The sequence below is a fragment of the Lissotriton helveticus genome, chromosome 2_1, assembly GCF_964261635.1.
Source record: "Lissotriton helveticus chromosome 2_1, aLisHel1.1, whole genome shotgun sequence".
In the NCBI taxonomy this organism is placed as follows: domain Eukaryota; kingdom Metazoa; phylum Chordata; class Amphibia; order Caudata; family Salamandridae; genus Lissotriton; species Lissotriton helveticus.
In genome coordinates, this window is record NC_136059.1 from 1,302,143,986 (window position 1) to 1,302,216,074 (window position 72,089).

A 72,089-nucleotide genomic window follows, 5' to 3' on the forward strand; every position below is an offset into this window, starting at 1 on the left:
GCTGTAACAAAATCCTGCAGATAATAATCAACATACTTTGAGGTATTTTCAAAACAACTGTTTATAGCTGAGATGATGGGTCTACCTTGCAGTGGGTTCAGTCCTTTATGTATTTTGGGGATAAGATAAAACAAGGGTAAAACTGGGTATTCTTTGTACAAAAACTTGTATTCTTCCTTGGTAATTAAACCTTCCCTCAACTATTTAGATAAATCATTCTTGTAGTCATTATTGATTTTGCGTACTGAAATTCCATCACTGCGTTCATAACACTCTGCGTCTTCTAGTTGTCTGAAAGCTTCTGCCCTGTAAAGATCTTTATCCCACAGGACAATATTACCCCCCTTATCTGCATTGTTGATAACAACCTTGTTATTTTCTTTCTATTGTTTCATGAGTTGAAAATATTCTTTGGTCTGGCCAGTGTTTTCTGATCTAGATCTGCAAACATTTCTATATAGAGTTTTAAGTTCATCAGTAATCCTTTCATAAAAAATGTCTAGAGCATCTCTCGGCATGATGGGCACAAAAGTGGATGGTGGTTTAAATGGACTGTTCCCTGGTAGGGAAAAATGTATCCCCTCATTATGTGCAACCTGTTGTGATCCCAGAGTTTCAGTGCCATCATCCATCAACGTATGCAGTGTTACTAACGTGGGAATCATGCCTGCTGACAAGCCTGTCGGTACTCTAGATGTCAGGGTATTGTCTTTACTTGTGTTGCAACCCTGATTTTTTATCATAAAGAACTTACGCAGTTTCAGTTTACGTATAAATTTGTAAACATCCACCCGTGTACGTGATCCAGCGCTACTACCAAAATTTTGCATAAATGACTCTACCTACTACCATCAAATTTACCATACAATACTAGGCCCATATCAACAACAGAGCGACTGAATCATGAGGCGAATAGATCTATATATGTTGTTTTAAACTATCCACAATAAACAAGACCAGCTTGTCATTTAGAAAGTTTATTTAAACATAATCAGAAAAATTTAGGTTTTGGAATTTTATTAAACAAGCATTAGAAAATGTCATAAAGAGAGGTTTATTCAGCATTAATAAAGAGAGCTTAATTCAAGAAATATTATTCATTAGCAAAAACAACTAAAATAAGCATTTCCAAACCCTAACTATCTCCCTGTCTCTACCCTCATTGCCTGGAAATAAAGTCTTTAATAAAGCTACTTTCCTTATGTGCGTTGTCCATCAGCATAACACGTCCCTCTGGAATCAAAAGCGCAAGCCAAATGTCTGTTCTTTGAGCCCATTCTTATACCCTAAAAATAAAGCTAATCTAACTATTTTCACATTCCAACAGTTGAATTCTAGCTCTCCATTGGCTGAGCCACCTCATACCACAGTAAATTGTGACATCTTCTACTTCATGTCCGGGCTTATTCACTAGCTCATTATTCATACACAGAGTCTTGGCATCACTTCCTTAGGCTGCTACATTTTGTAGCAAAGATGTTCAAGCAATACAAAATTTGTCACGTCTCTTCCTTTCAACCTTGAGCTTGTCGTTCTGAGCTTCCCGTGGCACATTTAGCAAACCTCTCCACAGAGTCACTTTTGGCAGTTCTTTTCAAAACCTTTCAAAATAAAAGTTCATAGGCCTCTCCTCATTTTCAGAATAAATTTTCTCTTGTGGCATTTTCATCCATGGACCTCTTTTCAGAAAGCGTCAATTTTCTGCGCCACCTTTTTCTTGCGTCACTTTTTAAAGTGTGCTATTTTTCCGCAGCCATCTCTAAGCTTCATTTGAAAACTATTATATAAACAAACATAAAACATAAATTAATTAAGGAATTAACATTTGTTCTGTTACCCACCCACCTTTGCTAATTAATTAACCCATTAGTCTATATTACCTGGCAGAAGCAAACAAATAAAGCAGCATTTGTATCTACCATTCTTCATTTAGTCCAGCAGGATTCTCCACATACCTGTATAAAATAAAAAGATACCACATAGACAAAAGCATATAAAAAAAAGGCACATGCAATTAATTGAACAGCTGCAATTAATATTGACAAGACAATAGACAAACAAAACAAGGTTAGTTAATTATTTTTAAAACGTACTTGCTGCAACATAGAGCACATAATGTTAAACCCACATGTTTGTGAATGCAATTTTATTCTAGGTTGGTTTAATAACATGCAGCAAACATATTAGTTTTATTAAACATTATGGAAGTCGGACTTCACAAGGCTGAACAAAATATTGTTCATTAACCTGCTCCATCATACGCACAAAACCAAAATTGCTTTCTGGGCAGAAACTAAGGCCTAAAGTTAACAATTGTTGCTCAGCCGAGTTAAGATCAATGTTAGTGAGATTCAAAATAGTTTTGTTGGCATTACCTGTATTCACCTCCGCCAATTCTTTTTCTGGCGTCCTCTGCCGTTGTATTTTGAGCATTTGCGCCTTTGTTTCCGCCGTCTGTTCCTGGCTTGCCTGGTTGAGGTTGCGTGCCTCTCGACCGAAGGGACTGCAGTTTATGTTCCCTTATAAAATCCAATTCATCCGCATATGTCATAGGCCCCAGTGATGTTAGAGAAGAACTAGACATCCAAGAAGCACTTCCCGTATCTGAATCCTGGCCACTCGCTGTTAGACTAGTATTAGAACTTAATTCCTGCCTGCTTGTAGTTAAGGATTGATCCGCCTCATTTGTGCGTGAAGCCAGTGGATTAGGTCGCATGAGAGCTCTATGTGTTTTATTACAGAGTCATACTTGCGTGCAAATGTAAACACTTGCCCTCTCTCATAATCGTTCTTATCACGGGCAAACTTACAGATTTTCCTGGTTTTGACGGTGTCTTCTAATTTATTTTTTCTATCCATGATATCTTTCAACAGTTTCTCCACTATGCTCTTGTTTTCCGGGGTAGTTAGTGATTCAAGTCCTTCTGTTAACTTGGCGATTTCTTTTAAGTCATCTTCACGATCCACTTTGGCATGTCTGATTAATAGGCAGGCAAGACGCATAGAACCGTCCAGATTATTTTCCGCCCATTCTTTCAAAAGCTGTGGTTTGGGATTGTCGAAACTGGGCGCAAGCATTATGCGCAGTCCTCTCGGTACCCGACCAGCTTCGTGATATTTTTCCAAAGATTTGATTTTCCACCACTTAATCATCTCGCTTCTGTGATGTTTTTCCAGAATTTTCGCCAAACTTTTAACATCCCCTTGTATAGGTCTTGTTGTTTCCGTTCGTATAGAAGGATTAGTGACTGCCGGTAAATTTGAAAACATGTCTTCTGCTGTTTTCTCCCGTAAAGCAAACGCTTCTTCCTTTTCGCGGCACCCTTGACCTGACTTTTTCTTGTGAATTCGTAAAACACGCTAATCTGTAGCGGTTTATTAATTGATACTGCTGCCGATTACCACCTTTTCACCTGCTCTCAATACCGAAGTTTCCCGAGTCCCGACTGTGTGCAGGCGTTTCACGCCGACCGGCGCGACTCAGCCGACTCACCGGTTCGTTCTGCGCCTGCTACTGCGAGCTCCTCCTTCGTTGGTGTAGCAGGGGGCTGATTCGAAATGACTCTCCTTGAGCCTGCCTCCTGTCGACTTGTTGGAACAATCAGCCATAATTCGAAAAGGGGTCCGTTGTGAGAGAAGCCAAGTCCTGCTCCTCTGGAATATACGCTGACGCTCCCACAGCGCACCGCACAAGCCAGTGCTCCCCAGGAGAAGAACAGACACAAATCCGGTAATCTGTGCAGCAGAGTTCTTTTTATTTATTTCATTTTCAGTGTGCCAAGGGTGCCGCGATCCGACGCGTTTCGGCGATCCTGTCGCCTTGCTCACCAGATACAAGCATTTGTAAGTGCATAGAATTTAAATTGTAAACTACCAATCAAAGCACTTTTCATCGTGTGTCACATGATCGTACCTCATTGCCATTAGTATAGACAACAGACTTACTCATAGTCAACTTTGCTATGGTAATTTAAACGAAGTAAATAGTAATGTATATATATGTATATATGTGTATATATATATATATATATATTCACTGAAAAAACCATAGGTTTTACACACGTTATAGTTAGGAATTAGCATTTAAAAAACCTAGCAAATTCATTGAAAAAACCATAGGTTTTATACCAGTTATAGTTAGCTGGACAATTTACTCATACAAAACCATTGAAATTCCCACGTTATAGTTACTTGTACTCACTATAACTGGCGCGTCCGCAAAGCACTGCTAATGACGTCACATATTAAAGCACTCATGACATAGTCAGTGACATCACTCATGACATCACTGATGACATCATCCAGTGAATGGGTATCTTTCTGATAAAAAAAATATATTTTATATATGTGTACCTAAACATTGATGGAAGAACAAACGATTAAATTATAGTTTAAATGGATGGGGTTTTTTAATTGATTGTAAAACGAACCTATTATGTGTATGTTACTAAATATATGTACTACCAATTATTGTTTAAAGTTGTAAATATCTGTATCACTGTCTCCCTTTATCTATAGACGGATGCTTAGGTTGGTGAGTAGCTACATGATTGTCTATATGGGTTAATATTTAGTTTTTTTGAGTATTAGTATGAGTGTCTGTTAAGTTTGGTGGGAGGTATTACTTTGTGCATATATGAATGAATGAGTGCCTTACTGTTTGCATATGTTTTGAAGACAGCATGTGTGCACGACTGTATGGATGGATGAGTGTGTGTATGGGTGTGTTAGTGAGTGAATGACTGTCAGAATCATTTCTTAGTAGTGTGGCTACTTAGTAGTGTAGTAGTGTGGCTCACTGGTGTGTAGTAGTGTGGCTCACTGGTTAGAGGCAGCAGACCCGAGAGCAGAAGTCGGCCCGGGACCAGGGTTCGATTCCCGACGCGGCAGGGTCGTGGACCTTGGTCAGCGGACTCGACAATTCTCGCTTCGGTGCTTACTCTAATCAGGGATCACACTCGGCAACTCTGGGCATTAGCTTGCCTAATCTCCACAACGGCCCCACCAATTCCGGGGATGCCTGGCTCCACCTTGGGGACTCCCAGCAGGGACCATACCACAGGGAAAGCCAGGACGGGTTCCCCAGAGTTATACAGCGCCGGGACGCCCCGTTGCTGGGGCAGCTGTGCGCTTTACAAGTATACTACATTTACATTTACATTTCTTTATGAGTAACTACATATGTTTTAAATTACTATAAGTAAGAATTGATGCATATAGGTAAGTGTGTGTGAGAGTGAGAAATTGTAAGAGTTTCTGTATAAATACTTTTTTGTTCCTATAAGAGATGTGTACGTTTCTGTAGAAGTAAGAGTAGTGGTGTATGTATAGCTGTATAAGCAAGTGTATGGTTGTTTTATAAGTTATTTGCTTGTGGGAGTATGTGTGTGAGTAACTCTAAGGATGAGTGTCGTTGTGTAACAAAATGTATAGATGAATGAGTATTTATGATGATTGAGTATGTGTATGAGTAACTATATAGATATGTTGGTGAATGAGCGAATGTGCATGTAGATTTTGCAATTTCTGAATAGATTGTTGTAAGTGGAATTAGTTTCTCCATTGTTTTGTAATTATTTGATTCTATGTTTCAATGTGTGTTTCAAAGCTTATATTACACTGAGAGAGAGTCTGCCATTTTTTCACAAGGATGATGTCATCAGTGATGTCATTTGAGATGTCATCAGTGATGTCATGAGTGATGTCACTGACTATGTCATGAGTGATGTAATATGTGACGTCATTAGCAGTGCTTTGCGGGCGCGCCAGTTATAGTGAGTACAAGTAACTATAACATGGGAATTTCAATGGTTTTGTATGAGTAAATTGTCCAGCTAACTATAACTGGTATAAAACCTATGGTTTTTTCAATGAATTTGCTAGGTTTTTTAAATGCTAATTCCTAACTATAACGTGTGTAAAACCTATGGTTTTTTCAGTGAATTTGCAAGGTTTTTTAAATGCTAATTCCTAACTATAACGTGTGTAAAACCTATGGTTTTTTCTGTGAATTTGCAAGGTTTTTTAAATGCTAATTCCTAACTATAACGTGTGTAAAACCTATGTTTTTTTAGTGAATTTGCAAGGTTTTTTAAATGCTAACCCCTAAATAAAATATGTGTAAAATTCTTTGTTTTTTATTATGAATTTAAATACATCAAAACACTGAAAGTAGTTTTTTCTCCTTTCTTTATTGCCCTTCCCTTAGTTTTTCAGTTCCTTTAACTCACTCCTCTACCCTTAGTCCCCTTCTTTCAGTTACTCTTCAACTCCTCTTTTGTCACTCACCATACTCCATTGTTCTCACTCTTTCACTCAGTCCCTTCCTTTCCTCAGTCATTTCAATCACTCATTTATGCACTACACTTTCATTAAAAAAAATGAACGACACAGTGTTTAAGAATATAACTCTTTTTAGAAAATTGAACGAGTTCTGAAAAGAACTGTTTTTTTTCTTTTGTTGTTTTATATATATATTTTTTTTAATTTTGAGATTTTATTTTTTTGAAGAAAATTCAGGAACTGCAACAAGGAAACTGTTCAACTGGAACAAAATAAATGAAAAATAGAAAAAAAAAGATCTCCTTTCAGAGCATTTATGACTTTGAATCATGCGTTCAATTATATTCAAGCTCTGTTCTCCATGAACAATAATATCAAAACATTTGACGCACCGCATTTGCACATGTCCCAAATATGGCCTAACGTCCATTTCTGCTGTTGCTGGCGATGGAGGTGGAGCTGTAGATGTGGTGGAATCTGCTGGGCCACAGCTCTTGTGGCTGCTTGGGCATATTGCACAGGGTGCACATTTTTCACATGTCTTAACATCGTATGTATAGAAAAAGAGCATTTTTTAAGAGGGTTTCCCCTTGAAAGAACAGTACCACAAAGGGTACACGTTACTTTAGGAGCATTTACCTTTTTTTGATGCTCAGGAAAAGTAAAAAACTTCCAAATAAAAGAAGATTTCCCTTTCTTACCTGGCTGACGATATTCCATGTGGGAGTCAGAAGAAGAAGATGATGTTTCTTGTCTTTCTGCCATCCTGTTCTTTTTTCTGTCTCCAGCTCCAAAAAGGGTCCTTCTTTCAGGAAAATAAAGCAAATAGTGAGGGAAATGGGTGGGGTTTTGAAGATTCTAGATCTTTAACTAATATTAACCAATGAAAAATGTTGTTTTTGAGTCACATTACTTGACTTTTTTTTTTTATTTCAATTGTGAGGTGCGCGACCGGGTGCGCGCACCCCGCAAATTTAAAAAAAATATAAATTTTTTTTTTTGTCCGTCGGAGTTGTTTAGGGACTCCCTGAGAAACTCTAGGGGGTCAGGGACTGTCTATGTTTCCTCCTTTTCACGTTTTGAAACTTTTATGTAAATCGGGTAAAACGCCATTTTAACCCGACGTGCGCGACCAGGTGCGCGCACCTCGCAACTTTTTAGAAAAAAATAAAGGATTTTTTGGGCCTTGGGGATCCTTAATGGACCCCCTGAGAATACCTAGAGAGTCAGGGAGTGTTTTCCAAGCCTCCTTCTCACATTTTGAAACTTTTCTGTAAATCGAGTTGAACGCCATTTTGAGACTGGGTGCGCGACCGGGTGCGCGCACCCCGCTGTTTTTCAACAAAAAAAACGTTTTTTTGACCCGTCGTGATTCTTCTGGGACCCCTTGAAAAGGTTTAGGAGGCCAGGATGTCTCTACCTTGCCTCCTTTTTACGTTTTGAAACTTTTATGAAAATCGGGCAAAACGCCATTTTAAAGCGACGTGCGCGACCGGGTGCGAGCACCATGTGCGCGCACCGGGTCGCGCACGTCGAGTCATGTGACTCAAAAACAACACTTTTCATTTGTTCATAGTAGTTTCAGTTCTAGAATCTAGAAAAACCCCACCCATTTCCCTCTTTATCTGTTTCATTCTCGTGGAAGAAGGACCCTCTCCAGCTTCTCTGAGAAATGATTGAAATGGCAGCCAGACAGGAATCATCGTCATCTGATTCTGATGGACAGTATCAACCTCCTCAACGGCGAGTGAAATAATCTTTTATTTGGCAATGTTTTAAATATCCTGAAGGACTGAAGAAGGTGAATGCACCTAAAGTCACGTGCACCATTTGCGACACTGTCCTTTCTAGGGGAAACCCTTCAAATAATATTCATTTTCAATTCACACAATGAATGTGAGGCAAGTGCACCCTGCGCAGTTTGCGAAGGCATCCACTAGAGCCCTGGCCACACAAATGCCACCAGCTGTGACCAGCACTTCATCGGCAACACCTCCATCTCCTTCAACTGCCGAACTGGACCTGAGGCCATATTCAAAAAAGGTGCACATGAGGTGCAACAAGTGCAACGAAATTCTTGTATACTCTGAACAAAGCCTTGTGCTTGTTGAAAAGCGCATCACGGTGCATGTGTGCACAAGAAGGCGATCATTTTTTTAAATTTCAGTTTTTTGTTGTTCCTGTTGAACACTTTTGAAGTTCAGGATTTCAGTTTGCGTTTCAAAAAACTCAAAAAAAGTATAAAACTTTGTTAAAAAAAAATACAAAATAACAAAACCAAAAAAAAAAAGTTCTTTTCAAAACTAACTCATTTTTCAAAAAAGAGCTCTATTTCTTATGCACTGTGTCATCTTTCTTTTGAATGAATGTGTAGTGTATAAATGGCTAGCTGAAATGAATGACAAAAATGGAGTAAGGGACTGAGCAAATGAGTGAGGTAAAGGAAGTATAGTGACTGAAGAAAGTGAAGTAAAAGAGTGACTGAAACAATGAGGCAGATGTACGTTACATGGTGCATCTCTGCAAATCAGCAGCGATGCGCCAAGTAACCTATGACAAGCAAAACCACCCAAGCGCCACCACTGATGTTCCATATTTATAATGTGGCACACCATGGGACAAAAACGGCACAGATGCGTGACGCATCTGTACCGTAAAGATGTTGCATTGCTAAAGTTGCGTCGCATGCGCGATGCAGCTCCAGCAATGCTCCTGGGGGGCCCATTCAACTAATGCTGCGTCAAGCCTTAAGCCTGCTTCAATCAGACGCAGGGTTTTGAAATAGCATTGGCCTGAAAGTGATTGATTGAAATCTTGTAGATTTCACCTAGCCACTTTTAGCAGGCGTACCTGCGCAGGAACACCCCCCCCCCCTGCACCATAGCGCCTCCTTAAGGCACAGGGCTTTACAACGTGATGCATCTCCCAGATGCGTCACGTTGTAAATAACATGCACCATGGTGCATCTTTTGCACCGCTGCTGTGTCACAAAAGTGACGGAACAGCGGCGCAAAAGATGTGTAAAGGGCTTGTAAATGTGCCCCAAGATGTTTAAAGGTAGGTTAGTGAGTTAAAGGAAATTAAAAATTATGGGAAGAACAGTATGGAAAAGAAAATAAAGGTGCAGGACTCACAGAAGGGAAGTGAGGATGACTATATGGACAGACAGTAAGGGACAAAGAGAGATACATAGAGTAGGGTTAGGGGAGTGAAGGTAAAGGAAATGGAAAGATGATGAAGGAAGGGGATTTGAGGATGATAAAAGGGAGGTAAGTTAAAGTGAGAATTGGTAAATTAGTGATTAAAAAATTGAATAAGAGAATGAAGGGACTTAGGAAAGCATGGAAAGGGAATGGAACAGAGGGACAGATTTATGTTACCCAATACATCTCTGCAAAATAATAAAGATGCTCCAGGAAAGATGCGATACACAAATTAATCATTGCACCACTCATGATGTACATCACATCTAGGGCTGACAGTTTGCACAGTATTGAAATTCTGTTGCATGCAGGACGCAACTCCAGTACTTTTCCAACTTCCTCTATCTGTAACGTGCTATGTCAACCTTTGCACCTGCTTCAACAGATGCAATGTTTTGACACATTAGTGTTGGTGAAGTGACTCAGTGAAATCTTATAGATTTTACTGAATCACTTTTCAAAGGAGTTCTTGTGACTGAACGCCTACCCCTGCGTGGATATGCCCACATGAAACCTGAGACTGGTTTCATGTGGTGCAGGGTTTTACAACGTAATGCATCTCTCTGCACTATGGCACTTCTTTTGCACTGCCACTGCGTAAGAAAACTTATGCACAGGCGGTATAAAAGAGGCGCAATGGTTTTTTTAAATTTGCCCCTGAGGAATTAAATGAGTGAAAGAGTGTGAGGGAGAGTAATGGAAAGAGAGAGGAAAAGAAAAAAGGGGTGAGATACAGACAGGAAGATAAGTTAGACTGAGTTACACACAATAAAAGAAGGAGAAAAAAATATTCAAAATATGAGTGAGAGAGTCAATGAAAAGGAGGTAGCACAAGGGAATGAGAAAAATAAATTAGGGAGCAAGATTGACAGATGAAGTGAGGAAAAGAAAAAGAGGGGTACTGAAGAAATTGGAGAAGAAGAAAAGGAATGGGAGTGATGTACAGAGAAGAGAACATGTAGTGGGATTAGATGAGTGAGATTCAGTAAAGGGCAGTGATAGTGAGGGAAGGGATATAAGAGTGAGGGGAAAAGAGTAATGGAAAATAAAGCAAGACAAACGTAGTGATAGTAGAAGATAGGAAAGACAAGTAAAGGACAGAGAGAGAAAAAGGTAGTTAGACAAGGTGAGTGAGGCTCAAAAAACAGTATTAATAATGAAAGAAAGACTGTAAAGAAGAAAGAAGGGAAATAATGGGAATAAGTAAAGGAAACTAAAGGAAAGTAAAAACAGTTAAGTAAGGTGAATAAGAGATAGATTTAACAAGGACCAAGACACAAAGAGAAGTAAGAGATTGATTAAAAAGTATTTCTGTTTTTCATACTTACCTTAGAAATAGTAACAAACAAATAGTACATTTCTTTTAAAAAGATACCATCTATGGTAGAAAAGAAAAACATTAGTTATAATATACATTTCATAAAAGAAAAAAAAGTAGGACTGCAGGAAACAGAAAGTAAAACAAAGGAAGACAAAGGGAGACAGAGAAAGGTACAGAATGTGTAGTGTATAAATCAATGACTAAGATGACTGAGTGAAAGAGAGGAAGGGACTGAGGGAATGACTGTGGAAAGGAAAGTATGGTGAGGGAGGAAAGGAGAGTGTGATGAAAAAATGGAAGATGAGAGAAACAATGTGTAAAACAAAAGGACTAAGGGTAGAGGAATGAGTTAAGAAGAGTATTAAGGCACTAAGAGAAATAGAGTTAAGAAGAGTGAGTGAGAGAAGGTGAATGGGGTAGAGACAGGGAAGGAGTGTAAGGGATGGATAAACGGAAATAGAGTAGGCTAAGGGAACTGAAGTATGGATTGAAGTATGGAGAATGAGGAGAAGTGAAGGAAGCAGAGTAAGGGAACAGGGGTGAGGTTGGGTAATAGAAGAGAATTGAGATTGAGGAAACAGGGGTGATAGAGGGTGGATAAAGGCGAGTGAGCATGAGACAAGGGGAGTGAGAAAGGAAAGAGACAGAGGGAGTGAATGAAACAGTGACAGAAGGGGACTCAGCGAAGGAGCAAACAAAGGTAAATGACGAAATATAGATGAGTTAAAGGGAGTGACCGTGAGAGAAGGGGACTGACAAAGTGAGGAGATGAAGAAAGTTAGGGTAACAGAGAGGGAGTGAGGGAAGTATAGGGAGAAACAGAAATAAAAAAACTAATGAAAAAGTATTTTTTATTAATCGTACTTACCTTATAAATGTAATATCTGTGGAAGAGAATAAACAAAACAGTTATAATAAATATATGTGAATACAAAATACAAAATAACTTGTACAATATGTTATATGATTTATTTTTGCTGTTCTCAGAATATATTGATTTTCACTATAAACAGTGAGCTCAATACTACTCATCATATAACAGCGCGGAAAAAAACCCACAATCAAAATGATTGTGTTTAAAAAACCCAGACAACATTTGATTACATAATGTAAATATGAGAAAAAAACCTGTCTTAAATGTTTTTCTCTAAATCGCAATTTCTTGTGTAAGTTTGCTACATCTTCAACAATCACAAACTAATAAAATAATATGACTTATTTTTAAATACCTCTCAATAAACTTCAGTATAAGCATGTTTTACCAACATTTATCTGAAGTAGTCATTTTGTTCTCAGATACTATTCCTCACGGCCAAATGGTATGAGTAAAGTCCTTATTTTGCAAATTACTTAATTGTACTCTTAACCATTCTTTTCCCGACCTTTTGAATAAAACGTTCCAACGTGTTCTGTTCCATTGGCATTACTTAAACCTGTACATGATACTCTCACTATGCCAAATATAAGTTTCAGTTTTTAAATTCCATCACCTTCACTCGCATGATATTTCTGACCAACAGTGTATCTTTTCTTAACAGTAGTAATCTTCCTATGCCAAGTAATTTTACTGAAATTTGGGTTGCAAAAACACCAGATAAGAATTTGGTAAGTCAAAAGGCAAACGTTTTTTAAAAGTCAATTGACTATCATTACAGTGAGTCCAGCCTGTTGGAGATTTCAAATAAGCTGTGTAATGTCCTGATGTTGTTGAAGGACCATCATGGAAGATAATTGCTACAGTTACAAAAGTTCTTCCAGAAATTGATAGTTGAGAAGCCACAACATTTTTAATTGAAGTTGTCAATTTTGTTCCATCAGGTCTGCACCGTTGGAACATTAAAATTACATACTGTCCATATCTTCTGATAAATAATGTTGATAACATTTCTGAGTTACATTGAGAACAGGCCATGTTTTGATGCGCATCTCTAACTAGATTATTGAAAGACACTGCTTTACAGTCTGGTAATGTTAAATATATAAATCTTTCAGTGTGTATATCAGTAAAGCTTGAAAGTGAACAATTGTCGCAGTTATGTTGCCATTTATAAAAAAAGGCTAAAAAGACTATCAATATCTACACCTTCATCTTGTAAAACTGTAAGCATATACATAATAAATTCTTGACAATCTTGCTGAATATTCTGAGAAAATTGATTTAGTCCAGTACATATGTCTAAAACATTTCGAAGTTCAGAAACATTTCCTATTTGACTATTATCACTGTTACATTTCTGAAACACAGAATTTAGTGAACAACAAAATGTTTGGTCCCGATTTTCAACAATCTGTTGCTGTACACTTTTAAGAACAAAAACAACATTAACCACTACATTTGCATACCAGTTGACACCAGAACTGTTTTCAAATTTAAATCCAACAATCTCTTCAGTACTAACTTTTTGCTTTTTGCTACCAATCACAGGTTCATTTATTTTTTTTCGTGTTTCAACTACTTCAGTAGATTTTTCCTCATATCTCCTTTTTCAACCTATCACACACTTTTCAATTAAAGGATATTGAGGTAAACTAGGAGCATATTCTCTTCTTAACCTGTCATACGCTTTCACACAATTTAGATCTGCACTAATCTTTGTCTCATCAAAATCAATCAGATACAATCCAGATAAAGTTCTAACACGAGATAAAGCAACATAGGCCATACCCTCTTTGAACACAGTACTTCCAATATTTATCAAAGCACTATCTACACTTAAACCTTGAGATTTATGAATAGTCACCGCATATGCCAAACAAACAGGAAACTGTTTTCGTCGGACATATAAATCTTTTACAAGCAAAAATCGATTTGAACAACGACTGACTTGTTGTACCTCTTCAACTCCATCAAATTTGATTTTTAAAAATTCAATCTCATCTCTATTTGGGTGATTCACAAAACCAACAACATTACCCATTGCTCCATTCACCAAACCTCTTTCCAAATGTAAATTTCTTCGTAAAATAATACGACATTTTAAACATACATACAGATTCTTTTCTAAACCAGCAGTTTTAGATATTGATTTCTCTAAAGAATCCAATTTTACCTTCAACCTTTCTGACAAAATAATAGTACTTCCTTCATGCTGTATTCTATCTTTAGCTTCCAGTTTCTTAATTTCTTCATTTTCTAACTTCAACATTTTTTCATTGAACATAGAACATTCGTGTAGAGTTGGCATCAGTCATATAACTGATTTATCTTCTGCCTCTTTACTATATATTTTCTCTGCCACATTATTTTCATTTGGAAACAAATTGGAAAATAATCGTGTTTGTAAAGTTTCTTTGGCATGTTCACTTAGTTTTCCAATTCTTATATCTTGGAGAATATTTCCATATTTAGTATCATTTGCCTGTCGCATATTTTGAATAAGTTCAGTATATTTGAAATGCGACCATATATTAACATTTTCAATACTTCCCAGGCACTTTCTGGTGTCTTCATGTGTCACAGTTTTAAATACAGGCTGTCCTTTTACAGGAGTTAGCTGCAGTAGATCTCCAAAAACGATGACTTGTTTTCCTCCAAATAACACATCATACTCTGTTTTAAGAATCTGTTGCATTCTTAAATGCACAAAGGCAAGCATTAGATTTGATACCATGCTTACCTCATCAATAATGAGAAATTTCATTTTTTTAAGGATTCTAGAAACTTCACAACAAGCTTCTCCAGATAGCTTGTGGTATTGTCATTTATTTTCATGTTCAACTGGCAGCATCAATAAACGATGTAAAGTAATCCCTTTAATATTGTGTGCTGCCAACCCAGTTGGAGCAATAACAACACAAGAGAGTGATGAGTCCGTTCTTTGCTGTAGATATGTAGCAATTCCTTTAATTAGAAAACTTTTTCCAGTTCCAGCTTCTCCACTCACATATAGTCGGACAGGTTGAAATGACATACATGAGCATTCTTTTTTCTCATGACGAAAACCATGCTCAATCTGCTCTGTCACTTCATCATATATCTGTTTTTGCTCCAGATTAAGTTGCTTTTCTTCTAAGTTTATTACATCCTCTTGAACTTGTTCCATTGCTCTTTCCACCTAATCCATGGCAGTGGCTGCTTCATTTTGGATAATTGGTTGTCCAAGTGGATCTTGACTCAACGATGCTGAACTTTGACTATCTAGAGAACTGTCTCTAGCAATCTCTGCTTCTATTGTTGCTTCTTGCTCTATTTCGTCCTTTAACATTTGCAGATAATTACTAAAAACAGGACATTCTATACTATATTTGAGATGCGTTGAATGAATCTTCATAACTGTCAAAGTCACCAAGTAGTTGCTCTTCTTTACGCCATGGTTTAAAGAGTTGCAAAAGAGCTAAATAGTAAATTTCTCTTTTGTCAGGAGTTTCAGCACTCAGCTTTCGGTGATTAATCAGATATCCTTTTCTTTGTTTCACCAGACATCCTTCACATCCAATCACAGCATATACACCTTTATCAATATCCTCTGTAATATTCCTTTTAAAAGTGTAGTTTTGTAGTATTTCATACAGACAAATGTTTTCAAGCAGATTACTTCTATTTGGATAGTATGTATCCAACATGTTTGTCTTCAGAATGTCTGTACTGTTTGGTTCTTTCTCTGCTAAATATTCAATTTCTTGAACAGTTTTCAAAACTCGATTTCGTGATCTTGCCAGTCCTAAACTCACCCAAATGATTGTTCGAGATTTTGCGTAAAGACTTGCTGATGATAATCGATCACAACATTCATATGCTCCAATTTCTCGATGAGATAACATCTTCAAACTGTAGGTATACAATTTCTTACTTAGGCTCTTTTCATGAGAAATGTCTTCCCACATATCCTTTAGTTCCGTCTTTTCAGATTTGGTGATGTAAGACATTACATACCGAGCCACAGCAATAGAGTTGTCTGAAACATATTGAATATCCATGTTACCATTCCACATGGACAAAATGACTGGGTTATAGTCATTTATGTATTTTGACTCTTCGTTTCTTCTTAAATTGTACGTATTTTTGGGTGATTTTCTTGTAACAGTATGTCGCAAAGGCGACATAAAATTGTTCACTCTTCCTTTTGGAATTACTGCTCGTGGAAATCCAAAACGACATTTGGTATAGAATTTATCCTTTGATTTGAATTTTCGTCGACAATATTTGCCACAACGATGGCTTTGAAATCGTAACACTTTCCCTCTTAAGTCCTTATCAATCTTACTTTTGGGTACATCACATGTTGCACATTCTTCAATGAAAGACAGTACAGTGTCATCTGAGTCTTTTCCAAATTTGGGAGCATCTTTGATCCACAATAGCATATGAATATGAGGAGCACCTCTCGCTTGATACTCTTTTCTCCAAAAGAAATCCAGAACTTCGCCAAGAGGAGGATTTTTTTTATTTGTAATAAAAGACATCATAGCTTCAAATCTATGATTAAAATATCTGAAAACATTAACTGGATCCAAAGAGCACAGCTCTCCAGGTGTCTTGTACTCTATATTTATGTTGTTTCCATTTGCCTCTCGAAGAAATTCAAGTAAATCTTCCCAAGCATACTCAGCACAGCTTAGAGTTAGAAACCATGTAGGCGCTCCTAAGTTTCTTAGCATACATTTCAAATCTCCATGACGACGGTACCAATACTCATTAGTACCACGTTGACATGCCATTAGATTAATTAGGTGAGAATCCAAAACAGTGTCTTTCTGTTGGACTTTATCCATAAACTCCCTTGCTGAAACATTTTGCAGATGTACTCCACTTTTTAGTATATGGTTTACAGCATAAGAAAGTCCGGATAAGTCACTTTCAAACAGAAGATGAAACAAATATGAAATACATTGACGAAATATCGCATCTTCTGCATATAATCTTGTTGTCCGGTATTCAGATGCAGGAATTTGCATAGGTCGGTCATCGTATCGTGCACCTTGACCTGTTGGAAATAACTGAGGAAAACAACGAGCTTCCAAGCTCTCTTCCCATACACTAATGGTAGTTCCTTCTGCTTTTTTCATCTGAAATAATTCAATAGCATTCCCCATTGCTTCTTTGGAATGCAGTGGATGAACACTGTAATGTTCATAAATGTCTTCACTTCTGGACACATCTACTTTTTCAATTTGTCCAGCAGGCAAATCATTTTCCTCTTCTTCATTTATTTCTTCTTTTCCTACGTATACATTTTTATAGTATTTATTGTTTTTGACCAAATACAACCTGCCTTTTTGACTTTTCTAACATCCACTAAATCTTGCCAGATTTTCTTACTCTTTGTAGGCACACCATTAACTAGAATAACTAAAGGTTCCTCTTGAACATTTTCAACACCAATTGTCTCAATGTTTTTCTTTAAATCAAGAGGCAAATATACAACTCTTCCCTTTAATCCTCTCTGTAAATCTGAAGGAGGCAATATCCCTGTCTTAGGCTCCATGCGAACAATAGCCTGAAATGGATGCACAAACTGATTCATAATAGTTTCATAGGTATTTACATCCTTCAGTTCAGATGAAATACTCACCAACTCAAGATTATTATGTACAGCTCTAGCAGGCATTCTATTATCACTTAATTTATTATAACAATATTTACAAATACGTTGATCAGAACCCAAATCAAAACAATTTTCTACCAACAAATAGGTTGCAAAATTTTTCCACTCACTATTATTTTCCTCTTCACTTTTTAAATATAAATCAACTACCCTGGTTTGATTTATGTAATGAGTGCATCGACAACACACACAAGGAAAATTTGGCGTTTCACCTGCAATAACCTTAAATGTTGTTACTTCCTGTTCAAAATTTTCAGTATTAAAATTCCGGACATTTTCTACCACATTTCCATCTATTACTGTATCAGTTTCTGCACTGTCCTCTTCTGGACCAAAGTAACTAACCTCAATTTCTTCACATATCTTCTTTACATCTAATTCAGATCCATGCAAAAGAGCACTGTTTAAATGTTTGAGCTTAAGTGCTGGACTTTTTGCATAATACAACCTTCTCACTAATTCCCTTACTTCGGTATGATGCACTGCTAACATCCTGAAATGGTGAAAAACACTCTGGCATACTTTTTTGGAAAGACAAGCCAGAGAATGCCCTTGCAGACCTGTTTTTTCTCTTACTCTGCAAGAGTCTAATTCTTGCAACATTTTAACTTTTTGTTTAAGACTTTTCTTAGCATACTGTCGTACACTGCAAATACTACTACAATTCCAACTGTTCACAGGAGCCTTAGGACTTCTCCCTAAAACTTCATCAGCTATCATCTCTTCTGTATTTCTAGGCACAATTTTCTCTTTTTCAATAGGACAACCGTCCTTTACCTCATATACTCGACCACTGGTGTCAACTGCATGCAACAAATCATTAGTTTGAAAGTAACTCTCTTCATTAAAAAATGGTTCACAACTTGAACTATGCATCCATTTTCCAGAAAAAACATCACAGAAATTAGTCCGATTAATTACTCTTTTCCATTTACACTTAGCTTTTAAAACTTTTATTCCCTTATTCAGTGTATTTATTCTATTAATTACTTAAACAAATAACTTTTTTTTTGTCTGAAATGCGCATTCAACAACATTCTCCATATACTTTTTTTTCTTATAAAAAGCAGATTTCCTTTTAGGAATTTTTTCATTTTTTTAACAAATTCAAAACTACTCTATTATAAAACATACGTTTCCTGATTTCTGCAAACTGATTAGTACGTCTATTAATTTGTTCTCAACTGAGTTGGGAAACATTTTTCTTTTTTCTCTGATTTGTCCTTGCAGATACTGCTAAATGTTTTTCCTTTCCCACATTATCTTTTTTTTTCTACTTTGACATAATTTTTTTAGAAAATCCTTGGTTGTCTTACCAGGAGCATTCTTCTTTTTGTCCGTCTTTTGTTGATTACGTAATTCTTCTAATTGTTTTCTCTTAGAATAGTATGTTTGTTTTTGTTTTTTCCTTTTTTCATTTTTGTTCGGCATGTTGATTTTTCTTTCTGTTCTTAATTATAATCTGTTATGAATAAAGAAAAAAAATAATATAGACCTCTAGTAACATATAACATAGAAATTATAACCACTAAGTAATGTAAACACTGGTTCAGTTTATAAGTAAAAATAAGACAGAGCAACAGTCTCTGAACAAAGTAGGATATCATGTAGTGAGTGCTGTTTCTGACTTGATAGCAGAGCATTGATATGTCAAAATTATAGACGTATTTGCTGAGAATAATATTTTAGGGTTAAAAATAGTACAGTAGTTTTCAGGCGGTGTAGGGGGTCATAGTGGAATTAATGTTTGTGACCCTAATCTCTTACACACTTCATTAAAACATTTATTTTCATATTAATTAAAAACATGAATGATCAATACTACAAGAAGACTGACTCAAAAAATGTTTTATTATAAATTAAAAATGTATTCGTCAAACATTTCATAGTCCAATAAAACTTGCAACATGACATCATCTGGAATTTCATTTTGATCATAACAAAAATTTAGATTTTCCAATTCAAATGCTTCTAGCACTTCAACAAAAGAAAAGTCCAAACTCTCATCCATAAAATCTTCATTTACAGTCTAATTTTCCTCCGTAAAAATTTCATCTTTCAGTTCGTCTAATACATCAGTTGAGATTTCAAAAGTCAAAGCAACATTTTCTTGATTCTCTTCCATTGTATATTGCAATATTATGTTGCTGGTCCTGCCCAAAAAATATAAAGACTTAATTATATCTTTTTCACAAATAGATAATTAAAAACTGCCTTAACCAATTTTATAAGTACATATATTACCATACTTTTAAATACATTAACTACACAAATTAATCTGCCACCTTCCTCTTTTTTGAAAACAGACTGACACTGTGATCCTAGTCACATAACACTGGGCCAGATGTAGGAAAGGAAATACCGGTCGGTAACGGCCGATTTCAACCGTTACCGACCGGTATTTAGGATTCGGCATGTAGGGGCCAGCATTTTACAGAATCGGTAAATTTACTGATTCGGTAAATTTTCCAATTCTGTAAAATACTGAATCGATAATTTTACCGATTCGGTAATTCCACATGTAGGTGACACTCCTGAGAGTGCCACAGGCCCTTAAAAGTCGGTATTTTACCACCAAATCCTATTGGGTGGTAAAATACTGAATTCAATTGTGCATACACATCTGTGCATGCACATCTGTGCCATGTGACACACAGACATGCCCTTAGGGCATGTATGTGTGCCACATGGTACACATGCCTGTATTTGGGGTGCTAGAGGGTGTCAAAGTGACACCCCCTGCACCCTTGCAGGATTCGGTATTTACCGATTTGGTAAATACCGAATCGGTATTGCCCATTGATTCCTATGGGCTTCAAGGCCTATAGGAATCAATGGGCAATACTGATTCGGTATTTACCGAATCGGTAAATACCGAATGGTACTGATTCGGTAATTCAAATTTAAGAATTATCTGCATCTCCCACCTACCTATTTACCGATTCATAAATACCGATTCGGTAAAATTCGGTATTTATGAATCGGTAAATATGAATTACCTACATCTGGCTCACTATCCTTTGCAATTACTGCAGTCAAAGGAGGTCTTACTGTGAGTTTTGTTTAAGGGTTTTCTGCACTATAGAACTGATGAAAGACTTTATAATTTATTTCTAGGAATGAATTTTCTAAATTTAGCACAATAAAGTGGTGTTTAAACTGTATACAGACTGAAGGTGGAACTCACAGTGCAGAAATGTAAGTTCACTAAAAAGATTACTATTTGCCACAGAGACAGTTGCTTTTGCCTTTGAACAGCACACTCAGAATCTAAATTGCACAGCATGTACAAAATTTCATGCTAAACATGAGCAATCATATCATAATAGACCTCTGCAAATGCATATAAAAGGGTCTAGAGAGATGGTATAGGTACACATATAGAGAGATGGTGCTGACAAAAAAATAAAATAACGCAGGCAGACAGTAAACTGTTACAGTCAGAGAATAGATGGTACAGTGCTCTAAGTAAAAGAACAGATGCAGTAGTTACAAAAAAAAGAAGGTGTAGAGACACAGTGAGATGGTATGAGCAGAGAGATACATAGTACAGGCATAGACAGACATAGTAGATTGCAAGTAACATGCTGGTCATGTGTCTAAAATCACACAGTGAGTCAACGCAGAACAAATGGTGGAAACATTGAGAGAATTTTTTCTTATTATTTTAAACTACAAAAAATAGATCCCCTTTACAAATTAGAAACTCACCTTTAAAAATGGGGTTGAAGACGCAGAACACTCTCAATTACACCCTAGGTTCTTGGATTTGAGCAGCAAACACTAAAAAAAAAAAAAAAAAAAACCACACATTTTATCACCATGTTACACACATCTTTATTACACGGCATAGAACCTTTTTGGCAAGTAAGAGACCTAACAGACATGCTACCTAAGATTCTCTAGCAGTACATACCAGACTTTTTAGCAGAAAGCATTTTCATCTTAAACACATGCAAGCAGTATGTGTAATTTACCATCTCTGTCTCTGCAAGCAGTATGTGTGTCTCTGCTCATAAATCCTTTTTAAGTCATTTAAACAGATGAGCAGCATGTTGCATGTAATTTACCATCTCTGTCTCTGCAAGCAGTGTGTGTAATTTACCATCTCTGTCTCTGCAAGCAGTTTGTGTGTCTGCTCCTAATATTTAACCGTCTCTACTGGCCAAAAACAGGCCACCTATATTTAAGCATACATATATATACCAGACTTTTTAGCAGAAACCATTTTCTATACTAAATCGTTTTTAAGTCATCTTAAACACATAAGCACCATGTAGCATGTAATGTACTATCCCTGTCTCTGCAAGCAGTATGTGTAATTTACCATCTCTGTCTCTGGAAGCAGTATGGGTGTCTCTGCTCCTAAATCCTTTTTAAGTCATCTAAACACATAAGCAGCATGTTGCATGTAATTTACCATCTCTGTCTCTGCAAGGAGTGTGGGTAATTTACCATCTCTGTATCTGCAAGCAGTATGTGTGTCTTCTCCTTAATATTTAACCGTCTCTGCTGGCCAAAAATAGGCCACCTATATATAAGCATATATATATACCAGACTTTTTAGCAGAAAACATTTTCTATACTAAATCGTTTTTAAGTCATCTTAAACACATAAGCACCATGTTGCATGAAATTTACTATCTCTGTCTCTGCAAGCAGTATGTGTAATTTACGATCTCTGTCTCTGCAAGAAGTATGTGTGTCTCTGCTCATAAATCCTTTTTAAGTCATCTAAACACATGAGCAGCATGTTGCATGTAATTTACCATCTCTGTCTCTGCAAGCAGTGTGTGTAATTTACTATCTCTGTATCTGCAAGCAGTATGTGTGTCTGCTCCTAATATTTAACCGTCTCTACTGGCCAAAAACAGGCCACCTATATATAAGCATATATATATATACCAGACTTTTTAGCAGAAAACATTTTCTATACTAAATCGTTTTTAAGTCATCTTAAACACATAAGCACCATGTTGCATGTAATTTACTATCTCTGTCTCTGCAAGCAGTATGTGTAATTTACGATCTCTGTCTCTGCAAGCAGTATGTGTGTCTCTGCTCATAAATCCTTTTTAAGTCATCTAAACACATGAGCAGCATGTTGCATGTAATTTACCATCTCTGTCTCTGCAAGCAGTATGTGCAATTTACCATCTCTGTCTCTGCAAGCAGTATGTGTGTCTCTGCTCATAAATCCTTTTTAAGTCATCTAAACACATGAGCAGCATGTTGCATGTAATTTTCCATCTCTGTCTCTGCAAGCAGTGTGTGTAATTTACCATCTCTGTATCTGCAAGCAGTATGTGTGTCTGCTCCCAATATTTAACCATCTCTACTGGCCCAAAACAGGCCACCTATATATAAGCATATATATATATATATACCAGACTTTTTAGCAGAAAACATTTTCTATACTAAATCGTTTTTAAGTCATCTTAAATACATAAGCACCATGTTGCATGTAATTTACTATCTCTGTCTCTGCAAGCAGTATGTGTAATTTACCATCTCTGTCTCTGCAAGCAGTATGTGTGTCTCTGCTCATAAATCCTTTTTAAGTCATCTAAACACATGAGCAGCATGTTGCATGTAATTTACCATCTCTGTCTCTGCAAGCAGTGTGTGTAATTTACTATCTCTGTATCTGCAAGTAGTATGTGTGTCTGCTCCTAATATTTAACCGTCTCTACTGGCCAAAAACAGGCCCTCTATATATAAGCATATATATATATATACCAGACTTTTTAGCAGAAAACATTTTCTATACTAAATCGTTTTTAAGTCATCTTAAACACATAAGCACCATGTAGCATGTAATTTACTATCTCTGTCTCTGCAAGCAGTATGTGTAATTTACCATCTCTGTCTCTGGAAGCAGTATGGGTGTCTCTGCTCCTAAATCCTTTTTAAGTCATCTAAACACATGAGCAGCATGTTGCATGTAATTTAGCAATATCTGTCTCTGCAAGCAGTGTGTGTAATTTACCATCTCTGTCTCTGCAAGCAGTAAGCGTGTCTCTGCTCATAAATCCTTTTTAAGTCATCTAAACACATGAGCAGCATGTTGCATGTAATTTACCATCTCTGTCTCTGCAAGCAGTGTGTGTAATTTACCATCTCTGTATCTGCAAGTAGTATGTGTGTCTGCTCCTAAAATTTAACCGTCTCTACTGGCCAAAAACAGGCCCTCTATATATAAGCATATATATATATATACCAGACTTTTTAGCAGAAAACATTTTCTATACTAAATCGTTTTTAAGTCATCTTAAACACATAAGCACCATGTAGCATGTAATTTACTATCTCTGTCTCTGCAAGCAGTATGTGTAATTTACCATCTCTGTCTCTGCAAGCAGTATGGGTGTCTCTGCTCCTAAATCCTTTTTAAGTCATCTAAATACATGAGCAGCATGTTGCATGTAATTTACCATCTCAGTCTCTGCAAGCAGTGTGTGTAATTTACCATCCCTGTCTCTGCAAGCAGTATGTGTGTCTGCTCCTAATATTTAACCGTCTCTACTGGCCAAAAACAGGCCAACTATATATAAGCATATATATATATATATATATACCAGACTTTTTAGCAGAAAACATTTTCTATACTAAATCATTTTTAAATCATCTTAAACACATAAGCACCATGTTGCATGTATTTTACTATCTCTGTCTCTGCAAGTAGTATGTGTAATTTACCATCTCTGTCTCTGCAAGCAGTATGTGTGTCTCTGCCCATAAATCCTTTTTAAGTCATCTAAACACATGAGTGGCATGTTGCATGTAATTTACCATCTCTGTCTCTGCAAGCAGTGTGTGTGATTTACCATCTCTGTATCTGCAAGCAGTATGTGTAATTTACCATCTCTCTCTCTGCAAGCAGTATGTGTGTTTCTGCTCATAATATTCCACTGTCTCTACTGGCCAAAAACAGGCCACCTATATATAACAGACTTTTTACCAGAAAACACAGAGCACAACCCATTTAAATGACCACTACAAAACAAAGCAGAAACCTAACTCATTTCAAAAATTCTTTTCCAATATACACCATACAAAAACACAATATGCTTCTTAATCTTCCCCATACTGCATACAGCAGTGTATCTTCATTAAATAAATCATATTTCAGATACCACACAGGCACAGAGTAAGATGAGACACAGGCACAGAAAACCCTTTAAGCTAAAAGAGGCAAACTGTTACAAAGCACATGTGACATTATTGAAAATTATATAAATATAATTTCTGACTTTAAACAGAAACTCAGAGTAATCCTTGACCAAAATTTGAACACCACACTTTTTAGCAGAAAACATTTTCCACAGTAAACCGTTTTTGACACAGAGCACAGCTCATTTAAATTACCGCTACAGAAACAAAGCAGAAACCTAACTCATTTTGAAAATACATTTCCAATATGCACCATTCTATTTTGAAACAGCATTACAAAATAACATGACACAAAATACAAGAATAAAGAAGCACAATAAGCTTCTAATCTTAACCATAGTGCATACAGCACTCTATCTTTATTAAAATAATAATTACTCACCTTTTAAAATGCTTTGGAAGATCTAGACAGTGTCAATCACAGTCAACAGATTTTCTGCAACAGAATCTCTGAATTATGCTTCTGACACTAGAGCCTGATAATAATGGCACAGATTCTTTTTCATTTCAGACCCATATTCGTGTACAAAGCCAATAAAAATTCTTCCCACACAAATTCAAAACCAAACTGCACATTTTAATTGGTTGTACATTTGAACACTTTGAAAGTCACATAACATTCACCCATCCCCCCAGTGCCCATTCCCCTGTAACCATGGTAACTCCCTCCTAACCCAGCACACAGTGCAAAAGTTCATCATACAATGTTTCAAAATATTCCATCAAGGGTGTTTGACCTCTCACTGTACTACCTAATCATGTGCCATGTTTGTTTAAATGACTTTTTTTTATATATATATATATATATATATATATATATATATATATATATATATATATTCACTGAAAAAACCATAGGTTATAGACCATATATAGTTAGGAATTAGCATTTAGAAAACCTTATTTTACTCACACAAAACCATTGAAATTCCATATATAGTTAGTTGCACTAACTATATATCGCGCACCCGCAATCCACTGCTGATGATGTCACATATTACATCATTCATGACATGGTCAGTGACATCACTGATGACATCACTGATGACATCCCAAAAGCTTCCCGTTAGCTGACCTTGATGCCGCGAAATAGACCGCGAGCCGGTAAACGTTTCTTTACCGCAACTGCCGCGTTAGAAAACAACATCGTGACGCCTCCCGTCCGCATGACGTTTCGCGTTGTCGCGTGATACGTCATATGACGTGCTACGTTAGCGAACTGGTACGCTTACCGAGTCGCAAAGCACAGGTTTCTGGAAGCAAACCGGGAGGCCCTGCAAAGCGCGTAACGTAAACACAGCAGGTCATGTGACTTGGTAATAACACTTTTCATTGGTTCATTTCACTTTTGGTTTCCTAATGATGTAAGACTAGGTCATATAATCTAAAATGAACACTTTTCATTGGTTGAGAACTATTGTTTTTCCCAAATGATGAAAATCCCTCCTTCTTTCCTCACTCTGACTTTCATCATTGTGAGAGAAAGACCCTTTGTTACCAGTGAGCAATGGCTTCTTTAGTAGCTTCAGCTGGTGCTTCCCCACCACCTCCACCACATCCAAGGAAGAGTGGACCACCTGCTAAAGTTATAATTCAGCAAGAAGAGGAAGAAGAGGAACAGGACGACGAGCACGAAGAGAGGCACTTTTTGCCTGAGGAGCCCAGGACGTCTCACCGGAAAGAAAACTTCATTTGACAATTTTTTAAAATTCCCAAAGGTCAGAAAAAAGTAAATGCAAGATACGTAACTTGCCTTATATGTCAAGATAGACTGTCCAGAGGGACCGACAAAAAATACAGTTTCGGAAACTACACAATGCATCGCCATATGACTAGGTGGCATCCTAACAACTACAGTGCTGCACAGTTTCGTAACGACCTAGATAATCTCCCTATTATGGCCAGAAGATCTGTTGTACCGGAAGTAACGGGACCAGAGGGCAGGGAGATGGTGCCAAATATACAAACGAGATTTCGTGAAGTAAAACAAGTCTGCGTACATTGCAGTGGATTCATTTGCTACGGAGAAAGTAGCATCACTCTGATCAACAGAGCTATTGACAATCATGCTCATGTTTGTCCGAAACGCCCCAAACAATAAATTCTTCCCAGTTCGCTCCCCGGTACGCGAACCGGAAGCGAACCAAATTTTTTTTTTTTTTTAAAAAGAACAGTAAGTATAAGGGAAGGAAACAGACAGTTATGTTAAAAGAAAGACAGCTATAGGGGAGTAAACTAGAGATACTATTACCCGTAATCCACTGCTGATGATGTCACATATTACATCATTCATGACATGCTCAGTGACATCATCAGCAGAGGATTGCGGGTAACAGTATCCCTAGTTTATTCCCTATAGCTGTGTTTCTTTTAACATAACTGTCTGTTTCCTTCCCTTATACTTACTGTTCTTTTTAAAAAATTTTTTTAGATCAGTCAGAAACAGTGAAAGTAATGAAATATAAAAGACTACGTAGAATATGAGCACTGTATGCAACAACTTTGACACTTACAGAAGCCTCACCTTCTCCATGCCTCCTAAACAGTTCTACATGTACATCATAAATGCAAACAGAACAGAATTAATTATACATGTTAAATGGTTTATTTTTGCTGTTCTCAGAATGTATCAAATTTCACTAAAACAGTGACTTGAAGGTATTCATCATATAACAGCGGGGAAAAAAAAACACAATCAAAATGATTGTGTTTAAAAAACCCATACAACATAACAAATCAGAATTCAGAACTCCTTAAAGTTAACTTACTTTCCATGACGGCCAAGGATGTCCTGTGAACAGCTTACACTCTGTTGTGCTGTTATTACTTTCAACCCGCCACTTTCTGAAAGAAAACCTCCATCGTTTTCAAAAACATGTTACATACAATAAATGACTTCTCGCTCTCTACCACACGTTTCCACAAGGCCAAATCGTGTCTGAGCCATTTATAACTTTTAGAATTCTTTTAAGCCAATCCCGTCATGTTGTATTTCCGCAACTTTCACAATTAAAATGTTGAAGACCATTTTCACAATCCTGGACTAGTAATATCTTCCCCTTCTTGCTCAATCATGTTCTACATTTCCTATCACACTGATACTGCTTACTATGAAGCAGACTTACACTACCTTTATGACTAGTACAATTATTTAATTCTCTACATCACTTTTAATGACAAAGCAATGTAAAACAGTAGACAGCATTGCAGACTTACATTCCCTCTACTCCATGTTTTGATTGGCTGCTTCAATTAGCTTATAAAAAGAAACAGTTTTTCTGAACTCATTCAAAGTGCACGTATTTCTCCATGACGTCCAGTGTTATGGTAAGAAGTTATGTCTCTGTACTACACTTATCCTCAAGGCCAAATCGTGTAGGAGCCATTAGAACTTCTTGAAATTCCTCAGAGCACATCCCGAGATTCTTTCCCTAAAATTTTGGTTTTAAAAACACCAGGTAAGAGTTTTTAAGGTCATACGGCAATTTGTTTTTGAAAATTAAAACAGAATCATTGCAGAATGACCAGCGATTTCTACACTTTAAATAAGCTGTATAATGTCCTGATGTTATTGAAGGACCATCATGATATATAATTGCTACAGTTACAAAAGTCCTTCCTGATATTGACAACTGTGAAGCCACAACATTTTTAATTAAAGTTGTCAATTTTGTTCCATCAGGCCTACATCGTTGGAACATTAAAATGACATACTGGCCATATGTTCGTATAAATAATGTGGACATCATTTCAGATTTACATTGGCTACACTCCATGTTGTGATCAGCTGCTTTTACTAGCTTATTAAAAGAGACTGATTTACTGTCTGGCAAAGTTAAATATATAAATCTTTCTGAGTCTACACTAGTAGTACTTGATACCCTACAGTTCTCGCAGTCATGCTGCCATTGATAAGAAAGCCCAAACAGGTGATCTACATCTACACCTTCATCATGCAATACATCAAGCATATACATTAAAAACTCCTGACAATCTTGCTGACTATTTTGAGAGAATTGTGTTTGGCCTGAACATCTGTCTAACAGATTTCGAATTTCAGACACACTTTCTATGTTTGTTCTATCAGTGCTACATTTCTCTAACACAGAATTTAACAAACTGCAAAATCTTTGATCAGAATTGACCACAATCTCTTCTTTTACATTTTCTAGAGAAAACAAAACATTAACCACTACATTAGCATAGCAGTTGACACCAGAACTGTTCTCAAATTGAAAACCAACAACATCTTCAACAGAATCCTTTTTGTTTCTGCTTATAATTTCAGGTTCATCGACTTTTCGTCTTTTTGCTACAACCTCCCCAGTATTGGTCACATTTCTTCGTTTCCGGCCTACCACACGTTTCTCAAACAAAGGATACTGAGGCAAATGTGGCGCATACTCTCTTCTTAACCTATTGTATTCCTTAACACAATCTAGATCCGCACAAATGTTTGTGACATCACACTCAATCAAGTACAATCCCGATAAAGTTCTAACTTGTGACAATGCCACATATGCCATACCCTCCTTGAACACAGAACTGCCAATATTCACCAATGCACAGTCTACACTTAAACCTTGCGATTTATGGATTGTCACCGCATATGCCAAGCAAACAGGAAACTGCTTACGACGAACATATAAGTCTTTTACAAGCAAAAATCTAGCAGAACAACGAGCAATTAGCTGTACTTCCTCAATGCCATCAAATTTAATTTTTAGAAATTCAATTCCATCTCTATTTCTGTATTTCACAAAATCAACAACATTACCCATTGATCCATTTACCAGACCTCTTTCAACATGTAAATTCCTTCTTAAAATTACACGGCAGTTCAAGCACACATTCAGAGTCTTTTCAAAACCTGCAGTTTTAGATATAGTCTTCTCTAATGAATCCAATTTTGTTTTCAAATTCTCAGACAAAATAATTGTTGATCCCATATGCTCTACTCTGTCAATAGCTTCCAGTTTCACAATCTCTTGCTTTTCTAAATGCAACATTTTGTTGTTGAATTTGGCACATTCTGCAAGAGTTGGCATCAAACATATTCCAGATTTCTTCTCAGTAATTTTCTGAAAAATATTCTCAGGCACAACATCTTGTTGTGGATATAAATTTGACAGTAATCGTGCATGTAAAGCTTCTTTCCCATGCTCGGTCACTTTTCCAATTCTAACATCTTGTAGAATAGTCTTGTAAACTTCATCCTTCGCCTGACGCATATTTTCATGCATTTCAGCATAATTGAAGTTTAACCATATATTGACGTTGCCAATGCTCCCTAGGCACTTCCTGGTATCTTCATGCGTGAGCATTTTGAACACAGGTTGCCCTTTCACTGGTGTCAGCTGCAGAAGATCTCCGAAAACAATGATGTGTTTGCCACCAAATAACACATCATACTCTGTTTTGAGAACTTCTTGCATTCTCAAATGCACAAAGGCAAGCATGACATTGGAAACCATGCTTACTTCGTCAATGATAAGAAGTTTCATTTTCCTCAAGATTCTTGAAACTTCACAACAAGCATCTCCAGATAGCTTGTGATATTGTAATTTGTTGTCATGCTCCACTGGCAGCATCAGTAAACGATGTAAAGTAATCCCTTTAATGTTATGTGCTGCCAGTCCAGTTGGAGCGGTGACAACACAAGACAGCGATGACTCTGTCCTTTCCTGCAAATAACATGAAATTGCTTTAATAAGGAAACTTTTTCCAGTTCCCGCTTCTCCACTCACGTACAGTCGGACAGGCTTCAACGACGTACATGAGCACTCTTTCTTGTCATGACTTAATCCATGATCAATTTGCATGGTAACTTCGTCATATATTTTAGTCTGCTCAACGTTGAGTTGTCTTTCCAACTCTTCTAAGTTAACCGCATCCTCCTGAGCATGTGCCATGGCTCTTTCCACTTCATTCATAGCAGTGGCAGCTTCATTTTCGATAACAGGTCCTCCTAGTGGATCCTGACTCAATGAAGCAGAACTCTGACTGTCCTGAGAACTGTCTCTGGCAATCTCGGCTGCAATCGTTGCTTCCTGCTCAATTTCCGCATTCAACATTTCTACATATTTGGGAAAAGCAGGACATTCTATGGTCTCCTTGGCAGCATTGAAAGAGTCTTCGTAACAGAGGAAATCTCCAAGCAGTTCCTCTTCTGCACGCCAAGGCTTGAAAAGTTGCAAAAGTGCTAAATAGAAAAACTCCTTTTTTTCAGGAGATTCGCCACTCAATTTTCGATGGTTTACCAAGTGGCATTTTCTTTGCTTGACCAGACATCCCTCACTTCCTATTACAGCATACACTCCTTTCTCAGTATCTTCTTTGATGTTCCTCTTGAATATGTAATTTTGAAGAACCTCATACAGACAAACATTCTCGAGGGGACTGCTTCGATTTGGATAATATGTATCCAACATGTTGGTCTTCAAAATGTCGGTACTGTTTGGCTCCTTTTCCGCCAAATACTCAATTTCCCGCACAGGTTTCAGAACTCGATTACGCGTTGCAGCAAGACCAAGACTCGCCCAAACGATACTCCTGGACTTGGCATAGAGACTTGCTGAAGACAACCGGTCAGAACATTCGTAAGCTCCGATTTCTCGATGCGACAACATCTTCAGACTGAAACTGTACAACTTCTTCCTGAGGCTCTTTTCATGGGAAATGTCCTCCCACATATCCTTCAATTCTGTCTTCTCTTTTTTGGTGATGTAAGATGTCACATACCGAGCCACAGCCATACAGTTATCAGCCACAAACTGTATATCCATGTTAGCATTCCACATGGACAAAATCACCGGGTTGTAGTCGTTGATGTACTTAGACTCTTCGTTCCTCTTCAAATTGTATGTGTTTTTAGGTGATTTCTTCATCACATTATGTCGCAGCGAAGACATCAAACTGTTTACTCTTCCTTTAGAAATCACCGGTCGTGGAAAGCCGAACCGACATTTGGTGTAGAACTTGTCCTTGTTTCGGAATTTACGACGACAGTACTTTCCACAATGATGGCTTTGGAAACGTAGAACTTTTTCTCTTAGGCTTTTCTTCTCCTTTGCGTTTGGAACAGCACACGTAGAATACTGTTGTATGAAACTCATCACTGAGTCTTCTGGATCCGTTCCAAATTTAGGTGCATCCTTGATCCACAGCAACATATGTATATGAGGAGCACCTCTTGCTTGGTACTCCTTTCTCCAGAAGAAATCCAACACCTCTCCAAGAGGTGGATTCTTCTTATTCATGATGAAAGACATCATAGCTTCAAATCTATGATTGAAGTACCTGCATACATTGACTGGATCCAAAGAGCACAGTTCTCCGGGTGTCTTGAATTCGATGTTTTCGATGTTTCCATTTGCCTCTCGTAGAAATTCAAGTAAGTCTTCCCAGCCATACTCGGCACAGCTCAGAGTGAGGAACCATGTGGGAGTTCCTAAGTTCCTCAGCATACATTTTAAATCACCATGACGACGGTACCAGTACTCATTAGTACCACGCTGACACGCCATGAGATTAATCAGGAGAGAATCCAAAATACTGTCTTGGACATTGACTTTATCCATAAAGTCACTTGCCGAGATGTTTTGCATGTGTATACCACTTTTCAAGATGTGGTTCACTGCATATGACAGTCCAGACAGATCGCTTTCAAACAGGAGATGAAACAAATAGGGAATGCATTGTCGAAACCTAGCATCTCCTGCATACAATCGCAAAGTCCGGTATTCAGAAGCAGGAATTTGATGAGGTCGCTCATCATATCTTCCTCCCTGACCTGTTGGAAAAAGCTGTGGGAAACCCCGAGCTTCCAAACTTTCCTCCCAAACACTAATGGGACTCCCTTTGGCTTGTTTAATTTGAAACAACTCAATAGCATTCCCCATGACTTCCTTGGAATGCAAAGGATGAACACTATAATGTTCATATATTTCTTCACTAGTACAGGGTTCTACTTTCTCAATTTGACCAGCACACAAATCACTATCCTCTTCCTCACTTACTTCCTCTTCTGCAACATATACATTCTTATAGTATTTATTATTTTTTTTCAAATACAATGTTGCCTTTTTAACTTTCCTAACATCCACTAAATCTTGCCATATTTTCTTATTCTTTGTCGGAACCCCATTAACTAAGATAACCAGAGGTTCCTCTTCCACTTTTTCTACTCCAATTGTGTTAATGTTTTTCTTCAAATCTAGAGGCAAATAAACAACTCTTCCCTTTAATCCTCTCTGTAAATCTGATGGAGGCAATTTCCCTGTCTTTGGCTCCATTTTTACAATAGCCTGAAAGGGATGGATACTTTTAATCAAAATAGATTCATAAGTATTTAAATCCTTCAATTCAGAAGGAATCTCAATCAATTCCAGATTATTATGAACTGCTCTAGCAGGCATCTGGTTTTGATTTAATTTGTTACAACAATAAGTACACACACGTTGATCCAATCCCAAATCAAAACAATTTTCTACCATCAAGTATGTTGTGAAATCCTTCCATTCACTATTATTTTCCCTTTCACTTTTTGCATATAAATCCACTAACTTAGTCTGATTCTTATAATAAGTGCGTCGACAACACACACAAGTGAAATTTGGCCTCTCACTTGATTTGACCTGAAACGTCGCAATTTCCCTCTGGAAATTATCTGTACTGGAAACCTGTACACTATCTTCCACATTACCCGCTTCTTCTTGGTCAATTTCAACATTCTCCTCTTTACTTCCAAAGTAACAAAACGCAATTTCTTCACATATATTCTTCACATCTATTTCAGAATCATGCAAAAGAGCAGCGCATAATTGTTTAAGCATAATTGCTGGACTCTTAGCATAATACAACATTCTAACTAATTTCCTCACTTTATTATGATGCACTGCTAGCATCCTGAAATGATGAAAAACACTCTGGCATACTCTCCTGGAAAGACAAGCCAGTGAATGACCATGCAAACCTGTCACTTCTCTCACTCTGCAAAGATCTAATTCTTGCAACAACATCATTTTCTGCTTCAAACATTTCTTATTAAATGACCGTACAAAATCACAAAGCAAATTGATGGAATCCTGTCGCACACTACAAATACTACTACACTTCCAGGTGTACACAGGACCCTTAGCACGTCTTCCTAAAACCTCATTACCTAACACCTCTTCTGCCTCTGTTGTCACAAGTTTTTCTTTTTCAACTGGTCAACCATCTTTCACTTCATAAGCACGACCACTGGTGTCAACTGCATGCACCAAATCATTATCCTGGAAATAACTCTCCTCATTAAAAAATGCCTCAGAGCTTGAACTATGCATCCATTCTCCAGAAAAAACTTCACAAAAATTACTACGATTAACTATTCTCTTCCATCTACTATTTCTTTTGAAATCATAAATTGCCTTGTTTAGCTTCCTAATTCTATTGATTATCAAAATAAATAACTTACGTTTAATTTCAAATGCCTGATCAATAACTTTCTCAACTTTTTTTTTTTCTTATAAAAAACCACTTTCTGTTGACCTTTCTTAATATTTTTTAACAAATTGCCAATTATCCTGTTGCGGAACATTCGTTTACGAATGTCCCTAAACTGTTGTTTCCTTCTACTATCATGCACAGAGTTATCTCTTGCTCTAGCAGTAACATTTTTGATTGGCCTTTCCTTTCCATTTGAATTGCTTCTCTTTTTATGGACTGAAACATTTTCTGTAGTAATATTTTTTTTACTACACATATTCCTTATGAATGTTTTTGTACTCTTACCCGGTGCTTTCTTCGTGACTTGACAAATCTTTTTGTTAGAGGACTGCTGCTTCTTTTGATTGGCCTGCTGTCTTTGACGTTTTGCAGCCTTTCTCTCTCTTTCTTTCGTTGGCATGGTGAAATGATCTGCAGTTGAATCTGTGGTAAAATATATTAAAAAATGTTATTAACCACTATTACCAAACAGTAAATCAATAACAGTGATCAAAAACTTTACACACTACTTGACATTTTAAATAGAAGATTTTTTAGTCCTTGGCAAATTTACAATACAGAAATAGCAGAAAAGAAATGGAATTTATATTCATGTTACCTGTGCTATTTTATATGTGAATCTGATCTAATTTTCTGAGCATATTTTAATATTTTATTGAAGACACTACACATAACCTGTTTTTGAAGGTGTCTTTATTTTTAAATTAAACGGTTTACACTTTTACTTTTTATTTATTATAAATTTTAAAAATAAATGTTTATAGTTCCATAGGCTCTAGCAGGTCAGCTTCCCACCCTATGTCATATAATTCGGACAAATCTGCATCCTCATCACGCTCTTCTTCATCCTCAGGATTTAAATCATCCAAGGGATCAACATCCACTGATGTTTCAATTACAAGTTCACTGATGAGGTCAAAATCAACTGATTGCAGATTGTCGCTCATGTTGATGTTGTCTTTATCTTTAAAGAAAGATAACAACAATGAGATGTTGCAGAGTAAGAGACAAATCTCAGAGATTATAATAGTAAAATTGTTTAACAAGAGTAACATTTTGCAGCTATTATTTAGCCATGTCCAGCGATGCTGAGCAGGTGAAGCCTATGCTTAATTTTTCAGTGAACAGGACTCATCTCTTCTTAACCTTGGATAAGCCTCACCAACTCTGTGTCCCCTGCACATACTTAAATGTAAAGGGCAGATTTATGTTAAATGGCACATCCCCAGGCATGCACCAGTTAACGTGCACCGCTGCTCTGCCACCCATGGTGTGCCGTATTTACAATCAGATAGGAGAAAGCTGCGTCAAAACCCTGCGCCTGCTTTAAGCAGGCATAGGTCTTGACGCAACATTGTGGAGATGGGGCACCCCTGAGCCTTGCTTGAGCTGCATCGCACTTGCGATACAATTCCAGCAATGCGCCACCTTTACAGCACAGATACGTCACGCATCTGTGCCATTTTTGCCCCATGCTGCGCCGCATTGTAAATGCAGCACACCATGGGTGGCGGAACAGCGGCGCAAGATGACTGGCACATCCCTGGTGATGCGCCAGTCATCATAAATCTATCCCTAAGCTTCTTATCTTGTTACAGATGAACCGCCATATGTACCATCAAACTATTTTGCATTTCCTAAATAGCGAATTTTAAGGAATAAATAGCAATTCTTTACCATTCCTAATTTGCAATGAGCAAATTGCTAATTGCAAATTACCCATTCATTTCCATGGGCTAGGAGGCTCATAGGAATGAAGGTGCAATTTGCGATTAGCAATTAGCTCATCGCAAATTAGGAATTTTTCCAAGGGTGCATGGGTGTCTCAAGAACACCCTGCTGCACCCCTGAAAAAGAAATTTGGGGGAATATGGCGCACATACATGCCCTAAGGGCATGTATTGGCGTCATGTGGCACCTTTTGTTTTTTTAAAAAAAATTCTTTTTGAAAAGAATTCGCAAATTACCACCAACTAGAAGTTGGTGGTAGTTTCCAAATCCTTAATGTCATTTTTTACATATTTTTAGTTTGATACATTGCATTTAAGGAATCACAAAATTTGCAAATCCTTCAGTGCAATCGCAAAATAAGGAATAGCAAATTTTGCTATTCCTTATTTTGCATCAAACTTGTTTGATACATACCATTTGTCTAATTAGCATTCGCAAAGGCTGAAATTTGCAGAATTTTGATCTTTGCAATGGTAATTAGCTTGATACATATGACCCCAAGTGAGGCCTGTCTTGCAACATGGTGCATCTTTTGCATCACTGCTGCATCAGTTTCATGTGGCACGTTTTTTTTACACCATGACACATCTGCCTAAATGCATCAATTTGTAATTTTCTCGCCTCATAGCAAATCTTTTGCACCGCCACTGCATCATAAAAGTGACGCACAGTGGCGCAAAAGAGACATACACCTATCATAAATCTGTCTCTACCATTTTAAATGATTAATCCAGGATGACGATAAGGTGTGGCCTATCCAGAGGTTTGTTTATGGTGAGGCCTACTCAGGATTGCAGATTAAAGTTACGCTTGATAATGAATACAGAGGAGATAATACATGTAAAGGCCTACCAATGAAGTAAGTAATGTCCACTTTATTGCGCCAGTCATCATAAATGTATCCCTAACCTTCTTATCTTGTTACAGATGAACCGCCATATGTTCCATCAAACTATTTTGCATTTCCTAAATAGCGAATTTTAAGGAATAAATAGCAATTCTTTACCATTCCTAATTTGCAATGAGCAAATTGCTAATTGCAAATTACCCATTCATTTCCATGGGCTAGGAGGCTCATAGGAATGAAGGTGCAATTTGCGATTATCAATTAGCTCATCACAAATTAGGAATTTTTTCAAGGGTGCAGGGGTATCTCAAGAACACACTGCTGCACCCCTGAAAAAGAAATTTGGGGGCATATGGCGCACATACATGCCCTAAGGACATGTATTGGCGTCATATGGCACCTTTTGTTTTTTGGAAAAAAATGTTTTTTGAAAAGAATTCGCAAATTACCACAAACTAGAAGTTGGTGGTAGTTTCCAAATCCTTAATGTCATTTTTTACATATTTTTTGTTTGATACATTGCATTTAAGAAATCGCAAAATTTGCAAATCCTTCAGTGCAATCGCAAAATAAGGAATAGCAAATTTTGAATTAAGGACATTTTAAGTCATTTCCACATGTGCAGTGTTTTGAAATTATGATTTGAAAATCGTTTTTGGGGAAAAGGAATGGTTTGCAAATTTATGACAAGGACATAATGGTGTATGCTTCTCTATAAGGCATTTCACTGTCTCTGATGTCATTTTTCCCATATTACATTATAAGACCTTTCCCCATGGAGCACATTCCTTGTAAATATGCTCCCACCTGTGCATGGTGAATTTAGATTTTGACTGTTTGAGTCACATAGCCATGTTAAAAGTGACCCAAAAAAATTGCAAACGCTTTCAAAAAACACATTCATGTGTCTTAAGCACATTTTAAGTCATTTCCCCGTGGACAGTGTTTTGTAAGTGGCGCAAAAGAGGCATACACCTATCATAAATCTGTCCCTAGCATTTTAAATGATTAATTCATGATGACGATAAGGTGTGGCCTATCCAGAGGTTTGTTTCAGGTGAGGCCTACTCAGGATTGCAGATTAAAGTTACGCTTGATGAAGAATACAGAGGACATAATTTGAAAACACTCCACATGGGGAAATGACTTAAAATGTCCTTAAGACACATGAAAAAGTTTTTTGATTGCCTTTGCAGCATGTTTGGGTCACTTTTAACATGGCTATGTAACGCAAACATTCAAAATCTAAATTTGCCATGCACAGGTGGGATCATATTCACAAGCAATTTGCTCCACAGGGAAAGGTCTTACATTAAAATGGGAAAAATAACATCAGAGACACTCAATTGCCTTATAAAGAAGCATACACCATTATGTCCTTGTCATAAATTTTAAAACCATTGCTTTTCCTCAAAAACGATTTTCAAGTCATAATTTAAAAACACTCCACATCTCCTATGCACAAAAACACCCTGTCAGTACTAATACTTCACATTTTCTCCAATTACAATTTCTCAAAGAAACAAAATCTATTTGTAAAACACTTGAGACAAAGCAACATTTGAAAAACACAACTTTCTTCATAATTTTCTCCTTAAAGCACACTATTCTCTATCTAAATTAAAGAAATCTTTTCTCACCTTAGCAAATACTTTATGAGTTTCAAAACAGTCTCAGAAACACACCAATTTGTCTTCAGCAGAGCAAAAGGTATGCACTCCAGAGTCTGCAGCTATCAAAAGCACAGAAATGCTGTAATTCTTCACACATATCTCTCATGTCACCCAATCAAAACTCTTCCCTCACTTTTTTCAAATCAAAACCCTTCCCCCCTCTGCCCTCTCTGCCTTTTTTGCATAGCAACCACCTCTTGGAAGACCTCTGGTGTTTGCAAGTTCACACAACAATGTTTCAATTGAACTCTGAACTCTCAGTGCACCTGCATATCCAGTGCATTCTTTTATTTAATGATTTTTTCTTGACCACTCAAAATACATCTTTCAAAGAACTCATCCATGCACCCTAACTTTCTGTTTTCAGCAATCAAAATCCACCAATCAATGTTACTGCTTCATTAACACAGAAACTCCACAGTTTTTTTCATTTTAAACTCTTATTTTTTCAACTGCCATTTCATTGCCACACTTCATCTGACTGCAGCAGAACTTTCTCTCACCATGTTTTCTGTCTGGATTGTTGGACATAGTTACATCTATTGGGCTCAGAGGTATGCTGAGAACAGAAATTTACCTAACCTCAATTTACAAGATGTGGAAATTAAGTGGTTTGGCCACAGAGGATTAAAATGTCACCAATTGATACCATTGGTGAAAACCTTTATGCATTTGCCAAAACCTGACCTGTTAATTGTGCACTGTGGAGGTAATGATTTGGGCACTTTGACTGGGGTAGGTCTGGAAATGCTTTTAAAGGACACCTTTGAGCAATTGATGGCACTTTTTCCTCAAACTGCCTTGGTATATTCAAATATATGCCAAAGACAGAAATGGAGGTGGTCAAACCAATTTTGTCCACAAATTGAGAAGTCGAGGAAGCATGTAAACAAATCTGTTTCAGCTTACATGAGAGACCATGGAATGGGCTCCGTGTACAACAATACCTTGCGTTACTACATGCAAGATATCTACAGAGGAGATGGAGTTCACTTCTCAGATGAGGGCAACAGAATTTTCATTCTGAATTTAAGACTGTGCATTGGTACCTACTTATAAGTACCTAAATGTACCATAAACCCAAAAGCTCTTCTCAGAGCTACCCTACATCTGATCACTCACAATTATTATTTTTCTCTAACTTTTTTCACTAATTTTCAACAAAGTACGCTCCCCGGGGCGCTACCCGGTACGCGAACCAGAAGCTAACCTCGCGAATTTTTTTTTTAAAATTTTTTTTTTCGCAGATATAAGCCTCCTCAGCCATCCTCAGAAAACCTAGGGGGTCAAGATAAGTCTACCGTGCCCCCTTCTACCCATTCTGAACATTATTTGCCCTCCATCTTGTATCTTAAGTCGACCGAAACACAAAATGGTGGACTCCCCTAACGCTTCAGGTTCGCGTACCGGGGCGCTCGCCAGTTCGCGTACTGGGGCGCTCACAAATTTGATTGAAATTCCATTTAGCCATTTAGCCTGTAGACCTCTCTAAATACCGTGAGGTAAATTACTTCTCAAAACACATCTGAAGTGTTGGAATTGACAACCAATGAAAATGTTACTTTCATTTTCTACTTTTATTAACTGACATTTGATTGGTTATATACCTGAATATATATAAAGGAAGAGAAGGAAACTCAGCCATTTTGACTACTACTTCTTGTTGTACATTTCAATTGGATTTTCACTAATCACTTCAACTTCTTTGTAAAGGTAAGTTGTTATTTTTAAAACTGAAGTATATTGTGCACTTTAAGTTAATATGGTAAACTTTTTCTGATAGTTATATACTATCCCTCTGTAGTAGTTATAGATTTAGATAGACTTCTCTGTTATAGTTATGGATGGAGTTAGGTTTCTCTTGTATAATTATGAAATTACTTACGTTAAATCACATACACTTTTTTATATTCCTACTTCCACTCTGATACTATACACTGCCCAAAGATAAATTCACTGATAAAAACTGCCTATCTAAAATTAATCCCAACAGTGCCCTATCTCTACTAATATATATTTTTTTTATCCAAATTTCAGGCAACATGGAAGGCGAACAGAACGTTTCATTTCAAATTGTCCTGCAAGAGAGCAGCCAAGAATTAATTGATCCAAATTATATAGAATTTATGGATGAAACTTGGGACCAAGAACTACTGCAATGTGTGCAAGCAGTAGATGACCTCCTTCAAAATGAGGACATTTTACACCCTTAGAGATTACAAACTATGTTCAATGAAAATGACGACATTTCAGACAGTGAAATGTTAGAAATGTTATTAAATTTTGAAACACAATCACAATAATAAATAATTGCTTAAAAAATAAAGAAATTAAAAAATAATCAACAAAACCAACAATCAATTAACATACAGTATTTGAAAAGTCTATCATTCTTTTTTCCTTATAGTACGCTCCCCAGAACGCTTCCCGGTTCGCGAACCGGGCGCTCCCCACGCAAAAAAAAAACATTTTTTTTTAGTTTTTGCCCTGCGGGGCCCTTTTAAAGCCTCCACATCAAACCTAGGGGGTCAGGGAGGATCTACTATGCCCCCTTATGGTCATTTCCCCCTTTGTTTTGGCCTCCTCTTGTCTCTCGATCCTACTGAGAGACATGATGGCGGCCGCTCCGGACTGTTTAGAATGTTGACAGACACCGGAGAGCCAATCAGCTTCGCTTCGCGAAGTTCCGTTGCGCGTAAAGTACGCGAACCGGAGCGCTGCCCAGAGCGCGCTTACAGATATATATCTTTTTTTGAACGTTAATTTCTCAAAATCCACTTGAGCACATATATTGAGACCTAGCAAAGGCACATCGGGCTAACAGTCCCTACAATTTTGCCAAGTTTCGTGCAAATCCATTCAGCCGTTCGGGCTAAAAGTGAGGCCAACCGCCCTATGGAAATTAACATTGGAAAAACATGTTTTGGGACCCCCCTTTTTTCTCGGCCCCCCCTTGACGAACCCCCCCCAAATTTTCAGGGGCTGCTCAGAAACAAAATGTTCCATTTTCCTGAAAATTTCAGCCAATTCCGTCCACAAACGCCAAAGTTATTAGACATAGAATTTTCAAAAATCCCATAGGGAAAAAATCCTAACTATATATACCTACTGGCGACAGCCAGTAGGTAATATATATATATATTACCTACTGGCTGTCGCCAGTAGGCAGTTATAGTTAGGACCTAGTTTCCATAGGAAATTCGCAATATTCTATTTGGAATAACTTTGGAGCCGGGGAACAAATCTTCGCGAATTTCTCCAAGAAAATGGCCTGCTGCGCTCCTTCCCTGAAAGTTTGGGGGTGATTCAAGAAGCAGTGGCCGAGAAAAAAGGGGGTCCTAAAACATGTTTTCCCCATGCAATTTTCCATAGGACCTTTAGCCAGGGCTACAGCCCGAACGGCTGAACGGAATTACACCAAATTTGGCAAAAAGGTAGAGATTGGTTCGCAGATCACGCTTTCTGTTAAATGGTGTAAATCTGTTCAGTAGTTCCTGAGAAAATTATAAGTAAAATCATAAGTATATCTATAGGCGCTTATCGTACGCGTACGGTAAGCGTACGGTGAAGAGTACCATTACGAGCATGAGGTGCATGCTCATTGGCTGTGAACTGTCTGTCAACACTCCAAATCAGGAAGTGTTGGCAGCCATCTTGTGCCTTGGTAGAACCGAGGCACAAGAAAGCAGTGAAACAAAGGTGGAAAACATGCCCAGGTGGCAGGGTAGAAACACCCTGACCCCCTAGGCCTGCTCAGGGGGTCCCACAAGGACCCCCAAGGCCCAAAAAATATATATATTTTTTTAAATCGCGCTGTACGCGTATGCCACCCCCTGGGGCAAAGTAATTATTCTAGTGGGGGCACAGGGCCCCCCACAGCCCCGGGGACCGCCACCCCCGGGGCAAAGACAATAATGATAGGGGGCCTTTGAGGCCCCCCGAGCCCTGGGGACCTCTTCCCCTGGGGCTTTGTTACAAAATATGCGGGGGGCTCACGGCCCCCCTGCAGCCCTGGGGACCGCCACCCCCAGAGCTTTTAAGAGGTTTTGAGGGGGGCCGCGCGGCCCCCCTCCTGGAGCCCTCAATGGCCCTGGGGACCGCCACCCCCCAGGGCCGGCTCCTGCCGTGTCCCAGGCTGCCCATCCCCAAGACACTGCTGTTTGCTATGGTATGGTGGGAGCCTCGCGGCTCCTACCCAACCACAGCACACTGCTTTGATTTTTAAAAGAGAGAGCAGGAAACCTGCTCTCTCTTTCGAAAATCAAAGCCGATTACTTTACTCCCAATTAAAAAAAACCAAAAAAACTGGCCCCTGGGACCCAATCCCATCCGGAGCGGTTAAGAGGTGGGAGGGGGGCCACACGGCCCCCCTCCTGGAGCCCACGATGGCCCTGGGGACCGCCACCCCCCAGGGGCAACTCCTGCAGTGGCCCGGCGTGCCCACCCCGGGACACTGCTGTTTGCTATGGTAGGGCGGGAGCCTTGCGGCTCTCACCCTACCACAGCAAACTGCTTTGATTTTTGAAAGAGAGAGCAGGAAACCTGCTCTCTCTTTCAAAAATCAAAGCTGATTGCTTTTCTGCAAGGGGAGCAGCATGTTAGCTGCTCCCCAAGCAGAAAAGCAATGCTGTCTGCCGCAGGATGCGGGGAGCCGGCAGGGACCATGGGGGGCTTAGGGACCCCCCATGGCCCCCAACGAGGAAGGCCAGGCCCGGGGAATAGGGTCCCCGGGGCCAGGCGTGGCCACCCTCCCAATTAAAAATAAAATAAAAATAAGGCCCCGGGGGATGAGGTCCCCAGGGCCTTAAGGGGGCATAGGAGGGGGGCTGCCCCCCTCCAGGAAAAAAATTAAGAAAGAAAACTCGGCCATACCCTTGGGGATGGGGTCCCCAGGGCCGGAATTGGTCATGGGAGGGGAGCCACGCGGCCCCCTTCCCGTAAAAAAATTTAAAAAAGAAAGAATTGGGGGCAGGCCCTGGGGGATGGGGTTGTGGAACCTGCATCACTTGGGCTTGGGGCACATTGGGATTTTGAATTCTCTGCACCTGCTGTGTTTGGACCATATTTTTTCCCTGTGATTACACACATCCACCATTCTGAACCTGATTTCCATTTACCATGTTTCCAATATTAAACCAATATTTTCACTTCCAATGCCCTAATCTGCTGTAGAGATGTCAGGGGTTCGTTTTCTTCAAAGTTGGCACGTCAACAGCTGTACTCTTATCAATAAGAACACCATGCTCTTTACCATACATTTGCTGCTAAAATCCTTCCTGTTGACATTCTTGCGGTTGGAGCCAATTATCATCTTGCATCGCCAGTCCTCCCTGCTGATCAACCCCTGCTTGGAACCAGTAGTTTCAACAAACTGTGGATTCTGACCTCTCTATGAGCTTTCATTGAGCTATCATCAATTTCTCCCTCAGCCTCTTGTGCTTAATTTATAGTTCATCACTGCAAAACTTGGTGTATCGCAGAATTTCTTTAATGAGCTTACTCTGCCAACAAATCAAACGCTGTTGGATCATGGAACTAATCTCGGGGTTTAATCCATGCATGAACCTGTAAACAAAATGTCCCATATCACTCACCTCAAAAGTTGCTGTCCCACTAAACTGTTTGAATGCCTGTAGCAATCTCTTATAGTAAGTATGCATTGACTCTTTGGACTCTTGTGTTGTTCTGTCATTCTTGACCCAATCGACCTCTTTAGGGGATGGAATTTCTTCACATATCTTGTGAAGTCTTTAGCCTGAACTCCGTCTTGCTAGCCACATAGTCTTGTTATTATTATAGCTGTTTTTACTTTTTGAGGTTTTCAGTACACACTGTTGGACCTGAACCTGACATTCCAGGGAATTAATTTTTATAGTAAGTTCATGAACATTGCTAATGCATTCTTCCATGTCCTTCAGCCTATTATCCATATTCATATTTAGGTCTGGCACCAGATCAAGCAGGGTGACATTTTATAGTCAGAGGAGTCTGAAAACCTAGTCAGTAAGTAAGTAAAGTCCATCAGGATGGCAGAGGACAATACCTCCGCCAACCTGATGAAAAACTGTGTGGAAAACATAGGCACAAGGTTTCTTTCAAGGTAAAAAAGGTTTGGTGAACAGCTACCTTTGGTTTTGACAGCCATCCACCAACACATTAACATTTTTAATTTTTCAAAAACAATCTCCCAAAGTGGGAATTTGTTCATGCAAAACTAAACCTAACTAAAGAGAGATGGGAGGTTTGTCTCGCATCTTTAGGCTTTACCTAGTGGTAACAGAGAGAAAAAAGAATATTTCACCATCCACACTTAATGGGGTGGGTAGTGTAATGCTTTTACTTTGATGGCCCCTACTCCTTCGAGCCATCAGGAGAAGCTTAATATGTCAGAGCCACTAGGGGACCAGTCAAAGGGAAGCTTAAAGTCCACCTGTCTCTCAGTAGGGACGGGTGACCAAGATGTTGGCACACAGGGTACTCTGTGGTGTTTGTGATGGATTACCATGCCAACCAAACTATAAATCTGGACTATGAGCTATATATTTGTAGGTCAGGATGAGGTACTTGGATCTTCTCATAACACAACTACACAGATAGCTTGAAGTGTCCATTCTTCAGGTGTCCTGATATTTAAACTCTTATATAAAGAAGATTTTCAGAATGTAAAAAACAGAAGGAATCCAAGCATTTTTAAACAATAATTGTAAATTGAGCATTTGTGAAAGATGTAGTTTAACTTTATATCAATCACATTAAACATGCAAGTCAAGGGAAAATATGTTTGAATATGCAATATTTGAAAACAACTTCCAAGGCTAGTAACTTTATTGAGGAGAATGTTAAGATAAATATTGATCCAAATCAAAATGTTGCCTCTAAGCTGTTCAAAGGGAAGTATTAGCTAGGTGTCAGGACAAAGCATTAAAAAAACAATAGAATATTTGTGAAATGTTATGCTTGAGGAGTTATCAAAAAGTTAAATTATCAGGTAAAATGGTTAAATCTCCTCATTAATGATTATGAAAAAAATAGAGTATTTGTCAACCAAAAACTTTATGCAGCATTCGATAACCAAAGAATGTGAGGAAATATAAAGGCATGCTGAATGCACTGTTCCAACAGGCTCATAAGAAGACAAAATTGCAGACAAGTGCAATGACGGAATGCGATATCCATACTTTGGTTAGAAACTGTTTTAGTAAGGCATTCAGTTTCCCAAATTCTTGCTCCAAATTTTCAGGCAGAATGTTCTGCAAGGATATATTGGTGAGGCCAGCTAGAACTTTTGCAATATTAAACACAAGCTTCAGTAATGCATAGAGCATCAAGGCAATGCTGCTTTCTGGACCATCACCAAGCCCCATCCCACAAATATAAGTTTGATCAGAATCCTGTCAATGAAGTTTTTATTCTTCTGTTTGCCCATCTCCAACTTTGACCATTTTGTGCCCCTTAAACCATCCATGTTGTTGACTCCACTTCCATTCAGCTCCTTCAAAAGCAAACTAATAAGCTACACTGCTTAGTCAAAGCATGCTGTTTTAACAATGGTAAATTCAGTTGGTGTTTGACTTGCTTCATGAGTTCATGCCACTTGTTGAACCTCAGTTGACTCTTTCATATTCTGCTGTGATTCACATTTTCTCACTTCTTCCTGGAAGGCAGCCAAGCCCAAAACTAGCTACTCAAATCGACAAAATAAGTCAAATTGCAAAGCGGAAACATGATTTTTTCTTGTTACTTTTGGGACCCAACCACACAAATTGGGAATTTGTTTTATCAGAGGAGTTGTCAGAACGTTGGGAGTTAGGAATTTTGAGATTCCCAAAAATTCTGAAAAATTACCTCACAGAAACATGAGAAAAATGTGTGTAATAGTAGGGGCATATTTATTACAGTCTTGTGTCATGTTTGCACCATGCAGTGTGGTACATGCATGACCCAAGGCTCTGAGTCAGATTTTTTAAGCCACGCAAAACCACCTTGCATGGTTTTGAGTGGCCTCCTGAATCTTGAGTGAAGCAATGCAGCACAAATCATTGGATCACCTTACTCTTCTCAAGGGAGGTATCCATGGTTGCTGGAGTGGATGTTTCTATGTACCTCCTATGGTTTTTTACACATTTCTAGATTTACAAGACTTGTAAACCTGGGAATGCATCAAAATCTTACACCTCCCAAGGTGAAGCATAGCAAAGAGAAATATCTAAATTTCTCCTTGTTTTTTCCACTTTCTATGTGTGCTGCATTCTGCAGGAATGTCCCTTCCTGCACAAAAACAACCCTACCAACAACACAAGCCCCCTTGCATCATCATGAAAGGGGCCCTGCGTTGGTACTAGGCTGACAAAACTGCGTCAGCTCAGAGGAGAAAGGACAGGAATGCACTGAATTGGATATATACGGTGCATTCCTGCCCTTTCACTTTGGTGTAGTGCAGCGCACCAAGGTGACTTGCTGCGCTGCCCTACTGCATGAATGGGATGTCTGCGTGTTTTTAAAAACATGCACAGGTTTCCTTCATACCATTTTTTCAGTCAGCAGATTTTTCCATTTAAAATGATGCATGGTTGTTACACAATAAAAAATCAACACAAAGTGTAACTCAGTTGTTGGTTCAGGGAACCCCACTTTTTGGACAGCCAACCAATGCTATATATCCCTATGACCAGAAGGGTCTAACAGATGTAAATGTATAGTACTTTAGTACATTAGCAGTTGGAGGAAAAAATACACATTGAAGTGTTGTCACCTGCATTCTATTTTTTCATTATTATTTTCATATTTCTTCATGTTCAGAAATTATTTTACTTTAGAAAACCCCAAGTGATCAGCACAAATGACCCTTTGTATTATTCCAAGTAGTAATTACTTTTTAAATATGTATAGCTTTTGATGTTCACCCATGGGTTTTAGACCTGATCTTAACATTTACCCGCAAGTTGAAAAAAACAGACAAAAAATATGAAAACTTGACTACCACTTAGAAAACTGCAAAAACAAAAGTATTTTTTAAACAACTCTGCCTCTTCGTGAAAAACGGGAAGAGATTAATATTAGCACAGAAAACCTTCAGTTCATTTTTAGAAAAAGTTTATACTGTCATACACATCACCTTTTCCCATTTTTCCTGAAAAATTGATTTTTTTCTACTTTTAGCTATTTTTTTGGTTCCCTCCAGTGAAATTAACAAATCCTGAGTACTTATAGAATCTCGAATATGCAGGGAAAATAGACTCAAATTTGGCCTGCATTCCTTTTGTGGAAAAAAGTTATGAAGGCTTAAGTACAACTATTTTTATTAGAGATTATTAGTTTAGTCAAAGACCATGGGTATCGGCTAGAGGTTGGTGGATGGTGTGCATTAATAGTAATTTGGCAGATGTCCACTCCACCAACCAGGGGATTCCCCCACCTCCTTTGGAGGTAGTAGATGGAGGAGTCTCTGCTGGCTCCACCATTTAAAACACCTTCTTGGGAGTATTTGGCACATAGACACCACTTCAGAAGCATTTTGGACAGCCAACAAACACTATAAATCACCGTGACCAGAAGAGTATAACAGATGTAAGTGTATACTACTTTCGTATGTCAGCCATTGGTGAAAAATATTACACATGAAAATGATGTCACTTTCTTTTATTTGGTCATAATTATTTTCATATATTTTAAATTCAGCAATTAATTTTGTTTAGAATACCACCAGTGATCTACACCAATGACTTCTTGAAGAATTTCCGGTAGTGTTTACTGTTAAAAAATATATGGCTTTCAAAGTTCACCCAGGGGTTTCTACTGCAAGTAGAAACAACACAAAAAAAAATCAACTATCACTTAAAAGACCCAAGAACTATGAATACAAAATGTTTTTTAAACAACTTTGCCTATTTCTGAACGCTCTGAAGAGAGTGATCTTAGCACATCAAACATCAAGTTATTTTCTAAAAAAAAAAGAATACACTTTCATGAAGAGCACGTTTCCCATTCCCCCCCCCCCCAAAAAACTCGTTTTTTCTACACCTGGCCTTTTTCTTGGTTCCCTCCCATAAATCCACAAATTCTGGGTACTTCTAGAATCCCTGACATGTGCTGTTGCTCAAAGTAATTATGTTTATCAGAGACTATTAGATTAGTGAAAGACTATGGGTCTTATCTAGAGGTTGGTAAATAGTGGACATCCACTGTAAATTGAAGGCTATACATTGCACCCACCAGCTTTGTGAATTCCCCACCTCCTATGGAGGTGGAAGAACGAGGAGTCTCTGTTGGCTCCACCATGTGGAACACCTTGGCCCCCATTAGGATGACGGGCAGACTTTGCCCACCCGCCATCCCATCGTGGAAAGGGACCGCCCGCCATAAGGGCAGGGGTCCCGTGGGGGAAATTAGGATGCGCCCGCCACAGTTGCGGGCGCGACCAGTATTTTTAAAATTGTGGCGGGAGGTGTTTTCAGCACCGCCCGCCGCAATGGTAAAAATACCTGTTGTGCATTTCAAAGCACAACGTGACAGGCACCGTGCAGTGCCTTCCACGTTGTTCTTTGATACCCCCATGTGCACCCCTCACCCCCGGAGTCCTGGGGGCCCTCAACGGGCCCCCAAAGCAGATTCTGCATGCCTTTTGGTGGCGGCAATGCCGCCACGGAAAGGCATTGGAAATTGCCCATTGTAATATGGCTAGGGGTGTCTGATAGACACCGCCACCATAGAGAGCCCTTTTCCGCCCGGTCGCAAGGTGACCGGGCGGAAAAGCGGCAGACGGTATTTCCATCCACCGCAGACCCCCCGCCATACTAATATGGTGGGGGGTCATTCCGGCAAGGATGGCAGGCGGATCGCCCCCGACAGGCCAGCTGTGGCTACCGCCGGCTTGGCAGGTGCGATCTGCCCGCCATCCTAATGGGGGCCCTTGTTTTGAGTAGTTCGCACAAAAATACCACTTCAAAAGCAGGATAGTTTCTACCCTGTTGAAGGCAGACTTTCAGGTGCTTATTTTGCAGTTCACAGCTGCCTTGAAAAACATGTTGTTCTCAAACAAAATTAGTGCAAAAATGTCCCCAACACATAATTGGGAATTATTTTTGAAATTCTGGGACAATTTATTCCCACCTTGGGAATCTGTTCATAATAATCACAAAATATTGAAATTTTCACAGACAGAGGAGAAAAGGGAGACTGTAAGAATGGTTCAGAACACTTAGGGGCAAATTTATGAACCCTTTGCAACTCTCATGCACCAAGCAATGGGGTGCAAGAACAACGCAAATGTTAAATGAGATTTATGAAGCATCACAAGGTCACCTTGCGTGGCCCTTTAGGGCTTCATAAATGTTGAGTAATGTAACACAGTGCAAATAGCTGAGCTGCATTTATCTGTTCCAGGATGGCTTTTTCCATGGGTGTTGCGTGGCTGTTCCATGGATTTTGCTGCGATCCCAGATTTACAAGAACAAGTAAACCTGGGAATGCGCCAAAGAATGTATGCTTCCCCAGGACAGGTGCAACAAGGAGAAACACTTGCACCACGGTGCAAAGGAGCGCGCGTTGGTGTTAGGTTGCCAAAATGGCACCACCACTTGGGAAAATGAAAGTAATGCACTGTGGTGGATAAGCGTGGCACATTCCCGCTCTTTACCTGTGATGCAGGGCAGTGCAGCAAGGTGAGTTGCTGCAATCCCCTGTGCCACAAAAGTCATAAACATGCCGCTAAATGCCTTGTGCAGTCATATGCTAGTCAGTATGCCAAACCAGAATTAATCAACATTGCTTTTGTTAAGACTCAATCATTATTTTAAAAAAAGTTGACTTTTTCTGGTTCAGCCCTGCATTTATCAGATAATGTCCTTCTTTACTTGTCTTTTTTGTTACACCCTTTTTCATTCTGGAAAGGATTAGCATCATGTACATGCAAATAAAAGAAATAGGTATTAAAATGTTTTTTTATAGCTTTGCATATATGATATTTTTTTTATTGTAATGCAATAGCTACATATTATTTTAAAATTTCCAGCATGATCTTTGATTTAATAAGGAAACATTACATTTTATCTTATTGTATCTCTGGACATTACCACCTTGTGATCTCCTTACCAGGACAGTAGTCACTAAAGGCCAGACCAACAACATGAAATAGCATAACAAGTCTAGGATTGTCTCTTATTAAAGACCATTTTAATTGTCAATAAAAACACCCAAGGATTACACCCAAGACCAGGTTTTGTCAGGTTGTATATTAACAACAGGTGTTAGTAGGCTGCATTCCAGATAATAGCCACTTAAGTACCGTCTCTTTGCCTAACAGATACACTATCAATTCCGCCTTCTCCCATACATTAGTTGCAAAGGAAGAGTATCATTCTGACGAAGTGCAACTAACCTAATAACATTCTAAGTGCTCAATACCATTGTCTCAGGAACAGACAAAAATCTAAATTCCTGGCAGATGAACATCATTTGAGAATGTAATGTATTGTAAGGGGGATTGGTAGAGGGCTGCTTGTAATCCAGAAGCTGAGTATGCGAGAGTAGGCATGTGGTGAGGCTGGGCCTGAGAACAGGCAGTCTTGATGGTCTCACAAGAAGACTAAGTGAAAAGCCAGGACTTCAGCTTCTTGTGGAATTGAAGAAGTGAGGAGGAAGCCCTGATGTATTGGGGGATACAAGGTATGTGTGAATGAGAGTGATGCTGAGTGAAGTTGTCTGGTGGGTTGGTGGAAGTAAAGCACATGATTGAGGTATTTCGAATCCTATGTTGTGTAGAGTCTTGAATGCATTTGTGAGAAGTTTGAACTTGCAGTTTTTTGGATGGGGAGATAGTGTAGCTCTCTAAAGAGTGGAGTGGTGTGAGATCAGTGTAGTAGATTGAGGACAAGTCTGACAGAGGCGTTTGAATAGTTTGAAGGCTGTGAAGAAGATGGGTTGGGATGCCAGCATCGAGTTGTAGTCCAATTTGCTTTTGATTAGGGATGGTGTGATGGTACATCTGGTGTCCAGTGGGAGCCACTTGAAGATTTTACATAACATGATGAAGATGTGGAAGCATGAGTTGGTGGCATTATTGACCTGAGACTACACGGTGAGGGTGGTGTCCAGGATGAGGCCTAGGTTCCTAGCGTGGTCAGTTGTGGTGGGTGTGGGTCTAAATTTGTCATGTCTCTACCTGTTTTAATTCCGAGGTGAACAATAATTCTTGAAGATCAGTACTTCAGCTTGAGGCAGTTTTTTTCATCCAGTTGACCATACTGGTCATGCATTGTTTAAAATTTGTCTTGGAGGTGACGGTGTCACATGAGAGGGAAAAAAGGAGCTGGGCTTTATCAGCGTAGTATATGATGTTAATTCTGTGGGATCTGGTGATTTAAGTCTGACTCATTGTGCCCTTCCAGAGAGGTAGGAAGCTATCTATTTGACTTCTGGTCCTTGTATTCGCATATTGTGTAGTCTGATGAACAGAGTGTGGTGAGAGATGGTGTCAAAAGCAGCAGAGAGGTCTATGAGGATGAAGGCAGCATTTTGCCCTTGGTCAAGGATGGTGCATATGTCATCTGCGGAAGTAATGAGGGTCGTTTCAGTGCTGTGGTTGTTTCAGAATCCAGATTGTGAGTCATCCAGGTGTTTGTGGCATTCTAGCTAGTCATAGGATTGTCCATTGATGGTCTTCTCAATGACTTTGACTGGGAAGCAGAGCAGTGAGATGGGTCAGTAGTTGCTGAATACTTCTTTGTTGCCTGAGAGCATTTTGAAGACGATGATGACTTCTGCATGTTTCCAGCTAACTGGGAAGGTGGCTATAATGAGGGAAGTGTTGATGAGGGAAGTGGCTGTAGCACTAATTGTGGCAATTCCCAGTTACAGATATGGTTGGTGCAGGGTACTGTGGGTGCCCCTGAGTGGATTATCTTCATTAATGCTGCAGTGTCCTCAATGGATAGAGGATTCCATGCAGTGAGTTTGTAGTCTTTGGTTGATGAGGTTAGCAGGCTGGAAAGGTCAGATGGGGCGTGGCTGGGGTTTGAACGTGCTGCAGATCTTAGTGATTTCTTCTGGGAAATAGTGTAAGAGGCTGTTCTAGAGTTCTTGTATAGGGGTGATGGTGTTGATTGTGCCTGCTCCATTGGTGAATTCCTTGGCAATGATGAAAAGTTTCCCGCAGTTGTTGGAGCTAGATTTGATTCTCAGGGGCAGGGCCATGTTCTTGGTCTCTTTCACTTGGTGAAGATAGTGTTTAAGTGCAGCATTGTAGATATTTCTTGAGGCATTTCCTCGGGTGGTTCTCCATTTCCTTTCCAGTTGTTTGGAAACATTCTGTAAGTCAGCATTGTACCATTTAGAGTGTTTGATGGTTCTTTTGGTTTTGCTGTTTTTCAGGTACTCCAGGGTATTGGTGCCGGTGGTGATCCAGTTGTTGAAGTTGTTTATATCACTGAAGATGTCTTTGGTGGGGTGTGGGCAATTTAGCTGCAGGGCATTGAGACATTCCATTTCTGTAACTTCTTACAGCAGCAGCTTGTGGTGTTGCTAGACTCCTTAGGGGTGGTAGGTGGCTCTGTTATGTGGAAGTGGATGATTTAGTGGTCTGTGCATATGAGTGGAGTGATATGGTTGACTTTTTCTTTGTCGCTGGAGGAGAAGATGGGGTCCAGGGTGTGCTGGTTGATGTGGGTATGGCTTTGTATGACCTGGGTGAGGCAAATGTTCTGCAGACCTTTTGGCTAGTCTGCGGATTTGGAGTCCGTAGGATCGTTGAGGTAAAAGTTGAGATCGACTAGGAGAATGAAGTCTTTGGTGCCCATGGCAAGGGGTGCGGTGAGGTCAGTGAGGAGGTTGCTGAAGTCCATGTAAGGTCTTGGGTACCAGTAGGTGAGGGTGCCTTTGATAGTGGTTTTACTCTCTGTCTCTTTGTCTGAAGCATTGAGCCATTCCATTTCTGTAACTTTCTTACAGCAGCAGCTTGTGGTGTTGCTAGACTCCTTAGGGCAGGTTGGTGGCTCTCTTATGTTTAAGTGGACAATGAAGCAATCTGTGCATGTGAGTGGAGTGACATGACTGACTTTATCTTTGTCACTGGAGGAGAATATGGGATCCAGGTTGTGCTGGGTGATGTGGGTAAGGCGTTGTATGAGCTGGGCAAGGCAAATGTTCAGTAGACCTTTGGGCTAGTCTGTGGATTTGGAGTATGTAGGATCATAGAGTTGAAAGTTGAGATCATCTAGGAGTATGAAGTCTTTGTGAGGTCTTGGGTGCCAGTAGGCGAGGGTGCCTTTGATAGTGGTTTTACTCTCTGTCTTTCTGTCTGAAGCTTGAAGTGCATGTGTTCCATAAAGTAGCTTCTGAGTCACTGTAAGAGGTAGACCTGATGACTTCTTTGCGGTGATGGCAAGTCCTCCTCCTGGTTTAATGGATCAATCCTGATACAGGATTTTGTATTCAGTAAGGATGGCTGCATCAATGTCAAATGCTGATGTGGGATTGAGCCAGGTTTTGGTGAGGAAGAGAAGGTCCAATGTGTTGGAGTCGATATTGTCGTAAATCTCAGTGGAGTGCTTGCTGAACTAGCATGTGTTGAGAAGCATGCATGCAAGCAAGTTGTGTGTGGTGGGTGTGTGGTGCTGCGTGAGTGCGGGTCTTGAATTCTGACTTGGTGAGAGGTGCAGTGTGTTTGTAAGTGGTCGGAGCTGGAGTGTGGAGGCATTTGAAGTGGCAATATGATCAGGCAAAGGGCCCGCCATGGGTTGAAGTGCAGCTTCACAGTAGTGTTTGTTGTGGCATCCAAGGTTGAGCAGGTGGAGTTCGTCGGCAGTGTAGCTCGGGAGGCATTGAAACCAGTGGCACATCTGTTGTACAGCCACACTGCCACCTCCATTAAGGAAACCTTGGAGAGAGGGAGGCACGCGGGGTGGTGGATGGGCTCCACAAGACCAGGAAAGTCTGGCAGGGAATGCAGGCAAATCTGGCAGGAGAGGCAAGGTGGAGCAAGTCAGGGGGCAAAAATTGATAGAATCGACCAAGATGCAAAATAGAGCAGTAAGAGGGGCAAAAGATTCAAAAGGGGCAGTTGAGAGGAACAAAGAATGCAAAAAGCAGCATCTAACTCAGACCTTGGGCAATTAGAACACAAAAAAGAGTAGTTATCATGTCAGGGGCAGAACAAGCAGCTAACACGAAAAACAGTAGGAGACAGACACCAACGCAAGTCAGAAGGGCAAGGCGAGGTCAAAGTCACACTGAAGCAGAAGAGAGATGTTATGTTATGTTATGTTATGTTACGTCTATTTATTGTGCGCACAGCGACTCCAGCCAAGGAGCGTCCCGGCGCAAAGACAAGGTAGCTCGTAACACAACGGGATGTAAAAAGAGGCAAATAACAGCTAAAACAGGAACAAGGACAAAAGACAACTAAAACAGGAAGGTTTTTATCGCCTTCCGGAAAGTCAGAAGGTCCTCCAGCAGGCGGATTTCAACAGGCAAGGAGTTCCATGCTGACGCAGCCAATACCCTAAACGAGCGGCCTCCCATGCGGCTAAGCCTGAATCTGGGAACCACCGCAAGGGCCAGACCTTGGGAGCGAAGGCAACGGGCAGGAACATAGAAAGACAGACAATTCGACAGGATTTCCGGGCCTGTACCTCTCAAGATTTTAAAAGCGAGGCACAGGACTTTGAAAAGAATACGCTTCCTAACCGGAAGCCAGTGTAGGGAGCGAAGGACACCTGTCACTGAGCAAAATCTTGGTAGGCCGACAATCGCCCTCGCCGCAGCATTCTGAACCCGTTGCAATCGGGTTAGTTCAGCCTGGTTGGCCCCAGCCAGGAGAGAGCTGGCATAATCCAGGCGAGAGATGATAGTGGCCTGGATCACCAGCTGCCTGGTCGGGGCGTCAAAGAACTTGAGAACAGGTCTCAAGCCCCTCAGAAGACCGAAACAGCAGGCCGCAGTTCTTTTCGTATGGCCTATAAAGGAGAGGCCCGCGTCCAGCCATATCCCCAGATTTTTCACTTCCGATACCGGGATCGGAGTGGGACCCAACTCTGGAGGCCACCAGCGGTCACCCCACAGCTCCACTCCCTTCCCGACGACCAATACCTCTGTTTTAGTGGCGTTTAGCTGAAGGCAGTTGCCTGTCAGCCAACTAGCCACCGCCTTCAGTCCGGACTGAAACCTGGGGGCCTCAGTTTCCGCATCCCCGCTGAGCGTAACCGCCAGCTGAGTGTCGTCGGCATACGAGATCAGGGTGAGGCCCCACTGCCTGGCGACATCAGCCAGCGGTCTCAAGTAAAGATTGAACAACGTGGGACTCAGCGAGGACCCTTGCGGAACCCCCATGGCCAGTGGATGGTAACTGGACTTGAAGGGAGGGATGGCAACACAGAAGGAGCGGTCGTCTAAGAAGGAGCGGAACCATTGCAATACCACACCGCCAATGCCAGTCTCCTCGAGCCGACGCAGGAGGATGCTGTGGTCTACCGTATCAAAGGCGGCGTTAAGATCTAACAGAATAAGCGCCGCCGTTTGACCAGCATCCAACCTTGCCCGGAGATGTTCCACCATCACAAGTAACGCAGTTTCCGTACTGTGCCCAGCACGGAATCCGTTTTGTGTGGGGTCGAGGGCATTGGTCCGAGTCAGATGTTCAGACAGGGCCAAATTGACGTGGGCTTCAGTGATCTTGGCTGGCCAGGGTAGCAGCGAGATGGGGCGATAGCTTTCAGGCTTCGAGGGGTCCAGGGTAGGCTTTTTAAGAATCGGGGACACCACGGCTTGTTTCCACTTAGATGGTACAATTCCCGATTCCAAGGAGAGATTGACAAGGGAGCATACAACTGTACGCCCCATAAAAGCTTGGTCTCGAAAGAGAGCAGGCCTTACTGGGTCAGATGGAGACCCAGATTTAACTTGCAACGCAAGTTTGTCAAAACCATCCAAGGCAAGGGGGGGGAAAGCAAGCAGTGTAGTCTGATGGTGAACCCGATTAATACTTTCCACAGTGGACCCTATGCTAGGGAATGTCCTGTAAATGGCTTGGACCTTCCCCAAAAAGTAGGAAGCAAGGGATTCACAATGGGAAAGGGAGCTTACGGTCATAGTGGTAGTCCGCTTCGCCATAAGTTGTTTTACGGCCTTAAAAATAGCCTTCGACGGATTTGGGCTGTTCCGGAATTCGGTAGCATAGAAGGCCGCACGAGCCCGGCAGATAGCTCGATGGTAGAGCTTAACGGACCTGGTATATGCGGCTTTTAGATCAGCCGCATAGGTTTTCCTCCAGGCCCTCTCTGCTCGTCTACAGGCACCCTTTAGGGCCCGAAGTGCGCCATCGTACCAGGGACTGGACTCTCTAGAGTTGATTTTAGTTGATACAATAGGTATCAGAGAGTCCAAGGCCCTGGTGATCCAAGAACAGAAGAGGTCATACCCCTTTTCCACATCCGTCAAAAGGTCCAGCGGCTCCTCTAATAGAAGACGATGGAAGTCTTCTAACCTAAGCTTTTTCCAAGCCCTCTTCTGAACCCATCTAGCCGAAGAGATGGAAGGAGTGGCAGAGACAGGGCATAGAATGGACACCAAGAAGTGATCTGTCCACTCCACCGGAGAAACAGAAGTGATTTGAATCCCCGGCAGATTGGTGAACAAGGGATCCAGAATATGCCCCCCCGAATGGGTAGGCTGGGACACCATCTGAGGGAGTTGAAAGGCCTCTAGGTCACCTGGGTACCTACTCCAGAGCTGTTTGGGCACCTACTGCCAGAAGAACACAACATTTAATAATTAATAAATCCTTCAAGAATGCAGAAATGTACATGTTCTGCCACTTTGCAGCTATCATGATATAACTTATCATAACTGGCAAAAAGAGCAACTGTGAAATAACGGGGTTACCTAAAACAATATCAAATCGGACTACTAAAAGAGGAAATCTTATTCCAAATAGTGAGTCTAGAGAACTTTAGCTCAGGAAGGCATGCATGAAATTGCTAATATAATGACTGCAAGGGAAAAGTCTTTTCAAGTATATGATGCTCTCGAATGTGGGATATAAAGGCCCCAGGCAGAGATAACTCACACAAAGAAAACACTTGGAAAGAGAAAAAGCTGTGTTTTTCAGAGGCAACTTTGAGAGTCGGCTTCAGTGAAACAAAAAATGAATGCACATAGGATAAAAAAACATGGCACCCAATAGACATTTAGGGGCAAATTTATAAAACAAATCATGCAGTCCAGTGCATCAAGCCACCTTGCTGCACTGCGCTGTGTGATGGGGAAAGGCAGGAATGCGTAGTATTTAACATTATGTGGCTCATTCCTGTCTTTTCCTTGCACTGGCACACATTCTGCTGCCTAGCGCCAACACAGACACCCTTTTACCATGGTGCATGGGGGCCAGTATTGGAAGCAGGATTGTTTTTGTGCAGTAAAGAGGCACCTTCCTGCACAAAAACAATCCGCTTAGGCTTCTTTCTATGTCTGCTGCAGAAAGAGAAAAAAACAAGGATAAATAGAGATACTTCTCCTCGTTATGCCTTACCTGGTGAGGCGTAGCATTTTGATGCATTCCCAGGTCTACCAGTAAAGATAAATCTGGGAATGTGGCAAACTTCATGGGTGGATGTGTGGGAACACCCACACTATACCCATGCAATTCATCCCTGGGGAAGAATAATGTGTTGCGCTACTCTAGACTTATCAAGCCATGCAGGGCCTCACAAGGTGGTGTTGCATTGCTTGATAAATGTTACTTAGTGTGAGAAGTTGGCCTGATAGGTGATGTTTCCAATTCTGGAACCACCGGTTATCAGACCAAACAATCCCTTATGGTGTCTGGTTGTAAGTCAACCTTGTTAGACAAGCTATCCTAGGGGTAGCATGGACTAAGCAGCCTAAAGGCTTAACTTAAGAGGTCGTGTTAAGCGAGCTGTTTTACCACATACAATCCTGTAATATCAAATGAAAGGACACCACACAAGTATATATTATAAAAATATATGTATTTATTACTAAAAACAATCCCCAGTATTCTTTATGAATAAAGGGGCACAAGCGTTAAATCAAAAGCACAGTTTAAACATACAAAGTTGCACAATTATGGATGAGGGCGGGGGCCACTCAAACCATATACTAAACAAGTGGTATAAGAGATACCAATCGAACAGTGGTTAGGCCTAGGGCCTAGGGAATCGCTGGGAGCAGTCGGGACAAGCAATGCTGAAGTCGGGAGAGGCCCACGGGATTCGGGTGCAGTGCGGAAAGCGCACGCATGCACCAATGTTAACCAATGGTGCGTAAAAGTTGTAAAGTTAAAGTTTAAGGACACTTCCGCTGAACCTAGAGGAACAAAACTTAAGACACAGACCCTAGAGATGTGTACCAGTGTGGGAACACCGGCGGAGCAAAGTTACCTCACCCACAGGAAGCGGGTGCACAGGGTCGAAGTTGAGTCGGGTTTCGTCACGCAGGCTCTTGGTGCTTGAAGCTGAAAGGGCTGCAGGCGGGGTGAAAGAGAAGTGTCCGGTGGAGTCCAAGGGTGGACTCAAGTCGAAAAGTACCTGAAAGCAGAGGGGACAGAGTCTGGGTCACTCAGCAGTGACCAGGGTGGAACCAGGACGGAACCAGGCAATGTCGGGCGCAATCAGGTCGTCGTCGAGGAGCTTCTCTCCGCTGTCACGTGGGCTCTGGGGCATCTACGACGTCCAGGAGCAGGTCACGATCTGTCCCACGCAGGCTCTCGCCGTCGGCGCTGTCGGCTTCAATATTGGAGCAAACAACACTTGGCAAAAGCAATCCACGCGGAACCGGGAGATTGCTTCTCACTCGAACCAGGAGGGTCAGAGTGGGGGCTCCTTTTCAGGGGAGCTGGTGCAGATCTGGAGCAACCAGATTCGCAGGTCGAATTTCAAGTTTCGTCGGCACAGGGGCCACTAGCCGGCTGGCAAGTGACCGGGCCAATGCGTTGAGCCAAAAGAAGCAGAAGGGCCCCACGCAGCACTCGTCGAGTGTGGAGGGCTGAACTTCGGTGCAAGTGTGGCTCAGGGTTGGGGCTTCTCAAACCCCGGTGTACAGCTTCGAGGGTCACTCGTGGGCTGCATGGTCAGCGTCTCATGGTCTTTCCAAGATGGCGTGCCCCATGCTTCCGGTCGCCTCCACGGGTCTCAGCTCTGCAGGGACTGTGGATCGGGCTGTTGGAAGGCAGACAAGCTTGATCTCGTCAATCTCTGTCGCTCGAGTTCCGGCAGGAACTGCGACAAAGCAGACGTCGATGGCTGGATGGTGCCTGTTTGCACAGGGTGGTCACTCCTTGACCACAAGGGAGATTCTTCGGGCTTCTACGTCGAGTAGGATGTCGAAGGGTCCAGAGTTTCGTTTCTTATGTTTCATCAGGATAATCTGAAGTGCATTGGCACTGCTCCCACTCTTATTCGAATCTGGGGGGCTGGATTACCTGCTAGGTCCCCTCCTATGGGTGGGACCCAGGAAGGGGGTAGATACACCCCTTTCCTTTGATCCAGGCCGCCCTGGCACGAGGGCTGGAGTGCCCCAGAACCGGTTTGGCCGGATTATGCAAGGGGCAGCCTTGTGCTCCCCAGGCAGTGTCTGGTTTCTTTCAAACCTCCCCGCTACAATCCACTATCTCCTGTCTGAGGGGGTGTAGCACCTCCCTGCGACAGGAAACCCTTTGTCCAGGCCCCATTTGGCTGAGTTTCGGTCAGCTTCAGGGGGTCAGACTCGTGTCTGTGGCAGAGGCATCCATTTTGTGGATCCAAGGTCCTACTAAAAAATTAACCGCATTTAAGTAAAGTAACATGTCTTACCCCTCTAGAGGGGTGGAATGCTATCCCCGTCGCCAGAACTGGCGAGGGGATAGTATTCCAAATTGTATGACACCTTACACGACATGTTTTGATAAAGCCAAACCAAAGTTGCTATATAACCGCGAGGATTATAATGCACTTAAGAGTATATGGTATGGCATTATCCTGAAACAGCTTAGGGAGTTGTTCCCGACAGCTGCAGACAGGCTCAGCTCATGCTAGAGCTCCATCTCACATTAAACCACGCACTCTGCCCCCAGGATTGATGAGGCCTTCCATAGGAGTGGCTCACAGGTTAATATGTGTCCAGATATAGGTTTAGATATAGGTATACTATATCTAAGTAAGGGGTGATTACACCACCTTACCCCAGCTGAGTGATCAGCCAGTTGTGTCAATTTAAGAACCAGCCAGGGGTGGCAAAAGATATGCTGCAGCCCCTGGTAGGCCTTGGTGGCCCCTATGCCCTGGGCACCTATAGTGCATTATACAGGGGCTGACAAGGAGTCCATGTCCAATTGTGGTATGTACCTAGGGTACATGGAATCCATTTTACAGAGAGAGCAGATGGCCTGGGGCCCTGATTAGCAGGGAACCAGGTCAACTAAGTCAAAAACCAGCTAAACACAAGGCAAAAAATCTGGGGTAACCATAGTCAGGTAGCCACCTTCCTACACAACCCCCCAAACGAAAGGAGATAAGGCTATCCTTGGCCAGGTAAGCCTATATTGCCTGAGTGGCCATATAAGGAAGTACCTGCACTAGCATGGGTACCCCCTGTCTCATGGTCCACTAAGCAGTCCCTCACCCTTGGGGTATTAGAGGGTCTCCACCATAGGGAATCACTACCTTGGGTGTGTTTATGCAAAGTTAAAGGCTGGTTTGGATATGGAGTATTGAAGTGAGGCTCCACCAATTTAGGGCTCAGCTTCCTCCAATTATCTTCCACCATGTGTGCCTTACTTTCTTTAACTGAGTTGCACTGTGCTCTCAGGGTCAGCCTCTGGCTACCTAAAGCGGGAGGCTGGGTCCCTCTGTTTGGCTTGCTGGAGGGACAGTTCAGGTTTGGGCCCTTGGGGTCCCAGGTTTGGCTGTGCCCAACAGAATCCATCTGTGGGAGGTCCCTAACTGTTTTTAAGGGGGCTCCCTCAGGAGTTTTTAAAGTTTTCACCTTACTAGGGCTACTAGTTTTGGTGCACCTAATCTTTTGATGGGGGTGCTTTATTTGACAGGGGGCCCTCTGGGTCTCACTGTCCTTCTTGTCCTCTGCAGCCCTGGGCTGACTAAGGCAAGGTAGAGAGGGGCAGGTTACCTGCTCCAGACTGGGTCCCACCTGAGAAGGGTCCACTGACATCAGAGGCTCTGTCAGGCTAGGCCTAACCACCTCTGGGGCAGTTCCTTCATCAGGGGTAAGATCAGTTCCCTGAGGAGGCTGATCCTTTCCTAAAGTCTGGTGAGGGGGAGATTTCTCGTCCTCCTCTGTGCTCTCAGTTTGTGTGGAGTTATCCATCCTTTCAGGCTTCACAACACACATATCAGTTTGAGTTTGGGCTGTGGCCATCACAGCCCCAACAACCTTTTCAGGAGGAGCCTCAGTTTGGGTTTCTGCTGTTATCATAATAGCTTTGCTATTCTGTTCAGGAAGAGCTTTTGCTAAAGATGGGGCAGAGAGTTGCTCAGCCCTACCAACCTTTTCAGGAAGGACATCTTGAATTGGGGCTGTAGGCATTACAGCCCCACTAACCTTTTCATTGGAATTTACCATTCTAGAATGGGTTTCCTGTTCAACCTCAGCCCAGGCTGAGATTTCCAAATCATTACCAAGTAGACAGTCCACAGGCAAGTTTGATGACACTGCCACTCTCTTTGGGCCAGTGACACCTCCCCAGCTGAGACTTACTACTGCCATGGGATGATTTGTTTGGATGCCATCAATGTTTGTTACCTGGTATGTGGCACCAGGTAAAAGTTGCTTAGAGGGGACTATACAATCAGCCACCATGGTGATGCTAGCCCCTGTGTCTCTAAAAGCTTCAACTTTCAAACCATTGATGATGGGTTCTTGTCTATATTTGCTCAAAGTATTTGGGCAGTCAGAGAAGTTGGCAAACCCCATGCCAGTCTCATAAACAAGAATATTTGGGGATGGGGACCTGGAGAGGCCAGGGTCCTCCTGGGCTCCAAAAGTAAACCCACCCAGATTCCTGGGTGTGCTCCCACTTCCTGGGGGATTACTGCTGACAGTAACAGGAGGTGTTGGAGCTGGCTTTGGAGGTATATTCTCTTTATTGGCATTCTTGGGACAACAGTTGTCTGTTTTGTAATGCCCAACCTGCTTACAGACATGGCAATAGGGCGTTTTCTCTGTTGAAGAAGTGTCTTGGGACCCACCCCCATTCTTGGAGTTTTGGGGCCCTGGGGAAGTCTTTTCTTTACTTTTATCCCCACCCTTATCTTGAGGCTTGGTAGACTCCTTCTTCTGGTTACTGTCCTGATTCTTAGGCCTAATCCTGGTTCTGACCCATTTATCTGCCCTCTTTCCCAATTCTTGGGGAGAGGTCAAATCTGAGTCCACCAGGTGCTGGTGTAAGAGCTGGTTCTGACAATTACTTAGGATCTTCTCCCTCATAATCAAATTATACAATCCTGTGAAGTCATGTACTTTGCTGCCATTTAACCAACCCTCCAAAGCCTTAGTAGCACAATCCACAAAATCAGTCCAGTCCTGTGTCTGTGTCTTCTGGGTGTCTCTGAACTTCAACCTGTACTGTTCAGTGGTTAAGCCAAACCCATCTATCAGAACACTCTTCAGGACTGGACTAGTTGGGTCGCTGTGACATATTGGCTTCTCTGGTCATCTTGTTTCTATAATAGAATGTGATGACCTCAAAGTGTGTGACGACATGTTAGAATCTTTGTGACTGCAGTGGCAGTTAATGTGTTGTTGTTGGTGAAGGTGTTAATAAAGGTATCTCTTACCTCAAGCTGGCTCCAGCTCTTCTGTGAGAGGATATCACAATTTTGGCGATGATTTAGATGGGATCTGGAGTCTGTAAGCACCTTATCAAGGCTACAAGATTACACACGCTGTTTCAGTCACTTCAGCGGTTTGGAGCGGCAGCGGAACTAGGCACTAATTTTCCCTGCTCCAGGTACAAACAGCTGTGGTTTTTTTCTGGACAAATCCTTCTGCAAGGTTTCTTTTGGGGACTGTTTTCAGTGTCCCAGCATCTCAGTGTGCCTGTCTCTGCGGAGTTTCAGCTGAGGAGTGGGTTTCTGCAGGCTGTTTCCTGATGCAGATGCGGAGTCCCAAGTGAGGAGCGTATCCATTTCGGCTGTTTACTGATGCAGACGTGGCTTTCAGGGAGCAGTGAAGCATCGCCTGGCTCAAGTTTGTCTCATCCTTGGGAAACCTCTATTGGGTAGCCAGTTTCCTGTGTTTCCTGTTGTCTGTCTTAACGGAGACCAATGCTGCATAGCGTTTAGTGTCTCATGTTAAGAAGAGGCGTATTAACAAGACTGTGTCAGGCCTTGGCAGTTTTGTGACAGCGTCACTATTCAGGAGGAGTCATCTCATTGAGCCGGTGTTTGCTTTCTGCATTATCGACATTTGGCAATTTTGTGACTGTGTCATTATTGAGGAGGAGTCAACTCATCGAGGCTGTGTTTTTTTCCCCTGCAGTTTTGTCATTCAGCGTATTTGGTGAGGTGTATTCTCATCAGACTATTTGGTTCTCCCTCATTTTCATTTTTTTTGTTGGCCTGTCAGCAGTCTTGGCTATGGAGCTTTCCTGCAGTGAGTGGAAGCAACTATCAATTACGAGCAAAATCTTATTTTGAGAAAAAAAAAGACTGCGATAACAGAAACTTCTACTTCATGCTTAAGTCTATTGGTTAAGTAGACTGTTAATTTAGAGTTACTTTCTTCCACAGGATTCACAATAAAACTGTGACTATGTGAAGTTACTTAATTTACATATTTTTTATTTCTATTCTTGTTTTTCTCAGTGACATTTATGATCTTCTGGGTTGTCTTACTTATATTTCCTTGTTAATTCATGTTTTATATATATTTGCACAATTTGCGAAATAGTGTCTAAGTATAATGCAGAATGTTACTTCACCACCGTATTTCTTACCCTCTCCAGGGGAACATTTGATTGGTTCGGCAAAATGGAAAAAGGTTTTTGGGAACTATGCATGTGTGTGTAGCACTAATCTTAGTGCAGAGCGGAAGTATGCTTTATTGATACATTATTTGTGAGCAGAAGGACAGGATGTTCTAGAAAATTTGCATGAGCTACCACATGATGATGCACGAGATCTAAAAGAATTTGAAATTTCTATAGCCAAATTGGATCGTCATTATTTGCCTTCAGTTAGTACAATTTTGGAAATGTATCATTTTGGTTTGACGGGACAGGGGCAGAATGAATCTGTTTAGGAGTTTGTGACTGACTTGAGGAAATTGGCTTTGCACTGCAATTTTGGGGTGTAGTTGAAGAGATAATTGGGGACCAATTTGTGTTACGCTGCAACAGTGACAACATTTGAGAAGAATTGTGGATGAAAGACAAACCACGCCTGGAGGAAGTACTCATTGTTGTGAAACAAGTGGAACACATGGTGAAATGTGTTGGTGAGTTAAAATCGGGGAACAATTTGTATTCCACTGAGAAAGAAAATACTACAGAAATCAATGCTGTCAAGACTCCGAGTGCTCCTTAGGTTAAACAGAAGGCTGAGACCAACTGTGTTATAAAGATAGAGCAGAACGTCAAAGTGAGTTGTTTCAGGTGTGGGTTTGAAGGTCATAAAGCAAATGACAAATTTTGCCCTCTGTCTCAGGTATGCAATTCACATGGTATAAAGGGACATTTTAGTAAATGCTGTAGGAACAGGCTTAGGAAATACAACAGTGGTAGAGGCAAGGAGGTAGGTAACAAAATAGTTTTGCAAGTTGAGGAGTCTAATAAATTGTTTCTGTCGGAAGTAGTGAGCATCATTGGTAAGGAAATGATTATTAAATTTGACTTATGCTCACGTATTACCATAATATCTGAACAAACGTTCTTAAAAATGTTTTGTACCAACAAGGTTCTTTCTGAGATCGACATACAACACGGAGGTTATGGGTGTTCTAAGTGTGATATGCTTGGCTTCTTTGAAGCATTCACAAATATGAAAGGGAAAAGCATGTATGGAAAAGTTTATGTTTCTTGCCATGGTGATGATCTCTTGGGATGGAGCCATCAGAAAGATTTGGGGGTCAGTTTACACCCGAACAAGTCACCACAAGTTCAAATAGATGAAATTGAATGTGTCAGAAATAAATGTGTTCAGGAATTTAAAAAACTGTTTTAAAACATACCGAGAAAGTTGGTTGGCTACAAACACCGGATCAAATTAAAATGTGATGCTATTCCTGTTGTATCTAAAGTGAGAAGAATTCCCTTATATTTACAGACAGCTGTGGAGAATGAAATCAAGAAGTTAACGGAGTGTGGGGTCATTGAAGAGGTTGAAGCAACCGCATAGTTAGCCCCTATTGTTGTTGCACACAAAGGAAATGGTGACATTCACCTTTGTGTAGACCTTTGGGCACTAAACAGTAAAATAGTGGTTGACAAATTTCCCTTACCCAACACTGAGGAAATGATTTCTACTTTTCCAGGTGCAAGAGTATTTAGCATGCTAGATTTAATGTCAGCTTATCACCATGTTGAATTACATGAGAGCTCACAGGATCTGACTGCTTTCACGACTCCATTTGGCAATTTTCGCTTCAGGAGAATGCCCTTCTGCTGCAGTTTTTCAAAGGTTCATGCAAAACATCCTAAAAGATCAATCTGATTGTTGGAAAGATGGTTAATGGTAGGGCAAATGTAGGTCTGCCCCTGGCAATAAAGCCACTAACAAATGATAGGACTCAGCATAGGTCTTAAAAAAATTATTCCTATGCTCAACCCTTGGTAACGTGGCTGCGAGCAGACAAGCTTAAACTCAAAGGCAGGTACGTAAATCATTTAAAAACACAATTTCAGTAAATAATTAAGATATAACACATTATAAAAATCCAACACCAATTTATAGAAATAGGAAATATTTTTATCTTAAAAATGACACCAAAACAACAATAAGCCATTGTAGGAAACCGGAGATATGAATTATCGAAGATTTAATAAAATACAGGACTTAGAAGATTATAGCACCATATTGTGATACCTGCTCGCGATAGACCGGGCCAAAGTCAAAGTTTCAGGCCAGACGCGATGGAGCCCTGAGCGGCTACAGCTTGCAGCAGGTCCCGGTCTCAATTTCTACCCTAGTTCTCAATTTCTACCTTCACATTTAGAAACCTTTCTGGTGCTCTTCTCCTCGAGGCCCCTCAAAGCTCCCACCCAGTCCGGTTTCCGTGAGGGTTCGCCAGCTTGACTTGTGACAAGGTCCCGGTCAACTTCCCTGGAGTGAACTTAGAAAATTTCTCTAGATCGCTTTAGCGGGGGAACCCAGGAATCCAGGCCGGCACGCGATGGAAGGCAGGTGGCTTGGCTCTTGCGGTTGCTCCCGGTCACCTTTTCTACGAGCGGACTTAGAAACTTTTCTGGAGCTTTTTCTCTTGGGGTCTCTCAATGCTCCTCATGTAGCCGGATCTGTGAAGGTTCGCCGGCTTCAGATTTTCTCTAGTCTTGGTCAATCTCTGGAAGTTGGAGTGATGGAGCTTTTAGCGGGACGAACCGGGTTAGCTATGGCCAGCTAGCGGTTGAAGGCAGACGGCCTGGCTGGCAAGGTTGAGTTGGTCCCTCTAGGGAGCTTTTTTTCAAAGCTGGTGCAAAGTTCTCCAAACTTCTTAAACTTCTTCCTGAAGTTCCTCAAGGGGTCCCAATGTGTCTCAAACTCACTCCAAGGGTCTGGAAGTTTGAAAGATGAGGACTTCAGTTCCCACAATCGACTGGTACAAAACCTTAGATATCCACTGACCGTATTCCAAGGTGTAGATTTAGTTGGTGATATTACAGATGAGCTCTTTTAACCTGTAGCTTTCAGGGAGTCCACTCTTTAGTTCTTTTTCAGCAGCATAATCCACAGGGCTGTAGTTTTAAGTGGTGCAGTCTTCAGAGGTCAGGCCTTAGAAACCTTTGCACAGCAAACCTTCTCAAAAGGGCACTTCTTGCTTCAGTAAGTTTCAAGCAGCAGATCTGGAGGGCTGTGCCCCTCTCAGATACTTATTCCAAGGCTTCTGGGTCAGGCAGGAGGTCACTTTTGACCAATGGGAGCAGGGTAACTCCTCAAAAATATGACCACATCCTGAAGAGTGTGGCATTATTTTGTCCCAGAGTGCATCACATTATCCAAATCTGTAATGGCTGATTTCCCAGCAAGGACGTAAGAGTTAGCTAAACACACCCCTAGGATGACTAATTTACTTAGACTCTCCCCCCTGCATCTGCTCATACCTTCCTTAATCCTACCAGCTGCCTCAGGTGGGAAGTTCTGAGCTGTAAATGACAATGGTCTCTACTCTCCCCTTTGAAGAGCATAGTTTATGGATCCTCCCCCTTGCCTGGCATTCCGATGTAACACCACACTGCCATGCTAGCAGAGCTGGTTAACCCCAGGGGCTCTTTATCACCTCTTCAAGGCAGGCTGGATAATCCACTTAACTCTGACCAATCAGGGCAGACCACTGGAAGGCTGAATCTGGACTTACAAACAAGAAAGTCTTATAACTTCTTGGATGTACACTTTAGGAGAAATTCAACAATATGATATTTTTGGATTTATTAATAAAATTCTGGGAAGTCTTTGAATGGCATTTCTATACCTCTCCTATCAAGAATTATTATTCAATAACTTCCTACTATGTTAACCTATGTAACAGGTGATTTGCAATAGGAAAAATGACTTGGGCCATTTTTCCAGCAGCAGGACTTACAAAAACATATTTTATAAGTACTTGTCTTATATCTACAGGAACCACGCCCCATGTGCAACTAGGGGAGACTTTAGGGGTTCTGGATCTGTAGAAATATTGCAGATTCTCCCTCCACAGTGCTCCTAGCATCAAAGTCGAATTTGAGCAGCACTTTACCACAATGTGGGGAGTGAAATGTGAAATTTCACTCTACCCAGGCATATAAAACTCATTTTATTAGGGTGTACCGTATACATACCTGACCCCCCACCCCAGGGATAGCTATGGGAGACCCTGAGGGCGGTCCCTGATATGCCAAACCATTGTAGGGTTTCCATTTTAAGTGCCCCAAACACCAACATCAAGTTTGGGCACAATTTACTTTTTAAAAGCAGCCCTGGCACCCAGGGTTGCTTTTAAACTGACCTCAGGCTTCAGCTAGGGGTCTATAGGGTAGGTCATGCCAATCACAGGGGTACCCCACCATACCATTGTGTACCCTAGTATATATAGATGTTTTAACTGTATTCTAATATGTCTCTTTCAGCATAACACTGGCCCGGGCCTGGTTAGGCAGAGCCGAGGGTCACTCAGTTACCACCAGTATCAGTGAACAAAAAGTTGGGGGTGCACAGGACACAGGATGACTTTGCAACACTTGTGTTAAGTGTTATCAGCATGATATAATTATTTTTGGTTCCAATAATGAGGAGCAAGATCAGCATGTTTGTGAGGTGTTATCCAAACTTCAGATGGCTGGTCTGACACTGAAAGCTGAAAGTGCAAGTTTGGCGTTGGTGAAGTCACATATTTCGGGTTCAATGTTACTTGAACAGGGATTAGACTGAAGAAAGAACTGGTCGATACAACCTAAGCTCTGCAGCAACCGAAAACCAAAGAGGAACTTTCTTCTTTTCTGGGGATCTTTGAATATTATAGTCGTTTCATCAAAGATTTTGCTAGTATGACATTTAATATGAGAATTTGGTTAAAAAACAGACTGTCTGGGGACAAGAATGTTGTCTTGAAATTGAAAATATCAAGCAGGAGCTTAGCAATGCTCCTTCTTGAGTCTTTTGAGGGCTTGTGTGAGACTAAGATAGTGTGTGATGCCAGTGGAAAAGGGTTGGGAGCTCTTCTAATTCTAATGAATGATGGCAAGGAGGATTAATTGCCTGCGTTTCAAGATCTCTCATAGATACTGAATGCAACTACTCAGTTATTGAGAGAGAGCCTTTATCTGTGTATTGTTCTTTGATGAGATTTAAACATTTTCTTTGGGGTGTCAGGTTCTAAGTACAGACTGATCACAAACAGTTAGTTGAAGTGTTCAACAAGAAGGGACTGGATTCGATTTCATCAGGTATTGGAAGATGGATTGTGGGTTTGCAAGATGTTTCTTTCACTGTTCAGTACGTTCCAGGGCAAGCAATTATTCTGCTGGTTGTTTATCTATATTGGTTGATACGTCTACCCCTCCATTGGATGTTGATGATGAGCTGGGTGAGGAAGATGAGGTGAGTGTTTGTGAGATGACAGAAGGAATCATAAATTAAGACGAGTGGTTAACTGAGCTGCAGAACGATGTTGTTTTGTGTAAGGTGAGGAACTTTGTCGGTTCAGGTAAAAGCAACAGATCTGAGCTCAAGGAATGTGAGGGAGGTTGGGAGAAAATTGTGGATGAGCTTGCGGTGCATAAGGGTTTTTTATTGCGAGGCACAAGATTAATTCCACCTGATATATTGAGAAGAAAGATATTACAATTGGCTCATGAAGGCCACATGGGTATTGTGGAGAAGTGTGGCTCACTGGTTAGAGGAGGCAGACCTGGAAGCAGAGGTCAGCCGGGACCAGGGTTCAATTCCCGGCTCGGCGGGGTCTTGAGTCCTAAAAATGTCCATGGACTCGGCAATTCTCGCTCCGGTGCCTACTCGATTCACGGGTTCACACTCTGCGACTCTGGGCAATAGCTTGCTTAATCTCCACAACGGCCCCTCGTGGCGGGATGCCTGGCTTTCACCTTGCGGATACCCTGCCGGGGTTATCTCACAGGGGAATACCAGGACGGGTTCCCTAAGCAAGCGCTTAGAAACCGCTTGGTGATTTGCGCTATATAAATTCCTGTACATTTACATTTACATTTAAAAACTAAGCATAGGCTTTGCAGAGATTACTGGTGGCCTGGCCTGGATCATGATGTGGAGCACATGACCAGAGACTGTACAGAGTGTGTTTGTAGTGACAAAGGGTTGAGAACTAATCAGACACCCATGGTTTGTAGAACTCTTCCTAAATATCCTTGGGAAGAACTTACAATGGATATCATGGGACCAGTGAGAGGAGAATATGCTACACCCTATGTCTTAGGTCTCATGGATCTGTACTCAAGATGGGTGGAAGTGTCATGTGTTCATGATATTTCTTCCCCTTCTGTGATAACATTTTTGGCTAATATTTTTAGACGTGAAAGTTTTTCACGTTATTTGTTAATGGATACTGGTGTAAAGTTTTTCTCACAAGAGATGGACAATTATTTGAATGAGTGCGGTAATGTTCACAAAACCTCTGCTTTATATCACCCTGAGACCAATGGTGCTATGGAAAGTGTGATCAAGACACTTAACCCGTTTGCCGCGGCCACGATTTCACGGCAGTGCGGCACTTCTGCAAAACGGGCGGGGCCGTGTCGACCGTTGATAGTGCGCAGCACTACGAAGGTAGTGCTCGCGACATCCAACAGCCGACGGGTCAATAACTTATATTGGAAGGTTGAGTTATCTAAAAGATTGGGTATCATATGTCACCACACACAACAACTGGTAAATCTCCATTTGAATTGTTCAAAGGGAGGGCACCTTCTACCAAGGTAAATCCTGGTTTGATGCACTGGTCTAAAGGGTGTGTGAGTGGAGAAACAAAAAGATAATTGCTCAGAAAAAGAGGAAAGTGATGTTTGACTTGTCTAAAAATGTTAAGAATATGTCTGTTATAGTGGGGGTCTTTGTAAAGGTAAAGGTTCCTAACAGATGTGCTGATTGGTCAAAGTGCACTGTGAGATTGCAAGTGGTGAAATGTTTTTAAAATGCTGTGAAAACGCATGACGGACGCATCTGGAACGAAAGCAGAGTGGTAATTGTTCCTGGTCCTAAAGAAATTCCTGATATCGTTTATGGAAGTGGTCAAGTGTCCAATGACTTGCATAAAAAAGGTTTTCAAAACAATCACGAGAGTGGTCATGTGGCACAGAGGAAGAGTATTAGGGTCATTAAAAGACCTGCACATCTTAGAGCTTTTGTAGAGTGAATTATACTTGTTCCTAATCCTCTCTTTGTTCTTTTCCTCTTTGTTTTACTCTCTAGATTTCTCTCTTTCTTGTATTTTTATTATGCATTAATTCTTAGGTCACTTTCCGTTTCTCTTGTATATCCTTTAGAGGTCATCCTACCGTCATGTGTTTTATTTTAATATTTCGATATCTCTATGTGGAGGGAAAAGTGTGACATATTGGCTTCTCTGGGCATCTTATTTCTCTGACAGAATGTGACGACATGTTAGAATATTTGTGACTGCAGTGGCAGTTAATGTGTTGTCGTTGGTGAAGGTGTTACTAGAGGTATCTCTTACCTCAAGCTGGCTCCGGCTCTTCTGTGAGAGGACATCACAGTTGCCCTCTGCACCCCATTGCGTGGCGCAAGGGTGACACAACTGCTTGACAAGGCTGCCCCATAGCTCTGCCTTCAGTGCATCCACCACACCAGAGTTGTTTGCACTGAAGGCATGGAGATCCTTGTTAGGAAGATAGGATTCTCTACATTTAACAAGTGGTCCACCATCATGGTGAGGAGAAGGGGGCGTCTGAATCCATAGCCTCCACCACACCTTACTTAAGATAGGCAGATATAAAGGCAGATGAAAACACTGATTTAGAAATATATAGATTGTAATGTTAAAAGCTACAAAAAGGTACAACCTGTGTGTAAAATAGTGATGTCTATATTAATGAAAATACGTTCTGAAGGAAAGAAACACGGACGGGAGGGCAGGGGTAAGTCGCTAGATTGACAGAAAGGTGGAGTTGTGCAGCGATAGATAGTTTTGACACGCAGAAGG